Genomic DNA, 70,468 nt, shown 5'->3' on the forward strand with positions numbered 1-70,468 from the left:
GGGGTTCTTAGGCTTCACAGGCAAGCGCTTAACCGCTAAGCCAGGCGCCTCGAACTCACAGAGATCCTTTTACCTCAGCCTTCCTGAGGGCTGGGATCAAAGGCATGCGGCCACCACGCCTGGCCTTATCTGTTTTTATTTTGTGAGGACTTTTGTTTGTTTTGTTTTGTTTTGTTTGCTTTCTGACACACGGGACCGGAGAGACGCCTGGGCCTTCCCGTCGGGGACCGCTAAGGTCCGCATTTCACACCTCAGGTCTCGCTCCAGAGCTTCAGGCCTGCGGCGCGCGGTCGCCTAGGAGACAAGCCCCCTCCCCTACCCCAACCCTTTCCCGTAGCGCCTGCGCCTCCCCGGAGGCCCCGCCCCCTCTCCGCAGACGGGCGCTGATTGGTCCGTTTGAAATGCGCCGGGCGGGAGCTCACCTGGGCTCGTCGCGTCGCCGCCTCCGCCGCCGCCGCCGGGCTTTCCCCGAGCGCCGGACGTCCCAGCCGCCGCGTCCCGCTTCCCGCGGCGTGTCCCTCTGCGCTCCGCTCGCCGTCGTCTGTCCTCCTCAGGGTGGAGCCCGGGCGTCCCGCGCGCGCGCGCGCGTGTGTGTGTGTGTGTGTGTGAGCAGCGCACAGAGCTTACGGCCATGAAGCCAGCGTGAGTGGCCGGCCGCCCCGGGGCGTCGGCGGGGCCGCTGGGCAGGCGAGGGTCGCGGGGGAGACAGGACCCGGGCGGCCTTTTCTCCACGCCGGCGCCGTCCGGAAGTGGGAGCCGAGGCCTCCGTGTGGGGGGGGGGCTGGAGGGAGCGGTGGTTACGCGAGACGGTGGGAGGCCCGGATGTCCATGGACCCCGGAGGAGTCCCCACGCCTGCGCTTGGGCTTCCGCGGGTTGGTCGAAAGCCCGGGAGGTTGGGTGGGGGGTGTCTTGTGCCATCCCTCCCTTACCCCATGTCACTTGTCTGGCTCGTTATCCTTCCGACTCCCCATCCTTCCTCCGCATCCTCTTCCTCTCCGCGGCTCCCCAGTGCGGGTTGCAGACTTCGGTTCCGGCATGAGCCGGGCATGGGTTTTTATTTTATTTTTCGAGGTAGGTTTCTCGCTCTAGCTTAGGCTGACCTGGAATTCACCGTGTAGTCTCAGAGTGACCTCGAACTGGCGGCGATCCTCCTACCTCTGCCTCCCGAGTGCTGGGATGAAAGGCGTGCGCCACCACGCCCGGCGCTGGCATGGGTTCTGACATTTGGGGACCGGGTAGATTGCTTTCAGTTTCCCCCGCAGTCCTCCGCCCCTCCCGCACACACACCCCGAGCATCCGTCGGGGAACGCTGGGTCCCTTCCCTAGCCCTGGGTGGTGGTGGCCTTGAGGCCAAGCCCCTTCTAGCAGGTCAGTTACTAGGCGCTATCTTTGTCCTCAGGCCATCCCCGCCCGCGTCCCTCTATCTCCCACGCCCACATTCCTCAGTAATTGCGGCACACTTTTTTTTTTTTTTTGAACTGCTGCAGCATCCGCCCTGGTTAAACAAGTGCTTCTGCTTTACTGGTCAGACCGAATTTATGAATCATGACCACTTCCCTAGTCAAAAGGGAACTTGTTTTATGAGGCCAAACTCAAGAAATCTTTATAAAGATAACCTTTGAGTTTACAGAAGTGTGCCCCCGGTATGCGCTGAAGAATAATGATTTGCTGTGTTTCCGCCAGGGATTGTGTTGAATAAACTGTTTTAATCATTTACAGTCCAAGGCAAAAGCTTTCATTTGGTTTTCGTGTTAAATATTCCTCTAGCATATATGAAAGGAAAGAAAAAGGGTGGTAGGAGAAAGACATGATGGAATAAATCCGAATGGCTTTCTGTGTTCTCTACTTAAGAAATCAAGACATTGGCAGTTTGGGACATTTTGTTTGAGGATTAAAAGAAAAACTTAATAGTTTGATCATTCAGTGAAGTTATTCCTTGAAAGTACAGTTTAGACTGTATTTTTTATTATTTACTTATTATTATTTTTTTAAATTTATTTATTTATTTGTTTATTTGAGAGCGACAGACACAGAGAGAAAGACAGATAGAGGGAGAGAGAGAGAATGGGTGCGCCAGGGCTTCCAGCCTCTGCAAACGAACTCTAGACGCGTGCACCCCCTTGTGCATCTGGCTAACGTGGGACCTGGGGAACCGAGCCTCGAACCGGGGTTCTTAGGCTTCACAGGCAAGCGCTTAACCGCTAAGCCATCTCTCCAGCCCAACTTATTATTTTTTGTTTGTTTTTCTAGGTAGAGTCTCACTCTACCTCAGGCTGACCTGGGATTCATTTGTAGTCTCAGGATGGCCTGGAACTCACAGTGATCCTCCTACCTCTGCCTCCTGAGTGCTGGGATTAAAGGCGTGCAGCAATCCTGGCTGGACTGTATTTTGTTTATTTATTGTTGCGTGCTGGGGACCAAACCCAGAGTTTTGTGTATGCTGTGCAAGAGCTCTCAACCACTGAGCATTTCCAACCCTTAGACATAAAATAGATTCTCTGTGCACATTTTTATAACTGACTGAGGTTACTCACCCTATCAGCCTTCCTTGGTGTGTGCTTGACCATGGTTTTAAAGATAAGTGTGACCAATTACATGTAGATATTCCGAATTTGTCATGATAATAAAAATTATTGCTCAAGAAAATTTGCATGTTATCTTAATAGGGAGCTAATAAACTAACGAGTTGGAGATGTGGCTCAGTAGTTGAGCACTTGCCTAGTATTCATAAGACTGTATCTGAGTCCCAGCATTGCCCCAAACCCCAGAACACACAGAAACTAAACCAGCCTGCCTCCGAAAAGTCCCCCAAGGTTCATTTGGGTCCAAAAAATGTTTTTTCAATCAAGTTCTTAAATACTTTTGGGTTATGTATGTTACATTTTTCTAATACAGTTTCTTATGTATTCATGTTGCTTGAGGCATAGTGTTTGGGAACTGCTGAGGAATAATTTTATAAGTCCTAGTAAGGTCACTTGTATGAATTATATGTAAGGTTTTGTGTGTTAAACTGAAATGTTTTCTGTTCATGGTTAGGAGAGCTAAGACACCCAGGAAACCTATAATAAAAAAAGGATCCCAGACGAATCTTAAAGACCCAGTTGGGGTAAGGTTTCCTTGGATTTGTGTGTGTGTGTGTTCTTTCTTTATTCTTTTTCTGTCTTTTGTATACGCTTGGAAGGGGAGTAACATGAGATGTGGGAATGGAATGGAAGAGCTTTTGGTTAAATTGATTTACTAAATTGTATAAAGCTGGTTTTACCTGTGGAGTTTTGTTTCTCTATAGGATTGGTTCAGCGCCCAGGCTGACTTGGAATTCATTATGTAGTCTCAGGGTGCCCTTGAGCTCATCTTCCTACCTCTATCTGAGATTAAAGGTGTGTGCCACCACATCTGGCTGAAGTCTTGAAAAAAATTTTTTTTTTTTTTCTGAACGTGGTGGCGCACGCTTTGTTAGAGAATTGGCTCATCAGGGCTCCCAGCCAGTGTAATTGCACTGCAGACACATGTGCCACCTTGTGCACCTGTATGACCTCATGTGCTTGTGTCTCCTTGTGCACCTGGCTTACGTGGGATCTGGAGAGTCGAATATGGTCCATAGGCTCCACAGACAGACAAGCACTTTAACTGCTAAGCCATCTCTCCAGCCCTGAAGTCTTTTTTAAAAAAATATTTTTATGTTATTTATTTGCAAGTATGTGTGTGTGCACCAGAGCATCTTGCAAACAAACTACAAATGCACTTTTGCATTTGGCTTTATGTGGATACTGGGGAATTGCAACCGTACTGCAGGTTTTGCAAGCAAATGCTTTTAACCACTGAATCATCTCACCATCCCACAGTGAAGTCCTTGGTTGTTGACTACAACCCCTATAACTAATGAGGATTTGGAAATAGAGATATTCAGCGATCTTCACCGAAGTTCATGCTGTACTCGTTTGGGAGTGGGGTGTTTCAGCTCACATAATAGTCTTCCTCTTCCACCTGCACAGTCTCTGATGACTCATTTCCCAAGGAGAGGCCCAGTCTCCAAGTTCCATAATGACTGGGAGAAGATGGCTTACTTTAGTTAATGCTGCCTCCCAGTTGCAAGTACTTCACTAGTTTCACATTTGCGTCTTGCTTTTAAAGTTAAATGGTAAATCAAAGGGTTAATTTCCCCTAAGATGTTTATTTTATTTTATTTAGTAGAGAGAGAAGCAGATAGAGAAAGAGAATGGGCGTACCAGGGCCTTCAGCCACTGCAAACAAACTCCAGCCACATGTGCCACCTTGTGCATCTGGCTTATGTGGGTCCTGGAAAATTGCACCTGGGTCCTTTGGCTTTTTAGGCAAGTGCCTTAATCACTAAGCCATCTCTCCAGCCCTCCCTGAGAGATTTTTAACATGGCCACCTCACTGCCACTGGAGAGTCTGATTTGAGTTGTACCATGTGCCATGAGCACAGTGGGACAGGTTTTCTTCAGACATCCTGCCTCCACTTTTTCTTCTAATGTTTTCTTAACCTGTTGGGTTCAACCAGGTTTTGATTTGAAATCTAATAGCTTTATCTGCCATTTAGATTTTTTTTCTGTTTCTCTGTGTACAATACAATAGTGAAGAGAACTGTGTGATTTGATTTTTTTTCCTTTTTTAAATTTAAAACTTTTTATTTGTTTATTCGAGAGAGAGAGGAAAGAGGGAGGCAGATAGAGAATGGGGGCACCGGGGCCTTTAGGAACTGCAGACGCACTCTAGGCCTGTGCACCACCTTCTGCATCTGGCTTACATGGGCCCTGGAGAATTGAACCTGGGTCCTTTGGCTTTGCAGGCAAGCTTTCTCCAGCCCCTCTTTTTTTTTTTTTTTTTTTTGAGGTAGGTTCTCACACTAGCCCAGGCTGACCTGGAACTCACTCTGCAGTCCCAGGCTTGCCTCAGCCTCATAGCAATCCTCCTACCTCTTAGTGTTCTGAGTGCTGGGATTAAAGGCATGTACTACCACATCTGACTTACTTTTGGCTCCTCCCCCGCAACTTGAATCTTTTAAATCCAAATTTATTTTGTTTGCATGCACATTTGAAACCTCTTCTCATTATTTAATGTAGCCACTTTCGATCATTCTGAGTAGCAGATTTTCCTTGTCATGGCCCTGGGTTTATGTGGGTCACTTACGTTGAAAGAGCAGATGTGTGTGGAATGAATGGGAAGCTTGTCAGGCATATGCTGGGCACGCGTGGTAGTGAATCATGCCTATAGTCCCTGCTCTAAGGAGGCGAAACCAGGAAGATGGCCGAGAAGTCTATGTAAGCCTGGTCTCCATAGTTCTAGGCCAGCCCAGGCTGAAGAAAACATACTTAACAAGGAAAATCAGACATACAGTCCACCCTGCTCAAGCAGCTCTGTCTTTCCAGGTGTACTGTAGGGTGCGCCCCCTGGGCCTCCCTGACCAGGAGTCCTGCATAGAAGTGATCAACAGCACCACAGTGCAGCTTCACACTCCCGAGGGCTTTCGATTCAACAGAAATGGAGACTATAAGGAGGTAATCTACTACCACTGGGTTACTTTTACTTGTTGCGTTGTTTCCTTGTTCCTTTTGTCTTTCTTTCTGTTTTTAAAGGTAGGCTCTTGCTATAGCCCTGGCTGATCTGGAATTCACTATGTAGTCTCAGGGTGCCCTTGAACTCAAAGCCACCCTCCTACCTCTGCCTCTTGAGTGCTGGGATTGAAGGTGTGTGCCACCATGCCCAAGTGACATTGTGTATTTTTTCTGGATTTTGTTTTTTGTAGTGTTGGATATTAAACTTAAGGCCTTGTGAATGCTAAGCAAGTACTCTGTCACGCCACTCACAACATCCCCAGAAGCATTGTGCATTTGGGTCAGCTTCTTATGAAGAGGTATTTTTTTGTTTAGAGTCTCACTGTATAGCCTAGGCTGGCCTCAAAATTTTTATTCTTGTATCTTACCCTCCAGGTGCTAGGATTTTAGTCACCTACCACCTGTTGCCTGGAGAGTGGAGTTTTGTTGCTGATGTTATTTTGTTTTTGTTTTTGTTTTTTCAAGGTAGGGTCTCACTCTAGCCCAGACTGACTTGGCACTTACTCTGTAGTCCCAGGCTGGTCTCACAGCTATCCTCCTGCCTCTGGCTTTCAAGTGCTGGGATTTAAGGCATACACCACCATACCCAGTGAGAGTGGATTTTGTATTTTTGTTTGTTTAATTTTTAGGGCATTGGGGATTAAGCTCAAGGCCTTTTCTATCACTGAGCTATATCCCCAGCCCTTGTTCTTTTGTTTTTTTTTTCAATATTTTCTTTATTTATTAGAGAGAGAGTGCTAATGGGTGCACCAGGGCCTCTAGCCACTGGAAACAAACTCCAGTCACATGCGCCACCTTGGATTATTTATCTTGGCGATGGAGTCTTTTGGTATAGTCCATGTTGGGATTATAGGCATATACCACTGTGCCCAGTACATGGAGAATTTTTAATTTATTTTATTTATTAGAGTGAGAGTGGGAGAATAAGTGCGTCAGGGCCTTTAGCCACTGCAAACGAACTCCAGATGCATGTGTTACCTTATGTATCTGACTTACATGAGTCCTGGGAAAACGAACCTGGGTCCTTTTGTTTTGCAGGCAAGCACCTTAACTACTAAGCCATCTCTCCTGCCCAAAAGTGGTTTATTTATTTATTTTTTTTCTGGGGTGGGGGAGAGTTCAAGATAGGGTTTCACTATAGCCCAGAATTCACCATGTAATCTCAGGATGACCTAGAACTCACAGTAATACTCCTACCTCTGCCTCCTAAGTGCTGGGGTTAAAGGCGTGTGTCACTGCACTCAGTGGTAGAGTTTTCATATTAGCACAATAATTAGCAAATTTAAAATTGGAAGTTCAAGTTGGACAAAATAGTTCACATCTGTAATCCCAACACTTAGGGGGCTGAAGCAAGAGGATCACAAATTTTAGACCAGCCTGGGATATAGTAAGATCCTATCAAAAAAAAATAGAAAACATTGGGCTGGAGGGATGGCTTAGTGGTTAAGGCACTTGGCTGCAAAGCCAAAGAACCCAGTTTTGATTCCCCAGGTCCCATGTTAGCCAGTTGCACAAGGGGCACATGTGTCTGGAGTTCATTTGCAGTGGCTGGAGGCCCTGGCGCTCCCATTTGTTCTCTCTCTCTCCTCCTCCTTCTCCTCTTTCTCTGTCAATTAAAGAAATAAGAATATTAAAAAAAAATACAAAACATGGCCTGGAGAGATGGCTTAGTGCTTCAGGTGCTTGCCTGCAAAGCCTAAGGACCCATGTTTGACTCCACTGATCCCATGTAAACCAGACGCACAGTGTGACACATGCACAAGGTTGCACATGAGCACAAGTTGGGGCATGTGTCTGCAGTTCCATCACAGTGGCTGGAGGCCCAGTTACGCCAATTCTCTCTCTCTCTCTCTCTCTCTCTCTCTTGCATTCTCGCTCTCTCATTAAAAAAAAACAACAAAAAAAACAACTGGGTATGATGGTGCATGCTTTTAATCCAGTTGAAGGCCAGCCTGGCTAAGAATGAGACTCTAACAAAAAGTATGTGTATATAAAATAGATTGTGCTCAATTCTGGTCTACAAGTAAATGTACTGAGGAAGCAGTTACATGCATAGACTCCCAAGTAGTAGGTTACACTTCTCTATTTTTAATTTTGTTTTGTTTTGTTTTTCAAGGTAGGGTCTCACTCTAGCTCAGGCTGACCTGGAATGCACTATGTAGTCTCAGGGTGGCCTCGAACTCATGGTGATCCTCCTACCTCTGCCTCCCAAGTGCTAGGATTAAAGGCATGTGCCACCACGCCTGCCTTTAATTAAATTTTTTAATAAATATTTTATTTATTTATTTGAGAGAGAGAGGGACTCTAGACACTGCAAATGAACTTGACATGTCTTCAACCTTGTGCATCTGGCTTTCGTGGGTACTGGGGATTTGAACCTTGGTCCTTGAGCTTCACAGGCAAGCACTTTAACCACTAAGCTGTCTCTCTAGCTCCTAGTTTACACTTCTTTTTTTTTCATTAAATTTATTTATTTATTTGAGAGCGACAGACACAGAGAGAAAGACAGAGAGAGAGAGAGAGAGAGAATGGGCGCGCCAGGGCTTCCAGCCTCTGCAAACGAACTCCAGACGCGTGCGCCCCCTTGTGCATCTGGCTAACGTGGGACCTGGGGAACCAAGCCTCGAACCGGGGTCCTTAGGCTTCACAGGCAAGCACTTTAACCACTAAGCCATCTCTCCAGCCCAATAGTTTACACTTCTTTATGACTTCACTAGGTAATAGAAATTCATCACCTCAATTGTATCTTAGAGAACCACAGTTGTCTTTGTGGTCTACTATTGATGGAAATGTTGTGAGGTGTGTAAGTAGACATGTTCATTGTTTCTTTCCTCTGCTTCATTTAAACTTCATGCATGTTTTCTTGTTTTTGTCAAAAAGTAAATTTGAATTAGGCAAAATGGGCCCTCTGGGAATGCTTTATGGAGCGGCAGGTCTTGGAGAATATAATAGGAGTTGAACCCTTACGGAATACTAAGTTTGCTTAAGCGAGTTTAAAGTACTTATAAACTCAGGCTTGTGGGGATTAAAAATTGTCACTGCCTCATGGCAATCTGCAGTAGAGTGTACTTAAAAGCATCACTCTGGAAATGACTGCTGCTAATTGATCCCGACCCTTGTGCCTTGGTTTTCTTGGGAAGAGGGAGTTCTTGAGCGGGAGGCCGTCTGCTTTCCTGGGCGCAGTCCTGTGGTTCTTTTCATGGCGTGGCTCTTTGTTCTGCTAGTGTGTTACAATGAAGACTGCCACAGAGGTAGAAGTTAGTGCAGCTGAAATAGGTTTGCTGTCTCTGTAAGTTGTTACTCCCCCTGCTCATTTATATTTATTTACATATTTTATTTTATTTATTTGAGGGAGAGAGAGAGAATGGGCACGCCAGGGTCTTCAGCCACTGTAAACGAACTCCAGACGCGTGCATCACCTTGTGCATATGGCTAACATGGGTTCTGGGGAATCAAACCTGAGTTCTTTGGCTTTGCAGGCAAAAGCCTTAACTGCTAAGCCATCTCTCCAGTTCTATTTATTTATTTGAGAGAGAGAAGAAGAAAGAACAGGCGTGTCGGGGCCTTCAGCTACTGTAAACGAACTCCAGATGCATGTGCTACCTTGTACATCTGACTTACATGGGTTCTGGGGAATCAAACGTTGGTCTTTTGGCTTTGCAGGCAAGCACCTTAACTACAAAGCCATCCCACCAGTCCCCATTGCTCATTTATAAAATGATTGGTTGACACTTGTCTGCAGTCCCACATCCATGGGTTCAATTCAGTGTAGATTAAAGATCTTTAGAAAAGGGCTGAGGGTATAACTCTGTAGTAGAACACTTGGCTTAGCATGTAGGTGGCCATAGGTTCAATCCCCAGCACTGCAGAAGGAAAGAGATACGAGCAAGGGAAGGGATGCAAGGAAAGGAAAGTTAAGTTGGAGGGAGGGAAAGGGAGAGGGTGAGCAGAGAGGCAAGTGTGATGGCTTACATCCATTATTCCAGTTCTTGGAGGCTCAGGTAGGAGGATCACCTGGAGCTTGAGGCTAGCCTGGGGCTATATGTAGAGTTGGGTTTTTTTTTTTGTTTTTTTTTTTTTTTTGTTTTGGTTTGGTTTGGTTTGGTTTGGTTTTCGAGGTAGGATTTCACTCTAGCCCAGGCTGACCTGGAATTCACTATGTAGTCTCAGGGTGGCCTTGAACTCACAGTGGTCCTCCTATCTCTGCCTCCCAAGTATTGCGATTAAAGGCATGTGCCACCATGCCCGGCATATGGTTTTTTTCTTTGTATATTGAGAAACATTTTACAAGTACAAACATGTATTTCTAGTGTGGATACAGTGGACTTCTGTAAAAGAGTGTGTGTTCTCTCTCTCCACAGACTCAGTATTCATTTAAGCAAGTCTTTGGCACTCACACCACCCAAAAAGAGCTGTTTGATGTTGTGGCTCATCCCTTGGTAGATGACCTGGTTCATGGCAAAAACGGTATTTGGCTAGATTCTTCTTCAATCTTCTCATAAAACATCTTTTATAAGTTATATATTTGGTTTGACATTATCATTAGAGTGTTGTTAAATGCTACTTTTTTGAGTTAATTTAAGTGTTTTAGTACACTGAAGAAACAGAAGAGCAGGACTTTCTGATTCAGCTGGTGTCTTGCTGCACTGCAGGTCTCCTTTTTACATACGGCGTGACCGGAAGTGGCAAGACGCACACCATGACAGGCTCGCCAGGGGATGGAGGACTGCTCCCTCGTTGTTTGAACATGATCTTTAATAGCATAGGCTCATTTCAAGCTAAACGATATGTGAGTATGACTCCTTTGTGTTATAACTGTCCCTCAGCAGACACAAGACTAAGATACCTCTGGGTGCGGTCATATTGAGGAAGGACTAAACACTGAGCCATGGTGTTTCATGCCTGTAATGGTAGCACTCTGGAGGTAGAAGTGGGAGAAACCAGAAAATTCCAGGCCAGCCTAGGTTATGTAGTGAGAACATGTCTCCTCGTCCCTGCCAAAGTCAATGCTAAAATACTTCAAGTCAACTCAAAAAATAACCTGGGGGCTGGAAAGATGGCTCAGCAGTTAAGGTGCTTGCTTGTAAAACCTGACAGACCAGGTTCAGTTCCCCAGTACCCACATAAAGCACCAAGTGGCATATGCATCTGGAGTTTGTTTGCAATTGCAAGAGACCTTGGCACACCCATTCATTCTCTGTCTTTCTCTGCTTGCAAATAAATAAGCCAAATATTAAAAAAAATAACATGGTCTGATTTCCTCCCTACTTCAGGTTTTTAAATCTAATGATAGGAATAGTATGGACATACAGTGTGAAGTTGATGCCTTATTAGAGCGTCAGAAAAGAGAAGCTATGCCCATCCCCAAAACTCCCTCTAGCAAGTAAGTAATTTTTTGTGTGTATGTGTTTTTGTGTTACTAGCCCAGAGTGCACAGGATCTGTCCAGTGGTTTTGTGCAGGCCTTGGGAGTAGTGACTTTAAAAACTATTGACTGGTGAGGTCAGAGATGAGCCACCTGCTGAAGTTAGTGACTGTAGCAGTTACCTTCTCGTTGCTGGTACACAATACCTGACCAGAAGCAGCTTGTGGAAGGAAAGAGTTCATTCCTGGCTTAGTTTCAGGGGTATTCCATCATCACAGGAAAGTATAGCAGACACAGACAGTTGGCCATCACACGTCTTTTATCATTAGGGTGAGCTTGCTAGCACCTGCGGGTGGAGCTGGACTATAACATCTCCATGCTTAATTCCCAGTGACACACCTCCTCTTGCAAGGCTCCACCTCCCAATGGCTCCACCAGCTGGAGATTGAGTATGAGGCTTAATTACAAACACATGAAGCTATGGGGGACATTCTATAGTCCAGTTGCCACTGTGATGGGCCAGGCATTCTGTCTGGTTTTGATTCACTGTGACTACTTTGAGAAGGTGTCTGTGTGGGGGAGGGTGTGAGCACTGGGGCTGTCCTTGGCCCACCTCAAGTATGAAAAAGCTTTGTACATTTCTGCTTGAATGCACACCCTTTGTGTTAGGATTTTTGGTACCATTTACTTTTTTTCCAATTTTATATATATGTGTATGTATATATATATATATATATTTATTTTTTATATTGACTCACTGGTAAAATCTGACTTTTGGGATTTGTTTTCTTTTTTTATCTTTAGACGCCAAGTAGATCCAGAGTTTGCAGATATGATAAATGTGCAAGAATTCTGCAAAGCAGAAGAAGTTGATGAAGATAGCGTCTATGGCGTGTTTGTCTCTTACATTGAAATATATAATAATTACATATATGATCTATTGGAAGAGGCACAGTTTGATCCCATAAAGCCCAAGTAAGTATGGAGAGCACTTTTTTTTTGTTTGTTTTTCGATATAGGGTCTCACTGTATCCCAGACTGACCTGGAATTCACTATGGAGTCTCAGGGTGGCCTCAAACTCACAGTGATCCTCCTACCTCTGCCTCCCCAGTGCTGGGATTAAAGGGTGTGCCACCACACCAGGCTGAGATTACTTTTGGAAGGTCTTGGCTCTAGGTGGTTTTGGAAGAAATTTAATTATATAGGGAAGTATCCCTATTGCTGGGTTGGAGCTGCCTTTCTTCATCCTCGCTGTGCTGGGAGTTTGCAGCCTCTTAAGTCATCTGTGTCCTGATTCACTCTACAGGATGGATCAAAAGCTGTCCAAGTCATTCTCAGTCATCCATTCCTGAGTAATATAAAGCTGTATTTCCTTGTCATTCTGCCAGGGTTAAAAGATAACTCCTTAGATGTCCTTGACTCTTGTCTTGTTAGTTGATACAAAAGACAGCTCTCACCTCAAAGGGATAAGAGATAGTTTATTCTGGAGCCAAATATGAGTGACCATGGCCCGGGAACATAGATTCAGGTTACCCCGAATTCCATGTTCCAACATGTTTAACAAGGTGTGAAGGTTTTATAGTTAATAAAACAAAAAGAAATCATAAATTAAGGCACTTTTCAAATACATTGGCTGACCATCAGGTGGGCGGAATATAGCAAGGGGTCCACATTAATCTCCACCATTGGCTTCAGATGCTGTCTGATAACATTCTTAGCCCTTGGGTTGGTGGAAGCTGGGGATCTGTTCTTACATTCCAAAAATCAAGTGAGTGTCACCAGGATGTTAGGTCAGACATAGAGATGGGTAAAGAATGGTTGTTAAGGGGCTAAAGATAGCCCAAGGTACTTTGGCTCTGATCCTGCAATATTCCATCTTTATAGGAGATCTATCAGTCCATTCAGCCTTATCTAATGCACAAAATGTAAACACTAGTTACACTTGGACTTCACATACAGTGCATCTGTGTAGTGTCAGAGTTGGTTCAGGAATTTGACATCTCATAATGTTTATTTTTGTTATCTCAAGGCTGGTCTTGCATACTGTGTTCATTGGGGCCTCGTAAGACATAAATACTATGAGTAGCTGTGTTCTGCATAAAACTTCTGTGTATATGTCTAATGGAACATTATTGGGGAAATAGATTTAGAAAACCATTAGACTGCAAACATGTTAATATATGAATGTGTGCACTGTGATTGAAGTCCTATTTGATAAAGGTATTTAAAATTTTTTTATTTATTTGCACGTGTGTGTGTACAAACATGTGCATTGGGACCTCTTGGCACTGCATACAAATACCAGATGCTTTTGCCACTTTTTGGTTTTTTGAGGTAGGGTCTCACCCTGGCTCAGGATGACCTGGAATTCACTGTGTCCTCTCAGGGTGGCCTCAAGCTAATGGTGATCCTACTACTCTGCCTTCCCAGTGCTGGGATTAAAGGAATGCATCACCATGCCCGGTTTGCTTTTGTCACTTTTTGCATTTGTCGTATGGGTGGCCCTGGATTGAACTGTGGGTTCAAAAAGACCTTATTTTTTAAGTCACCTGTCTTTATTTGCTCTTGGTTGGATTAAAAAGAAATAGAGCCCAGTGTGGTAGCACATGCATTTAATTCCAGCACTCCAGAGGCAGAGGTAAGAACATCACCGTAGGTTTGAGGCCTCCTTGAGAGACTACACACAAGAAAATAAAATAAGAAAACCAAAAAGCCATGTATCTGGGTGTTGTTCCTCAGGTACCATCCACCTTTTGTGGGGTGGGGGGCTTTTCTCAGTTGCTTAGAACTCACCAAGTGGGTTAGACTGGTTGGCCAGCGAGACTCAGAGACTCACCTGACTGTCTAACCCTGTGCTGAGACTACAAGCACATGCCACCATGCCTGGCTTTTTTTTTTTTTTTTTTTTTTGCCTGGGTTCAGGGATCAAATTTAAGTCCTCTTGCCAGGTAAGGACTTAACCAACTGAGCGGTCTCATCAGCTTGGCCTTTTTTTTTGGAGGTAGAGTCTCACTCTAGCCCAGGCTGACCTGGAATTTACTGTTTAGTCTTAGGGTGGCCTCTAACTCACGGCGATCCTCCTACCTCTGCCTCCCGAATGCTAGGTTAAAGGCATGCCACCACATCTGGCTTTTGCCATTGTTTCTTATATAGAATTATTTTCTTATTTTAATGAGTGTTTTCCCGTTTGTTTTAAACTGAGTTTTGACTCCAGTTTTGTAACTGACGACTAGCCAGTAAGCTCCAGGGATTCTCCTGTCTTCATCGTCCTAGTGGCGGTTTACTGGTGGACACTGCTGCCCCAGCTTCTGTGTAGATGATGGGGACCCTCATGCTTGCATGCAAGTACATGCTTGTTAGGCTCTGGCTCACTGTGACTGCCACTGCTCTAGAGCGCACATGTTGCTGTGGGAGTGTGACTGTACAACAGTAATGCCTGCCTTGTTCCTTTGGCAGGTGGAACGGTTGCAGTACACCTATGAGGAACGCAGATTCTGTGTATGTGACGGCATTGGCTCCTTTCTTAAGGGCGCAGTTATATTAGTGGTAGCATCTGTGGCATATTTGTGAGTAGGTGGCTTTTCATTGGCACCTGCCAAGCTGTGACCTTGAAGCTTCTGGGGAACTCTGCTCTTGATTATCAGTGATGGCACTGGCCTCTATCCTCATCATTACTCCACAAGCCACTTGGAAAGGATTGCCTCTCATGGGTTATACCAAACCCTTTCAGAGGGTGTCTTCAGCTGTTGCTGTGACATCAAAACCAACTTCTGTTTTAAATTTAAGAAAATGCTAAGCTGATGCTTAACCTGACTACCTCACCCTCTGATTGTTTCTCTCAAGTATAACATTTCTCTGGGGTCTTTTGTAAACTTATTTTCTATGAAAGAATAGATAACATCTCACTTTGTGATGCCATCTGTCATGTCCTAACACTGCATGAAGGCCCTCAACAGATGTCAGCCCCCATGCTGGTGGACTTCCCAGGCTTTAGAACCACTAGCCAAATAAGAAAGAACAGAGCCAGGCGTGGTGGCGCACGCCTTTAATCCCAGCACTCAGGAGGCAGAGGTAGGAGGTTTGCTGTGAGTTCAAGGCCACCCTGAGACTATATAGTGAATTCAAGGTCAGCCTGGACCAGAGTGAGATCTTACCTTGAAAATAACGAAAAAAAGAAGAAGAAGAAGAAGAAGAAGAAGAAGAAGAAAACAGATATCACAAGTTGAAGATGCAGCTAAGTGCTGTAGGGCTTGCCTGGCATGCATAAGTAGCTCAGTGTTAGAGTGCTTGCCTAGCATGCGTGAGGCTGCACATTCTGTCACCAGCACGGGGACAAAACAAGGACATCATGTTGCTTGGCATTTTAAGCTTAATCTTAAAACAGTAATATCTCATAATTTAGAAAAGTAACCTTTTTTTTTTTTTCCCCATAGACTTCCACAATCTAAAATGCTTCGAGAAGATAAGAACCACAATATGTATGTTGCAGGATGTACAGAAGTAGAAGTGAAATCTACAGAGGAGGCTTTTGAAGTTTTTTGGAGAGGTTAGAAACAAGTAGAAACCAAACATACAAAATGATGGGGTCAGCATTGTAAAATTTGGTAGAAATCCTTTGTCATTTAGAATGTGTACTGAAATGGCTGAGTTCAGATATAATTAATGATTTCTCTGTCATTATAGGTCAGAAAAAGAGACGTATTGCTAACACCCATTTGAATAGAGAGTCTAGCCGCTCCCACAGTGTGTTCAACATTAAATTAGTTCAGGCTCCCCTGGATGCAGATGGAGACAGTGTCTTACAGGTAAAGTTGTATGTGGAGCTCATTTTTCCAATTCAGTCCTAAATTTAGGGAACTGCCATTGCATTAAAGCTTCCACTAGAATTAGTAGTCCCGGATTACTAAATACTTTGCTAGAGAAACACTGAAGAAAGCTTTGCTGTAGACTCACCTGTTACTTGTTTATTTTTAAAAGATTTATTTATTTTTATTTATTTGAGACAGACAGAGAAAGTGAGTGAGAATGAGCGTGCCAGGGCCTCCAGCCACTGCAAACAAACTCCAGATGCTTGTGTCACCTTGTATATCTGGTTTACGTGGGACCTAGAGAATGGAACCTGGGTCCTTAGGCTTCGCAGGCATGCGCCTTAACCACTAAGCCATCTCTCCAGCCCTCACTTGTTATTTGGAAGATGCTGACTTTGTACTTGATGCTCAGCACTTAGGGAGAGAGAAAAGGTGGCCAAGAGAGTCTGTTCTCAGGTAGCTACCCTTTGACGTCTGCTCAGAGAAGGAAAACCAGGCTACAGACAGTGATCATGTCATGTCATGAGCATATTTCTCAGGTGCTTTCAGCAAAGGCTCATAAAAGCATGGGTCTTCTGCCCTCCTGTGTATTTTGTATTGTGAAAATGTTGAAAATCCTGAATTCATCAATAGCATTCATTTGGTCTTACTTAAAGATTATTGTAAAGTAACAACTAGATTCTAGGTTATTGCCTTTGTCCCTTTCAGGAAAAAGAACAGATTACTATAAGCCAGCTGTCTTTGGTTGATCTTGCTGGAAGTGAGAGAACTAACCGGACAAAAGCAGAAGGGAGCAGGCTACGGGAGGCCGGTGAGAGCTCATTGTACTACTGTGGCTCTAACTTTCCGGGACTTTCTGGTGCTTTTAGCATAAAGAAAATGAATTCACCAGTACACTTAGTCTCTACATTGTCTTTTTTTTTTTTTTTTTTTTTAGACAGGGTCTTGCTGTATAGCCTAAGCTGGTCTTGAACTTGTGTGGCAATTCTCCTGCCTTAACCTCGTACAGCCCTATCCTGGCCACTGGGATTGCACACAAGTGCCACATCTCCTGGCTAAATTATCTGTTTGATAGGCCAGTGGTTGAAAGCTTGGTGGCATTAGGTGGACTTAATTAAAACTGCAAAATGAACAATTCATATTCACTTTGGCTTCTAATCAGGGGAGGTCTGCATTTAGAGGCTTGATTAATCTAGTGTCCTTGTTTTGGCTCAGAAATCCAAATGGGGTTGGTCAGACAGTGATAGCATAAATAAATACACAAGAAATTTGACTGTTAGAAAAATGTGCTTTCTGGGTACAGGAGGAACTTCAGGCTCTCAGTGAAGTCAAATATAGCCTGAAATGCTTTACAGAGAGGGTTTCAAACATCAGTGTGGCTGATGTACCTCAGTAATAAAAATGCTTTACTAGCATGTACGGGATTTCCAAGTTCAATCTCCACCACTGGGGACAAAAGTCTCAGTAAATGTCTGCATTTTTGACAGAATTTAAGATCTATAAGAAAACTTTTGAATAGGAGTAATGTATTTGGTGGAGAATCCTTCTAATGGAATCTCTGAAGTATGGTTTTTTTAAGCTACACGGAAAAGACAGTTTGTATCATACATGGACAGCTCTTTTAATTGAACCCTGAAAGTTTCCTAACTTCCCAATAGTCACATGAAGCTGAGCTGTTACAGCACATAACATTTTAACTGCTGTGCAGTTTCAGATATCTTCTGCATATTTTCTTCTGTCAGGTAACATTAATCAGTCACTGATGACACTAAGAACATGTATAGAAGTCCTGAGAGAGAACCAATTGTATGGGACTAATAAGGTAAGCAGTATTTGCTTATCACTTATATAGTTTTATTTGTACATTTGAGTTGCCTTTTATTCTTAAGATTTTGAATGTCATTATAGATGGTTCCATATCGAGATTCAAAGTTAACCCATCTGTTCAAGAACTATTTTGATGGGGAAGGAAAAGTTCGTATGATCGTGTGTGTAAACCCAAAGGCTGAAGACTATGAAGAAAGCTTGGTAATTTTAATGTATTGGTCCTGTAAAGTTAACTTTCTATAGGGAACAACACTATTGGGTGTGAAGAATGAGGCTGAACATTTTATGAGCTGGTACAGGATCACTGGGCATACATACACATGAAGTAATTAACCAACCTGTCTAGTGGTTGCTAAAGAAGGACTCGGCTGTGTTACTTTTTACAAACTCCAGTTGTTTTATGTTGTAGCAAGTCCTGAGGTTTGCTGAAGTCACCCAAGAAGTTGAAGTAGCAAGACCAGTAGACAGGGTGATGTGTGGCTTAACTCCAGGGAGGCGATACAGAAACCTGGTTCGAGGAGGCCCAGTTGGAGATGGTAAGCTTTGGTGTCTATGTTGTTCTCACTTGACTTTCTCTCTCTCTCTCTCTCTCTCTTTTTTTTTTTTTTCTAGGTAGGGTCTCACTCTAGGTCCAGGACGACCTGGAATTCACTATGGAGTCTCAGGGTGGCCTCAAACTCATGGCAATCCTCCTACCTCTGCCTCCCGAGTGCTGGGATTAAAGGCCTGTTCCACCACACCCAGCTTGCTCTGTTTTTTATGTATTTGCAAGTAGAAAGATACAGACTGGAGGGGGAGAGTGAATGGATGAGCACACCAGGCCCTCTAGGCACTGCATGTGGCTTATGTAGGTACTGGGGAAGAAAACCCAGGTCATTAGAGTTAGCAGGCAAGCGCCTTAAGTGCTGAGCCATCTCTCCAGCCTTCTGTAATTTTCAGAAAAATCTATTTATATTGGAAAACTATACTTTCCTCAAGAACAAAATGCAAAAAACGTTGTACCAAAATATAAATGAGCCAGGTATGGTGATATACACTTTTAATCCCAGACAAAGGTAGGAGGATCTCTGTGAGTTTGAGGCCAGCCAGGGACTACAGAGTGAGTTTGAGGTCAGCCTACAATAGTGGGTGACCCTACCTCAAACAAAAACAGACAAACAAAATATAAATTAAACTTTCTTTTACTGTATATGTATAAATCTAATTATTAAGGAACGAATATTATGACAGCCCAGGAAATTTCCTCATTAAAGATGGGCTTGGAGAGGTACCCATTTGTAACTCTAGCACTTAGAAGGTGAGGCAGGAAGATTAAGAAGTCAAGTCCAGAAACAAACAAAATCCATCGTTAATTGTTCTGGGCTTTAATCACAGTGTCAACTTGTGTTCCTTTGATATTCAATGCAGAACCATTGGTTGCTGAAGTGATTTTACAGAGTTTTCCACCTTTGCCCTCATGTGAAATCTTGGATTTCAATGACGAACAGACCCTCCCACGGCTGATTGATGCTTTGGAAAAACATCACCACCTACGACAAGCGATGGTTGAGGAGCTTAACAAACAATGTAAGGGCAAAACTCCATGAGCATTTGAACCTCACAGTGGAATTCTGTAGAAGAGTTGTTTTGCGGTAGTCATTTAGGCATTGTTTAATTAGAAAGGCAAGGCTCTACCCTCCTCCTCCCTTTCTTTTAACTAACTGAACACCAAAGAAAATTTCTTAATTTTGCTTTTTACAAAATGGAGATCATAATTGTTTGTACTTTAAGAAGGTATCAGGAAAATGAAATAATGTCTGAAAGTCCTGTAGAATTGTTAAACAACCTAGGTCCTAGTCAGTGGAATACCTAGGGTTATTTCTGTTCTTATGTCTGTAAGCAAACTTAACTATAAATGTCAGTCAGAGTTTACTATACTGCAAAATGAAAGACCAAGTTCCTTTAGTGGTAAACACAACACTTAAATGGACATCTTTTAGATCTGAAATTCAAACTCCTGATTTCTTTCCAAACTTGTTTTCTTCTTCCTCCTCCATTATCTTCTTCCTTTTTGGTGATACTGGGTTTTGAGCCTAGGGCCTCACACATATGAAGCAGACACTTTTACCACTGAGCCAGCTATTGTATGTTAGCTTTCACAGGGATTTGCTGGATATAAATTTTATCCAGTGTTGTCTCATGAAAGCTGATCTCATTGGTTGCTACTGTGGTTAAGACATGGCCTGCATGCTTTTGTTTCAGGTAACACTTTTAAAGCTATGTTAAAAGAATTTGACAGTAATATTTCAAACAAAGAAAACTACATTCAAGGAAAACTAAATGAAAAGGAAAAGCTGATCTCAGGACAGAAACTGGAAATAGAAAGACTGGAGAAGAAGAACAAAACTCTGGAATATAAGGTGTGTTTTGGTGTCTCAGGCTATGTGTATTGCTGGCCATGCAGCACTGTCTCAGTGGTTGCTTTGTTCCTGTGCCTGCTATAGCTGCTGATCACTGGTTGTCACTGGTTACTTATGAGCCTTATCCCACCCCACCCCAGAGATGGAGAAGAATGGAAGGCATATAAGGGAGGAATGGGAAAGCAGGATGGTGTAGTTGTTTAGTTTTATGAGTGAGTTTAACTTGAAGAGAATGTCTAACTATGTAGCCCAGGTTGGTCTCAAACTTGCAATCCCTATGTCTCAGCTTCATGAGTACTTAGACTAGAGGTGTGCACCACCATGCCTGGTTAACAAATAGAATTGCAGGAAGATTTATTAGACTTTCCTAGATTATTTTGGTTTTTCTTTTTGACTTATTAGAAATATTTCTTTCATATTCATTGGATTTTTTTGGGGGGGGGGGTGATTTTTGAGATAGGGGTTTGCTCTAGCCCAGGCTGACCTGAAATTCACTATGTAGTCTCAGGGTAGCCTCAAAGTCACGACAATCCTCTTACCTCTGCCTCCCAAGTGCTGGGATTCAAGTGTGTGCCACCATGCCTGGTTTTAAATGCTTTTTTAAAAAGTTATTGATTTATGAGAGAGAATGGGTATACCAGGGCCTCTTGTCCCTGCAAATGAATTCCAGGTGCAAGTGCATTTAGTGCACCTGGCTTTATGTTGATACTGGGGAACTGAACCTGGGCTTTGCAAACAAGTTAGTGCTTTTTTTTTTTTTTAATATTTTTTTTGTTCATTTTTTATTTTATTTATTTATTTGAGAGGGACAGACACAGAGAGAAAGACAGAGGGAGAGGGAGAGAATGGGCGCGCCAGGGCTTCCAGCCCCTGCAAACGAACTCCAGACGCGTGCGCCCCCTTGTGCATCTGGCTAAACGTGGGATCTGGGGAACCAAGCCTTGAACCGGGGTCCTTAGGCTTCACAGGCAAGCACTTAACCGCTAAGCCATCTCTCCAGCCCTAAGTTAGTGCTTTTAATCACTGAACCATCTCTTCAGCCCATCCATGTCCATATGCCATGTGTGTGTGTGTGTGTGTGTGTGTGTGTAAAATTTGTAAGCAGAGAAAGATAAAAGAGATAGAATGGGCTCCAGCAGTGGCAGTTGAACTCCAGATGCATGTGCCACTTTGCCCAGCTGAGTGAGTTCTGGGAAATCAAACCTGGAGTCATTAGGGTTTGTGGGCAAAAACCTTAACCACTGAGAAATCTCTCTAGCCCCCCATATGCTTTTATAAAGGTTGGGGGTGTTGCACTTAGGCTGACTCTCCTGTGGGCTAGAAGGAATTTCTGGATGCTGGAGCACCGCAGAGCTGTGTAGTGAGCGCGCTGTCCCAGCGGCTCATTCACAAGGCTGTCTGGTACCTACCATGCTAGAGAGAAGTAGCCTCAGCTTCTCTGTGCTGAAAAGAGGCCGGAAATTATATCAGGTCTTAGTTTTAAGAGAAAGGAATTGTCTCATGAAGCCAGCTACCATTTTGTTGTTCAGTGAGGGCCTTTATTATCTGTTTATTTTGAGGAGCTTATTAAAAAGTTCTTGTTTCTGGGCATGGAGTTAGGAATTCAGATGACATTTAGAGAACAAAAGTGCTCTTTCTGTGATTTTTTTTTTTCCCTTCTTTACATAGGTTTGCTTCTTGGAGCAGCTTAGGAAGGTTGTTTTATAACTGTGGGAAGTTTGCAGACAATACTGAGCCTGGCATTCTCTCCCCGCAGATTGAGATTTTAGAGAAGACCACGACCATTTATGAAGAAGACAAGCGTAACCTTCAGCAGGAGCTTGAAGCCCAGAATGAGAAGCTTCAGCGGCAGTGCTCTGATAAGCGCAGATTAGAAGCCAGGATGCAAGGCATGGTGACAGAAACGACAATGAAGTGGCAAAAAGAATGTGTGAGTGGCTTTCTTGTTGTACTGCTTTCGGAGCTGGCTGGCTTGTCTCAGATTGGATTTAGTTTGTGGCAGAGTGGTGGGATTTGTTAATCTCTGGAAGACTTGGAGATTCATTTTTTTAGGGAATAAAGGCGGGTTAATATGACGTAATTGTGTGGTGTAACGATTGGACTGTAAACTGACATTGATAATCTGTAGGAGCGTCGGGTGGCAGCCACTCAGCTGGAGATGCAGAATAAACTGTGGGTAAAAGATGAAAAGCTGAAACAGCTGAAGGCTATTGTTACTGAGCCCAAGCCCGAGAAGCCAGAGAGACCCTCCCGGGAGCGGGACAGAGGGAAAGTCACTCCAAGATCCGTTTCTCCATCACCTGTCCCTGTAAGTTTTTATAGCTGCACAGTAGCTTAGTATTAGAGAAAATTTGTTTAGATTAGTAGAGGACTGTTTCCGTGAGAATCAGTTTTGATTTCATATTATTTTTAACATTTTAAAAACTTGTTAGAAAATATTTAATAGCTACAGTTACTTACAAAGTTAAGGCTTCAGGTACTAAAATTGTAGAAAAGTAGTATTTCTCTCAGTTTTTCAGTCTTACTCATTAATTTCTCTCCAATTTTTCTAGCTTTCTAGTAACAATATTGCTCAGATTTCCACCGACCAGCAACTCATGAGCCAGCCACAGCTTCATAGGCGCTCTAACTCTTGCAGCAGCATTTCTGTAGCTTCCTGTGTTTCGGAATGGGAGCAGAAAATGTCTCCGTACAACACACCTGTCAATGTCACATCCATTGCAAGGCGTAGGCAACAGGAGCCAGGACAAAGCAAAGCTTGTATCGTGTCAGACAGAAGGCGAGGGATGTACTGGACTGAAGGCAGGGAGGTGGTTCCCACATTCAGGAATGAGATAGAACTAGAAGAGGACCATTGCTGCAGGGTTGGTGCCAGCATTACTTCAAAGCATTGTAGTAATAGACTTGATCTCTGCTATCTATAACTCGGTCCAAAGTTCATGGGAACGTGGGTGGGCTCCAGAATGAATAAGGTCTAATTTTTCTGTTGGGTTGAATCACCCTGACATTGAGGCCAAGTTCTTCCTCTACAAAAGCCTAAACAACGGGTAAGAGGCGTGAGTGATACCTGTGGATTCTGTGAGTGTAGGCCAGTTTTCTGCCTCTCAGAGTAGGCTGCTTGGCAGCTGCATGAGCCGAAGAGCTCCACACAGAATCTGAGCATTGCCTCCCTCTCCCTCCTGTTTCCTCTTTGCTGGGGATGTAGCCCAGAGCCTTACATGTGCTCAGCAGTCACTGACCACCGAACCACTCCCCAACCCAAATAGAAATGTCTGAAATCTTTCAGATTTTTTTTCCTTTTGGTTCCCATTCCTCCAATTTAAATTTTTTAGCCTAGTGTGGTGGCGCAGCCTTTAACCCCCAGCACCTGGGAGGCCGAGGTAGGAGGAGCGCTGAGTTCAAGGTCAGTCTGGAACTACACAGTGGGTCCCAGGTCTGCCTGGTAGAGTGAGACCTTGAAGAAACAAAACAAAACAATTAAAAATTGCTTTTTATTTATTGCTGTCTGTTTGAAAAATTATATAAGTTTTAAAGTTTTCTCAAACTTTAATTTTGAGACATCTTACACAAAGAAAAATAAGAACGGCATTACTTTTCCCCTTGACACAGATTTATTGCTACTTTATGTAAACATGTTTTGGGGGATTTTGGTCTTTTTTTTAATCTGAGTCTTTTGAAAGTAAATCATATTTACCATGGTAGTTCCTCCCTAAAAATAAAGACATTAACCTATGCAACTGCAATCTTTATTACATCTAACGTTAACATTAATTGAATAAATATTCTCTAATTTCCCCATTGGTCCCAGTGATTTCATTAACTTTCAAACCCTAATACTATCCAGATGAATGGATTACACATAGTAACTATTTTTTTTAACTTCTTATAGCAAAATACATTTCTACCTTCTTGGTTTTTGTGACACTGGCTTTCAGAGTGTAGGCCAGTTGTTTTGAGATTGAGTTGAATGTCCAGTAAATTTTTTTGTTGTTGTTTTGTGTTTTTGAGGTAGGGTCTTGCTTTCTAGCCCAGGCTGACCTAGAATTTACTATGTAGTCACAGGGTGACCTTGAACTCACAGTAATCCACCTACCTCTGCCTCCCGAGTGCTGGGATTAAAGGTGTGTGCCACCATGCTCAGCTAAATGTCCAGTAGATGTTTTAAAATTTTTTTTATTTATTTGAGAGAGAGTGTATGGGTCCTTTACTGCTACAAACAAACTCCAGATGCATGCACACTTTTGTGCATCCAGCTTTATGGGGAAACAGGGGGATCCAACCTGAGCCAGTAGGCTTTGCAAACAAGTGTCTTTAACCACTGAGCCATGTCCTCAGCCCCCTAGAAAATTTCCTTCTCAATCTCAAGGACTTTATCTCCAGTTACAAGGGCTTTGCCTCACTCAAGGGTGCTTTAATACATTCAATTTCATATTTCAATTCTTAAAGATTAAAGTGAATGTTTCCTATGAATAAATTATGACATTGATGATTTTGAATATAGATGAATGTTCATCTATAAGCATTTCTGATTATTAATGGTGACTCTCCCAAGCACTTGCCAAGGCAAAATCAGATTCTAAAGTTGAAGATTTTTGTCATAAGCTTTTTTCGGGAGCAAATCTTGGTGAATGGTCTTTCTGATCAACTCTAGTCAGTCCTCTACTTTGTAAATACTTGGACTAAAAAGCTATTGCCCACTCCTGGTCGGCCTTTGGCTATGAGCTGTTTAAGAGGATTTACTAGAGATACTTCTTGCTTGAAATCACATTCTCTTTAGATGTGCAGCAGGAAACTTACCACGAGGTTAGTATCTGTGTCTGCGTTTGTTGGTCAAAAATTATCAAGTGGAGGAAGTTTCACACTTGGGTGAGGAAACATTCTTCTAAATTTTTATGTCATGACTGCTGGTAGATTGTCTAAACTGTCACCTTCTCAAAAATCATTTCGAGATTGTTACTAAATGTGTTCAAGGCTGTCCTGTGTGAAATGGTGGGTCGGAATAGCTGTCTTTTCTTGCTCATATTCATTAGTCCATTTCAAGAATGGACGTTTCCTGCCTGCAGTGGGGCTCAGCAGCTGTAAAGGCAGATTGTCTTGACTGTTAGACAGTCCAGGGTTTGAGCTCTCCCTAGCACTTCATTCATTTCCTGTGAGTCTGTCAGGAAGTTAATTTCATATCCTGATATGCATTTTAAAGTTGGGATCTCCATATGTTACCAGGTTGAAAGGGTTCGTCTTGTGGTAGAACTTTACATATACTTTCAGCTTTCAAAACCAGAGATGCTAACAGAACTACTTCAAGCTGCTATCATATATGTGAAATGTGTTTTCTTAGACCAAATACACTAAATTAATTTTCCCAGATTCACATGACATTTGATTGGAAGCAGCTGTTTTTTTGTATGATAGAAACTGATTTGACACTCCATTCTTTATATGATTTTTTAAAAACTATTATGAAATATTGTTGCTGTTTTAGCCATTGTATTTGAGCCTCTCATGAAATTGTGTTTTGAGTTATAAATGTACCCAGAAGTACTTTTTGTCATGTTGTACCAGAGGTTCTCTTATACTTTGTGGTCTTTAGTGCTTCTCGACACCATAGTGTCAATAAGTTTTACTATCTCTGTGTGTAAGAAATGTTTTCTCTTGTATTGATGCCTAAAGCATGTTTAGGGCGTTTATTGGTCTTGTGTGTGGTATTGACTTTGTGCATGGTTTTAAGTGTTCCTAGTTTATGTCTGCCCCACAAAAGAAGGCGTAACTACTGATTTTTTTTTTCTTTTGGTTTTCTGAGGTAGGGTCTCACTCTAGCTCAGGCTGACCTGGAATTCACTGATTTTCAGGGTGACCTTAAATTCATGGTGATCCTCCTACCTCTGCCTCCCGAGTGCTGGGATTGAAGGTGTGTGTCACCACGCCCAGCACTACTGGTTTTTGACCAACAATGCAAAGTGGATTCTCCCCAAACGAAAAGAACCAGTAGCATCACCAGCATTTTTCCTTTATCTTTTGACAGGGAGGCTCCAGGCAGGCTGTATACTGTATAAGCTCTGGAATGGGAGACAAGCTGTTATTAAAAGGTGTTTTGTTGGTTCTGTGTTTAGTAGAAAGAGAATGTATAAATTGCTTAAGTAACATTTTGCTTTTGTAAAGCTTGTTTTGATGTTGTCATGTAGTAACCTGCTGCACTTCTAATAGTACCCTTAAATTAATTCTGGGTTCTGCTTGTTTCTCACTTGCTCTTCCGACCTGATCAGAACACACCAATTCCTGTCCGACACAGACGATCACGTTCTGCAGGGAGCAGATGGGTAGATCATAAGCCCGCCTCTAACGTGCAAACTGAAACAGTCATGCAACCACATGTCCCTCATGCCATCACAGTGTCTGTTGCAAATGAGAAGGCACTAGCTAAGTGTGAGAAGTACATGCTGACCCACCAGGAACTAGCCTCCGATGGGGAGATCCAAACTAAACTCATTAAGGTAAAGACGAGCTTTCACAGAGAAGAAGTTATACTTAAAAAAAAAATAAACGATTTGCCCTGCTACTCCCTTTGAGGACAGTAGAATGTAAATGGGTGTTTGCTGTGAAGCAGAAGTTTAAATAGCCATTTAGGTTGCAAATCTGCTAAATTCAGACTAACCCTGCTCACATGAGCTTAGGCTCTTGGGTTTTTTTGGAACTCTAGATCCATAATGAACCTTAGTTACTGTGTAGTTAGCTTAAATTAATGCTTCAAAAGCAAACCAAAGCTGGGTGTGGTGGTGCACACCTGTAATCCCAGCTTTCAGGAGGCAGAGGTAGGTCGATCACCATGAGTTTGAAGCCATACAAGAATACATAGTGAGTTCCAGGTCAGCCTGGGCTAGAGTGAGACTCTACTTTGATAAAATAAACAAACAAACAAACAAATCAGGAGCTGGAGAGGAGAGTTGGTTTAGTGGTTAAGGTGTTTGGCTACCTAATGAACCAGGTTTGATTGCCCAGTACCCACAAAAGCCAGTTGCACAAGGTGGCACATGCATCTGGAGTTTGGCTGTAGTAGCCTTTTGGCACCCATTCTCTCTGTATATATATATAAATATATATGCCTCCTTTTCTCAAAATAAAATTTAAAAAAATCAAGAGCTGGTGTAGTGCACATGCGTATAATCCCAGTACTTGGGGGGCTAAGGCAGGAGGATCACCAGTTTGAGGGCATTTTGGGTTACATAGTGAGTGAGTTGTCTCAAAAAAAAAATACAAAGCCGGGCGTGGTGGCGCACGCCTTTAATCCCAGCATTTGGGAGGCAGAGGTAGGAGGATCGCCATGAGTTCAAGGCCACCCTGAGACTACAGAGTTAATTCCAGGTCAACCTGGACCTTACCTCAAAAAAACAAAAAACAAAAAACAAAACAAAAAAAAAATACAGCCGGGCGTGGTGGTGCACGCCTTTAATCCCAGCACTCGGGAGGCAGAGGTAGGAGGATCGCCATGAGTTCAAGGCCACCCTGAGACTACAGAGTTAATTCCAGGTCAGCCTGGACCAGAGTGAGACCCTACCTCGAAAAAAAAAAAAAAATACACACACACACACACACACACACATATGTATTTATATCAAGGGATGGAGAGATGGCTTAATTTGCCTGCAAAGTCAAAGAAACCAGGTTCCATTTCCCAAGACCCACGTAAGCCAGATGGCACAAGCACGTGGTGGCATAAGATCTGCATTGTGTTTGCAATGGCTAGAGGCCCTGGTGTGTCTGTAACCTTTGAAAATTTTTTAAAGCTAAAATGTCTCCCACTTTTAAAATAAGATAAATAAATAAATACAATTTGACATAGGAAAATCAGTCAGTAGCGAACTACCCAAAGGACTTTTCATGAAAAGAAGTTTGCCTGTAGAAGAACTTTTCCTTTGATCATAGTCTATGGGAAAAAAAAAATCAAGAAAGTAAAGACATAACTAGGAGAAAAAAGCTTTGAAATTCAGTTTAGGGTACAGAGTAGTAAGACTATATATATCACCAGAGAGGAAAGTAGTGCCTGAGAATAAATGGAAATTGTTAGCAGATGTATTTATCCATAGTGCAGTTTAACTTTTAAAGTGTAGGAACATTTCCCCCTCCCCCCAGCACACCAGCAATTATGGGATATTACTAGTTAAATTTTGCAAGTGATTTATTTCCCCTGTCTAGTTAGGTATACTTAACTTTGTGGTGTGTTTTGATTGGTGCAGATTCAGCAATCCACACACACTTTAGTTTTATGGGTGGAAGTTTCCTTAACAGTGAAAACTTGAGTTCAGTTTCTCTTAGGGGATGCTAATCATCTGGTTATACCACAATGTAACAGTGACTTTTTCTCTTGGCTTTAGGGTGATGTTTTCAAAACAAGGGGTGGTGGACAGTCTGTTCAGTTTACAGATATTGAGACTTTGAAGCAATCACCAACTGGGTAAGTGATAGTCACTAATGTCTTTTTAAAGGGCTGCTGTTCTCCCAGCTGCTCATTGTTGAGGGACAGACTGTCCCGCGGCGTTTACTGTTCGTTCTGCACAGGGGCTGAGTCGGTTTTCCCTACTTCTAACGCTTTCCCTTCTTAGATGCAAAAATAACTGCTGCATCGTGTTTGCCCTTTTTCAGTAGTCGAAAACGAAGATCGCCCACAGTAGCGCCTGCCCAGCCAGACGGCACAGAGTCTGAATGGACCGATGTAGAAACAAGGGTAGGGGTGAAATTAAGTACTTGATTGCTAAACATAGGTTTGTAGTGCTTTAAATTCCACAGCCATAGGCTTTATGCCCTTTGAAGATGCTGGGGCAGGGCTGCATACTAACACAGCTGTATGATGTTGGCTTTTCTTTCGGTCTGGTCTAACTAGAGTTCTTGGTGTAGGTGGGCAGGGCTCAAGAATAGAGCCAGAGTATCACTTTGGATGAACAAAGCAGTGTGACCTGTACCTCCGAGGAAAGGTTCCTCGAGGAAGCTGCTATTTCTCAAAAATCCCCTCCCCTTACCTAATGGGAAGTTATCGGGATGATCTCCAAAGACCCTCCTTGCTCCCAGGGTGTGTAGCTGTGCCAGAAATGAATACAAGCCTCTGACTGGTGGTTTGCCTTAGATATCTTCCCTGAACTAGGGAGCACTGCTGGATTTCACTGGGTAGAGCCCAATGCACTGACGCGTGTTTCTGGACCTTTGGGCTAAGCAGCCCCTCCTCTGTTGCTTTTTTCCAGTGTTCCATGGCTTTGGAGATGAGAGCAGGGTCGCAGCTGGGACCTGGATATCAGCACCATGCACAACCCAAGTGAGCGCTATGGCTGGCCCTGCTCCGTCCTCCTCCTCCCTCCCAGGGCCGTTCCCCGTAGACTGTTTGGCCCTGCTGGTGGGCTGTAGTAGGTCTTTGTGATGGTGGGATCTCCTGTGGGCTGCAGGGCAGGAGGCGTCAGGGTCTGGTGGCTCTTGTTCAGATTCTGCCCCTCTTCCACTGAGCTGAGCTGCAGAGAGGGCAGCTGCGAAGAAGGGCTCGATCTGGGGGCAGCAGCCTCATGTGAGTCAGTCCTTCCTCAATGGCTTCTTGATCTTGACATAGGAGTGAGTGTTCTCTGAACAAAGTCAAGGCCAGAATTCATGGAAGGGGTGAAGTCACACTTTTCTTCTATTAAACCCATACTCAGGAGTCTGATGTACTTTCTTTCTCTCTTTTTTTTTGGGGGGGGGAGGAGGTTTTGAGGTCCAGACTGACCTGGAATTCACTGTGTAGTCTCAGGGTGGCCTTGAACTCACAGCGATCTTCCTACCTCTGCCTCCTGAGTGCTGGCATTAAAGGCCCGGCCTCAACAGCATTTTGAATACTTAGATTCTTTCAGCAACTTGAAAAATAGCTGCAGTCAGATAAGAATGGGAAGGCCTGTTTTCTGTAATAGTTCTCTTAGAAGGATTTGAATTTTCTCAGGATAAAACAGCAACTCTCTCAGCTTTCCTGAAGATTTATTTGGAATGACTTATGTCACTAAATACAGAGCTCATCATTCAAGGCTGGCTTTTATGTTTTAGGCGCAAGAAGCCATGAGCACAGGAACACTCACCTCATTCCAGTGTCTTCAGACCTGCACAGGTCATCTTCTGCACCATCTTTAAGAAGCCCAGCTCTGCAGACAGCGCAGACCTCAGCTACGTCATACACTGGCCTAGAACAGAGCTTCCCCTAGGGCTCCAAAGATACCTAGGAGTCAGTGTACATTGTGTATTATACAGATGTGCCTTGCAATATTTAATATTAATAAGTGGAGAAAGATATGCCCCCTTTCCACACTGCTGTATGAACTGTTTTTTATAATGCTATGTTTTTGTATGTTTTTGTACACTTACTAATTCATGCAAGCGTTTGTCTTGGGTAATTAAGGAAGGATGTATCTAGATTGCATTTTGTATTGTGACTTTTCCAACTGTTTTGAATATTTCTTAAGATTTTATAAACAAATGCTGCTATTGATTAGCTGCAAGAATGCACTTTAGACATATTTAACCATTGAAACTTTGAAAATAAAGATATTGGTGACTGGCCAATGACAACCATTTCAGGAAGGTTTTTAGAAGTCTGTATATATATATATTCACTTTTTGACTCTGAGATATTCAAAAGAATTGAAATTAAAAAGCACTAAGAAATAGTTTTGTGACAGCTCAGCGCATACTCCCAGCAACTAGCACAGGCTCTGTTTACTTGGCATTCATTATTTATGGAATGAATACAAAAGCACTGGAGAAGAAACAGTCAATATTAAATTTCTTGTTTTTTTCCTTTCTTTTGGTTTTTTGAGGTATGGTCTCTCTCTAGTCCAGGCTGATCTGGAATTCACTATGTAGTCTCAGGGTGGCCTCGAACTCATGGTGATCCTCCTACCTCTGCCTCCCAAGTACTGGGATTAAAGGTGTGAGCCACCACTCTTGGCTCTACATATCTTTTTGTGTAATAATTATAATTGTATAGCTGCATGCGGGGTACCCCTACTAGACATTTAAGCAGGAAGTATGGTTTGAGATTAAAGAAAAAGTACTAAACTCATGGAGGTCCTCCTTTCTAAGTGCTGAGATTCTAGACATGAGCCACCACACCAAGCTACTTTTCTGATTTTCAAGTCACTATTAAGTGTGATCCTTGCTTTAAATCTTTTGACAAGGTTTATTATATTAATTAGGTTACACTATGACATTTTCATACTCGTAAAAAAGTAGATTGTTATCACACCTCCCTTTACCCTCTCTTACTCTTGCTTATCCCTTTCCTCACTTCCCCCATGCCCAGTTTCTACTTTCCTGTCCTCTTAATTTTTCTTTTTTTTTTTTGGTGACCCAATGGGTTTCATTTGGGTTGTTTACAGTAATATGGGTACTTTACCACAGTATACGCAGTATTCAAACTAAGTAGTGCAGCTACTAGTTTAGAGTCTGCAGTTGACTGATCCACAAAATCCTAGCAGTATTTCTTTTAATATTTTATTTGTAAGGAGAGAGGAAATGGATGCACCAGAGCTTCTTGCAGCTGCTAATAACTCTAGATGCATAGGCCACTTTGTGAATCTGGCTTTATGTGGGCACTGGAGAATAGAACCTAGGTTGTCAAGTTTTGCTAGCAAGCACCTTTAACCAATGAGCCATTTCTTCAGCCCCTCCAGCATCATTTCTACATGGCCACAGACAGTTTAAAAAGCAACCTTATAAAACACCTAAAGACAGGCATGATGGCGGATGCCTCTAACCCCAGCACTTGGGAGGCAGAGGTAGGAGGATCGCTGTTTGAGGCCACCCTCAAATTCCAGGTCAGCCTGGGCAAGAGTGATACAGTACCTCGAAAAACCAAACCAAAAAACACCTAGCCAGGCATGATGATGCACCTCTTTAGTCCCAGCGGGGGGGGGGGGGGCAGAAGGGGGAGGTAGGATTCCTGTGAGTTCAAGGCCAGCCTGGGACCGAGTTCTTGGGGATTCCTGGGCTAGAGTGAGAACCTGCCTCAAAAATAAGCTAACAAGGGCTGGAAAGATGGCTCAGCAGTTAAGGCGCTTGCCTTAAAAGCCTAAGGACCAGAGTTTAATTCCCCAGAACCCATGTAAAGCCGATATGGCTTGTGCATTTGGAGTTTGTTTGCAGCAGCTGGAGGTCCTGGTGCCGCCATTCTATGTCTGAAAAAAAAAAAAAAAAAATTAAGACAACAACAAAAAAAAGCCAGCAGGGGGCGTGGTGGCTCTATGGTGAGTTTCAGTCAGCCTGGGCTTCAGTGTGAGTCCCTCCCTGCCTTGAAACAAACAAACCCAAACAAAAAATCCTTCCCTGAGCTGCTTGAGGTGCAGCTCAGAGGTAGAGCTCTTGGCCACCTTGTGTAGCTTTACAGAACAGTGTGTACCTTCCCCAACAGCCATTACCTATGTAAATGTTCAACAAGGGATGGGACCCATGAATCCCTCTTAGATTGCTGATAGACACCGTTTATCAGGGTATGGAATTTAACTCTCCTAGTTTTTTTTTTTTCCGTTTTATTTATTTATTAGAGACGGAGGAAGAGAGAGAGAATGGGCATACCAGGGCCTCTAGTCATGACAAACGAATTCCAGATGCATGCTCCACAATGTGCAGCTGGCTAACAAGGGAACTGGAGAATCGAACCTGGGTCCTTAGGCTTCACAGGCAAGCGACTTAACCGCTAAACCATCTCTCCAGCCTATTTTTCTTTTGTTTTCAATTTTTCTTTATTCCATGATTATAAAAAAAACCCCGTGGTATTTTTTTTTCATAATCATGGAAGTTGTTAAAAAAAATTTTTTTTGAAAAGAAATATCCCATGGTAATGCCTTCCTGCCCTCCTCTCCTAGTTTTCTAATAACCTATGTGAATAGTTGTCGAGTTTTTCATAAGGTGGCTTAAGATTTTCTAAGGATGAACCGTCCGGTTTAACCATGATACAAGGTTTTGTTTTAGAAAATAGGTATTTTGAGATGGAGAGATGGTTTGACGATTAGGGCGTTTGCTTGTAAAGCCAAAGGACCCAGGTTAGATTTCCCAGGACCCATGTAAAGCCAGATGCACATGGTGGCGCATGCATCTGGAGTTCATTTGCAGTGGCTGGAGGCCTTGGCACGCCCGTTCTCTCTCTCTCTGCCTCTTTCTCCCTCTCTCAAATAAATAAAAGGATTTAAATATACATATATATTATTTGAGAGGCAGAAGCACCCGAGAGGGGGAAGGGAGAGAGAGAGAATGAATAGGGGCGCATCAGTGCCTCCAGCCACTGTGCATCTGCCTTTACGTGGGTAGTGGGGAATCGAACCTGGGTTTTGCAAGCAAGTGCCTTGAACCACTGAACTATCTCTACAACATACTGTTTTAATATACAACCCGAGCCTCTTTACCCCACCCTGTTTCATCAGACACTGGGTTAACTTGCATGGGCTTTGGGAAGACGGCGATGCTAATCAGGCGACTGTCTAACAGTGTGACAAGGTTACAGCAGCCTTCCTACCATTCCTAGTAGCATACGGAACCGGCACGCGTTTTCCTAAAAAGTATCTTTCATATTCACAAATCCTACGCTCTACCAAAAAACTCGGAGCGCACGCCGGTAACAAGCCCAGCCTAGGGCGTAGTGCGCAGGCGCCCCTATCTCCTCCCCCCCCACCCCCGCTCGCCCTTGGCCCCGCCTCTTCCGCCGGACGCGCGGGCGCCGATTGGTCCGCGCGGCTGTATAAGAGCTTCCGCGCAGGCGCGCGGCCTTCTTTCCTCAGGTGCCGCCAAGGTGCTCGGTTCTTCCGAGGAAGCTAAGGCCGCGTTTGGGGTGAGGCCCTCACTTCATCCGGCGACTAGCACCGCGCCCGGCAGTCCGCACCATGGCCTCCGTCTCCGAGCTCGCCTGCATCTACTCGGCCCTCATCCTGCACGACGACGAAGTGACCGTCACGGTGAGTGAGTCGCGGGCCCCGCGCCGGCGGCCTGCCCTCCCGGTACTCCCCGCGGTCAGCCCCGGCACTTCCGGGCCGCAGCGCCGGGCGTCCCCCGCCGGACCCGCTCTTTTTCCCTTTTCCTCCGCGACACTTAATAAGCAAGTGGTTCTCCAGGGCGCAGGCGCACGGCCTCGTCCTGGCCTTCCCTGGTCCAGGCCGAGACTGCCATGTGACCCGGGCTCGCCGCGTGGCCTGGCGTCAGCTGGCGTGGTTCTGCTGGCATAGGAGATGCGGAGAACGCCCGGATTAGATGAACATGACTATGGGCAATAATAATAATAGTCCACAATCATGGATGACTTCCTTTGGACTCGGCAGGGCTCCGTAGATGGCCAAGGAATGCGGCACTGCGCTTTGATGGGATGACATCTTTGTCTGCTTGTTCGTTTTCAGGAGGACAAGATCAATGCCCTCATTAAAGCAGCCGGTGTGAATGTTGAGCCCTTTTGGCCCGGCTTGTTTGCAAAGGTAAGGGGTGATGGTGGCGGAGTGGCTTGGGAAGGCCTTGTCAAATTCGGTGGTGGCAAGTCAGCACGTGGCTCGTGCTTTCTCTGAAGACTGGGACCTACTGAGGTTTAAATAAGTCGTGTCCTAGCGTCATCTTAGACTAAAAATTATTACACTAGCTCTTTTTGAGCCGTTAACAAGGACAGCCCTCGTGGTTTCGAGGGAGTGGCACTCGTTGATGTAAATAAGCCTGAGAAGTGTAAAATAAAATAAAAGACTGCCCTTCCTGTTCAAGGAGCTGGCACTGGCTTGTCTAGGTCAAGTCCTGCATGTGCCTAGGAGCTTGTAACATGTTCTTCACTGTGTGGAGGTGTCCTGACACTGGACTTGTCATTTAGAGAAAAGTCACCCGCACGAAAAGCTTATAGTTTGGTGTCTGGCTGCCAGTTACACAACATTCTCAGCGCGGGAGCCAGTCGATGGTAAACAGACAGAACTGAGCGTTCACCTCCTGCACGTTTGTGATTGCAGGCCCTGGCCAATGTCAACATCGGGAGCCTCATCTGCAACGTAGGGGCTGGTGGGCCCGCTCCCTCGGTGGGTGCTGCGCCCGCAGGAGGCCCTGCCCCCGCCGCCGCCGCTGCCCCAGCTGAGGAGAAGAAAGTGGAAGCCAGGAAAGAAGAGTCGGAGGAGTCCGATGACGACATGGGCTTTGGTCTTTTTGACTAACCCTCTTGTCACACACTCAATAAAAAGTCTGTTGTTGGTCATAGAGGTGTCCTGGCTTCTGTGATGCTGTCTTTTTAAGACCGGACTCCTGCCCTGCATGTGCTGAGCAGCTTGTGGCCTGATTACAGCGGTGCACCTCCAGGCCTAAAGTCCTGGGTTTTTCCTCATGCCCTCATCAACAGATGAGCGTTCTTTCCTGAGCTTGTAGCTAAAATAGTATCTAATACTAGAACTGAGTACTTAGATGGAGGTGGGAAGACAAGATTGGCACCGATACCTTGTGTAATGCTTGTAGTTGCAGCCTTTGTGCTTGGGGTACATAGTATGACCTCCACTTTTTAAAACCTGGGCACAGTGGTTAAAGGTGCTTGATTGCTAGTCATAAGGTCCTAGGTTCGATTGACCCCTGCCCATGTAAAGCCAGATACACAGTGTCAGTTGGTTGAAAATGGGCAGGAAAAGTGTAACAGGTTAATGGGAAAGTCTGACCTTTTTTGTATTTGAGAAAGAGGCAGAGAGAATGGGCTTGCCAGCTGCTGCAAACAGACCCCAGACACGTGTGCTACTTTGCATCTGGCTTTACATGGGTACTGGGGAATCGAGTCCCAGTCCTGAGGCTTTGTAGGCAAGCAACTTAACCTTAATCTCTCAGCACAAAATATTTATAAGCAGGGAGAATGTGTGTGTCAGGCCTCTAGCCACTTTGCATCTAGCTTTAGCTCGGTTATGTTTTGTAGGCAAGGGCCTTAAGTGCTGAGCCATCTCTTCGGATAGCTCCTTAGGTGTTCCATTCCCCCCCCCCCCCAGTCTGGAATTAACTGCATAGTGTCCAGTTGGCCTCAGATTCGTACCTATCTTGCTGTCTCCTCCCAAGGGCTGGGGTTGAAGGCGTGTGCTACCATGCCGTGCCAAAGCACAGTACCATTGGAATGGCATCCGTAGGTCTAATAGACAAGTAGTGAAGATAGCCATATTGAGAGCTACACTTACTATAATGCTGTGCATTGAATCCAGGGTTTGGCGGCTGTTGAGCATGTGTTCTACAACTGAGCTACACCCTCTTAGTTGGCACAAGACTTAGGTATTCTAGCTTTTTCTTAGGGAGATTAATGCTGGCAAAGATGTAGTAGCAGAGGAACCCTCATCCACTCAGTAAATGGGAGTGTAAACTACTACAGCTACTAATGGAAAGCTGGTGGAAATACCTTGAAAAGTTAGAATTTCCATGACTACACCAGTCATGGGCATATGCCCTAAGGACCCCCCACTCAAATACAGAGATAAGTACAGCTGTATCTACTGTGGCTGCAATTTTACAATGGTTAAAAGATTGGAATTGGGCTAGAGAGATGGCTTAGTGATTAAGGTGTTTGTAAAGCCAAAGGACTGGTTCAAGGGCCATCAGGAGTTCACCTTTGCAGTGGCTGAAGTCCCTGGCATGCTCATTCTCTTCCTCCACCTGTTTCTATTAAATAAAATTAAAAACTTAAGGCCAGGCATAGTTGCACATGTCTTTAATCCCAGCACCTGGGAGGCAGAGGGTCATGCATTCGAGGCCACTCTGAGACTACATAGTGAATTCCAGGTCAGGCTGGGCTAGAGCAAAACCTTACCTCGAAAAACAACAAATTGGAATCAGTCTGTATCCCAAAGGGTACTGAAAATGTACAGTTACATAGGTATTCTATAAGCAATACATTTATTTTTTGCAGCATTGTGATGAGTAAATCTGGACCCTGACAGTTTAAACAGATCAGGCTAGGCCATGGGTCCTCAACATTAGTTAGGGCTGGAGAGTTGGATTAGTGGTTAAGGCACCTGTGAAGCCTAAGGACCCAGGGTCGATTATCTAGTAGTACCAATGTAAGCCAGGTGCACAGGTGGCACATGTGGATTTCATCTGCAGCAGCTGGCCTGGTGTGCCCATTCTCAATCTGAAATTATGGCTAGAGAAATGGCTTGGCCACTAAAGGTGACAGCTTGCAACGCCTGACAGCACAGATTCAATTCCCCAGTACCCATGTTAAACCAGATGCACAAAGTGCTGCATGTGTTTGGACTTTGCAGTGGCAAGAGGCTGTGAGTTTGAGGCCACCCTGAGTGTACATAGTGAATTCCAGGTCAGCCTGGGCTAGAGCTAGAGCCCACATCAGAAAACAAGTCAATATGAAGCAGGAAAAGATTGATTTAATGTGGTCACATTGTGAAGAGAGACAAGATCTAGAGCCCTCCCCAACACCTCCAGTCCATCTGCAGGGTCCTGACATGAAGTTTGAAAGCAGAGGGGCATGTGCCCTGCATAAAATCTTGGGGGACACAAGTCACCTCCCTGACTGGTACCAGGCTTCAGCCCTTTTCTCACAACATGAAATTCCTGGGAAAAATGCAGTTTCTTGGGAGTCCTTTTCTAAAATAGTCTGATAGCCAAAGGGAAAGGCATAAGTGTCCTAATTCCTACCAGGCCAGTTACCATACCATATGCTTTCTCTGGGCCAGGGCTGTTTATTCAGCTGTATCCCTAACACTCATCACAATTCCTGGTTCACGGTTGGCCCTCAATAGGTGTAGTTATCCTAGTTAGGAGTTTTGCTCAGTACCATAGGTTCACAGAGCCAGAACTCGAACCCAAGCCACAGAATAGCAAGGGCTCTTTCTATCGTAGCAAGCCGGTGAAGGGCCAAACCCAGATCTGCCTGTCACCCACCGCAAGCCTCATTCACGCATCTGCTTGGCAAGAGACACCGGCCAGGTAGGTGGGAACTCCCAGGTGAGGATGTAAAGCGGAGATACTGGGACAAAGTGTAGACTAACATTCCTCCCTGTCACACCCGCGAGCCTCCTCAGCGACTGTACTGCGAGATCTTAGAAGCCTGTCACCCACCTGGCATCTGGGGAGAAATTTCCCCTGGAGATGCCCGAGCCAGGTTTAGGGGATGAACAGGAAGGAGGAGGCCCTTACCAGATGCAAAGGCGTGGTACCCAGGAACCCGCAAACTTCCTCCTGGTCATGGGACCCTGTACTCAGCGTGACCCATCACTTCTGCCCCTATGCCCACATCACCAAATGAAGATGCAGGAAAACAGCGAGCCGGCGGCCAGACAAGGTTTCTGCACCTCGCTGAGTCCCTAGAGGGCGCCTATGTTTCGCGCCTATGCTTTTCTAGCCCAACGGCGGCCAATCAACGCCCTTGCCATGAGGAAGGGGCGGGGCCAGAAGCCGAGCGTGGCCGAGGAAAGCCGAAGTTCTCAATTGCGCTGAAGCATACCAACCGCTAGGGGGCGCGCGTGGCTTCTCGGGATTTTGTGCAGGCCCATTATTAGTCCTTGGATAACTTAGCCTTGGTATTGCTCTTCTGGTTGCTAGTGACCTGTCGTACGAACTTTGTCAGTTTTTTGTTTTCGTTAACCATCGGGAACGAGGGGGGAGGGCATTAGGTAAAAGCAGGCCCTCCACTTCCCTAACTGTTTTTCATTTGGGGAAGTGCATCTTGGATCTTGGCTATTCCCACCACTTTCCCTTCCAGAAGGTTGCTTTCTCCAGGGAAAGCAGCTGACTGGTTCTTTTTGTTTTGTTTGAGACACTCTAGCTCAGCTGGCCATGAACTCCATAGCTGGCTTGGGGCCTTGCAAGCAACCCTCCTGCCTCAGATTTCTGAGTAGCTGGAATTACAAGTGTGCACCATCCTCACCGCACCATTGCTGTGATCCAGCTACATTCCCCAGGTAGCTGACAAAAAAAGAATCAAAGGAAGGACAGTTTGGCGGCTTCCTTGTCCCTTCCACAGAATACTGACCAGAACCTTCTAGGAGGCAGAAGGAGATCTGGATAGATAGATGATAGATAGATACACAGAGCACACCGGGCCTCCTGCCAGTGCAAATGAGCTCTAGACACATGTGCCACTTTGTACCTCTGGCTTTACATGGGCACTGGAGAATAAAACCCAGACCATCAAGCTTTGCAAGCAAGTGCCTTTAACCACTGAGCCACCTCTCCAGCCTTAGAACTCCTGGCCTTTCTGCCTCCACCTCCCAAGTGCTGGGATTACAGATGTGCCACCACACTTTGGAATCCCTGTTTTGTTGTTTGTTTGGTTTTTTTTTTTGTTGTTTGTTTGTTTGTTTTTGAGGTAGCCCAAATTCCAGGCTGATTTGTAATTCACTATGTAGTCTCAGGATGGCCTCGATCCTCCTACCTCTGTCTCCTAAGTGCTGGGATTAAAGGCATGCGCCACCATGCCTGGCTGGAATCTGGATCTGTTTTAACAACAAGCTCTTCTGATGATGTTGTTTGGAGTAATCTCAGCTCCTCTAGGTATAGGAGCCATAGGTCCCATGGGGCCTGATTTCCCAGTGCTCCAACAAGTTAAGTCTGGCAATTTACCTCTAAATCAAACATTCAAAAGGCAGGAAAGGAATTTAATCAACAGAGTCCTACTGGGAAGAGAAGGATGGTCTAGTGACCCAGCTCTATTTTTTGAGGGGGAGAGATAGGGGGTTAACAAGAGCTCCAAGATTACCTGGGAAGTGGTGAGACATGCATGGTTAATCAGTCAATCAACCCAGTCAAACTGTTGGTCTGACAATCATTGTCTCAAGACTAACTGATTCTGCAGGGCTCCTGGGAAGAGTCATGACAGAGTCAGGCCTTTGGGCGGCGACTTGGTTTCCATCCTGTGTAGATAGACAGCCTCATTACGGGTTGATCCGCCTGAAAGGCCACTGTATTTCATCAAGGTCTAGAGTAACCACCAGTGACTTCTAGGCACCACTCTGAGGGTCTGGTACAGGACAATATAAAATTAGGGAATAACTAGTTGATTAAGCCTCACTTACTTTTATCTTCGTCCTTGAAGGGGAGAATCACAGGTGTAGATTACCAGGCAAGAATGTGATCCAAAGTAAAGGAGGCTGGGCTGGAGAGATGGCTCAACGGTTAAGGCACTTGCCTGCAAAGCCTAAGGACCCAGGTTTGATTCTCTAGTACCCTTGTAAAGCTAGATGCAAAAGGTTGCTCATGTATCTGGAGTTCATTTGCAGTGGCTACATACCTTAGCATGTCCATTCTCTGTGTGTGTGTGTGTCTCTCTCTCTGCTTATAAATAAATAAATGAAACATTTTTAAAAACAAAGTAAAGGAGACAAATATAAAAGGAAGGCAGCCAGGCATGGTGGCGCACGCCTTTAATCCCAGCACTTGGGAGGCAGAGGTAGGAGGATCACCGTGAGTTCGAGGCCACCCTGAGACTACACAGTGAATTCCAGGTCAGCCTGAGCCAGAGTGAGACCCTACCTCGAAAAACCAAAAACAAACAAACAAAAAAAACAAAGAAACAAAAACAAAAAAACTGAAGACAGACATACCTCTGCTTTTAGTTATCCACTGGACAGCTATAGGCCCAAGTGAAGAGTCCGGATCTCTGGCAAGAAAGGTTTTAAGTTCCTGTCACACTCACACAGAGCTGAAAAAATCCAAGATACATAATAAAGATTGTTTAATAGATGACGAATACATGAAGAAATCTATTAATGGGTAAGTGAATACTGTCTTCAAATATTGAAAGAAGATTTAAGTTTGATATTGAGCCTTTTAAATTTTATTATTTTAAAAATTTTTTGTTATTTTTATTTATTTATTTGAGAGCGACAAACAGACAGAGAAAGAGGCAGAGAGAGAGAATGGGCGCGCCAGGACCTCCAGCCACTGCAAATGAACTCCAGATGCGTGTGCCCCCTTGGGCATCTGGCTTATGTGGGTCCTGGGGAATTGAGCCTCAAACTGGGGTCCTTAGGCTTCACAGGCAAGTGCTTAACCACTAAGCCATCTCTCTAGTTCTTAGGCCATTTTTAAAAGCAATTAAAAAAAATTATTTGAGGGGGAGAGAGAGAGAAAGAGGCAGACACAGAAAGAATAGGTGCACCAGGGCCTCTAGCCACTGCAAATGAACTCCAGACACATGTGCCACCTAGTGCATCTGGCTTACATGGTTACTGGGGAATCGAACCTGGTGATTTGCGTGCTTTGGCTTTTCAGGCAAGCACCTTAACCACCAAACCATCTCTTCATCCCTTAAAAAAAAAAAGAATGGAGACAGGATCTTGCTAGGTATTAGCTGGCTTGAACGTACTGTGTAGGCCAAGTTACATAGTGAATTTGTGGTGATCTTCCTGGATGACGGAATTTCAACTGCATGCTACCAACCTTGGTGGACTAGGCCTTGTTGGTAAAGCAAGGGAAAAGCACTGTTTTTATTTTGTTTTATTTTATTTTTTTTGAGGTAGGATCTCTCTGTAGCCCAAGCTGACCTGGAATTCACTATGTAGTCTCAGGGTTGCCTCGAACTCACGGTGGTCCTCCTACCTCAGCCTCCCAAGTGCTGGGATGAAAGGCGTGCGCCACCACGCCCGGCTACACTGTTTATTTGAATAAGCGCTAATGTGTGTGTGCACATGTGCATGCAGAGTATGTGTGGCATGGTATGTGATATGATGCGTGCATAGTACATGCACATGCACGTGTGCTCCCAGTGTACATGTGTACAAAGGCCAAAAGAGAACATCCTTTTCCTTTTTTTTTTCAGTTATAGAGCCCACCTCTCAGAGATTCTCCAGCCAAGGACTGGGGTTCGAGACATGCCATGGCCACGTCCAGCTGTTTGCATGGGTGCTGGGGGATTGAACTGGGTGGTCTCAGACCCTCTCAGATCCTCATGCTTGTGCAGCAAGTGCTCCTAACTCCAAACCATCTCTCCACCCCACCCCCACCTTTTTTTTTTTTTTTTTTTTCAAGGTAGGGTCTCATTCCAGTTCAGGCTGACCTGGAATTCACTCTGTGGTCTCAGGCTGACCTTGAACACATGGTGATTCTCCTCCTACCTCTGCCTCCCGAGTGCTGGGATGAAAGGCGGGTGCCTCCACGCCCGGCTCCCCCTTTGGTTTTTATTTTTATTTTTAAAATTCCTTTTTAAAAAATAAGCCGGGCATGGTGGCACACGCCTTTCATCCCAGCACTCGGGAGGCAGAGGTAGGAGGGTTGCTGTGAGTTTGAGGCCACCCTGAGACTACAGAGTGAATTCCAGGTCAGCCTGGGATACAGCGAGACCCTACCTTGGAAAACCAAAATATATATATATATATATATATGTGTGTGTGTGTGTGTGTGTGTGTGTGTGTGTATTTTTTTTTTAATATGTTTTTGAGAGACAGAATAAGAATTGGCATGCCAAGACATCCTGTCACTGCAAGCAAACTTCAAATGCATTTGCCACTTTGTCCAATTTGTGCATTTGACTTTACATGGGCACTGGAAAATTGAAGCCAGGCCATTGGACTTTGCAAGGAAGTGCTTTTAACTGCTGAACCATCTCTCCAGCCCCTCTCCTTTAGTTTTAACTTTAAAAAAAAGTATAAGAGATAGATAGAGAGAGAGAGAATGAGAATTGGCACGCCAGGACCTCCAGCCGCAAATGAACTCCAGATGCATGTGCCACCTTGTGCATCTGGCTTACATCGATTCTAGGGAATTGAACCTGGGGGGTTCTTAAGCTTCATAAGCAAGTGCCTTTAACCACTGAGCCATCTCTCCAACACTGTTTTTATTTTTATTTTTTGAGGTAGGGTTTTGCTTTAGTCCAGGCTGACCTGGAACTCACTTTGCAGTCTCAGTGTGGCCTTGAACTCGTGGCAATCCTCCTGCCTCTGCCTCCCGAGTGCTTCTCTCACCCTGTTTTATTTTTTGTACCTTTAAAAAACTTATAAGGGGCTGCAGGGATGGCTCAGCAGTTAAGGTCCTTACCTGCAAAGCCCAATAACATGGGTTCCATTCCCCAGTACCCATGTAAAGCCAGAGGCACAAGTGGCACATGTGTTTGGAGTTTGTTTAAAACAACCAGAGGCCCTGGTGTGTCCATTTTCTCTCTCTCTCTCTCTTTTTCCCTTTCCTTGCAAATAAATTAAAATTTTTTTAAAAAAATCTTAGGTCCAGTTGTAGTGGTGCACGCCTTCAATCCTAGAACTCAGAGGCAGAGATAGGAGGATGGCTGTGAGTTCGAGGCCAGTGTGGGACTACAGAGTGAGTTCCAGGTCAGCCTGGGCTAAAGCGATACCCTGCCTCAAAACAACAACAACAAACTTACAAGGAAAGTAAAATGTTGTATTTCAGGATGAATGAAATTAGCAGGTTGGTACAATTGCATAGAAGCTGATTGGTTTTTTACAAAGGAATTTGCAAGATGCTGGCTCAGTGCTGCCCCACAGTGGCCGATCATGGGAATGGCCTCTTCACACTGGTGCTCCTGGGCTGGGGCAGGTAAGTCTAGCCTGGCAGTCAGGGCTGTTTGGCTAGGGAGCAAGTGAGGGAGGGAGACCACACCTGGGAAAGACAAGTTTGTGTGTCAACCTGTGCTCCAGCCCAGAGGAAGCCAAGTGCACTTTAATTTGGTCTTACCTTCTTTGTGATTTACTTAGCACACTTGACTTTTCCTCTTCAGACACTCTAGTTCATTTCTTGTCCAAAACCCAAGTAGGACGTCCCTGAGCCATTCATTGCTCAATCCGGCATGCGCTTGTCTCCTCTCCAAGAAACAGCCAAAGAAAACCACTTCTGGATTTGTTCTAAACCTTGAGGAGGTACTTCTATATTCCCTAGAGAAGGTCTCGTGTCAAAACATTCTTGGGGGCTGGAGAGATGGCAGGCAACCCTAATGATCTGGGCTCAGTTCCTCAGTACCCATGTAAAGCCAGATGCACTAAGTGACGCATGCATCTGGAGTTCGTTTGCAGTGGCTGGAGGCCCTGGCGCGCCCATTCTTTCTGCCTTTCTTCTATCTCCCTCTGCTTGCAAATAAATAAATATTGTAAAAAACAAAGTGGTGGCGCACGCCTTTATTCCCAGCACTCGGGAGGCAGAGGTAGGAGGATCGCCTTGAGTTTGAGGCCACCCTAAGAATTCCAGGTCAGCCTGAGCTAGAGTGAGACCCTACCTTGGAAACAAACAAACAAACAAACAAAATCTTTGAAAACTAAGACCCAGGAGTAAGTTTTTCCCTCTGGCAGATTGCTAGTTGCCCCCCTGTGGAGTAACGAGACCTCTGTGCTGATTATTTTGCTCAGCTGTTGAGAAACTCCTTAGAGGCTTGATGCCCCACCCCATCTCCTAATATAACTTGATTCAAATAGATAATGTATTTGTTTTTCCCTCCTTTACTTGTTATTGCTTTAAAAAAAAATCATGCAGGAAGTCTTGGCAAGTTTAAAAAATTTTTTTTAAATTTATTTTCTTATCAGAGAAGGGGAGAGAAAATGGGTGACTATGTTCCTGGCTGCTACAAACAAATTCCGGATGCATGAGCCACGCTGCGCCTCGGCCTTTTGTGGGTACTTGAACTGCTGAACCGGCTCTCCAGCACCCTCATCTTCTTTCCTTCTCTCTTCCATCATTCTTGTCAAAATGTTGATGGGCTCAGTATGGTTCAGGTCTTGTGCGCGGTAGCAACGGTAGCAACAGCCACTCTGAGGTCATGAATGCAATGGCCCCTTCTTGTCTGGACAGCATTCCAAGGCTCTCCTCTCCATCATCTGATTCTTACACAACATATATATATATATATATATATATATACACACACACACACACACACACATATATATATACATACATACATACATATATATATATATATACATACATACATACATATATATATGATATAATAGTTTGTTTGTTTTCCGAGGTAGGGTCTCGATCTAGCTCAGGCTGACCTGGAATTCACTATGTAGCCTCAGGGTAGCCTCGAACTCACAGCAGTCCTCCTGCCTTTGCCTCCCAAGTACTTTAACGGCTAAGCCATCTCTCCAGCCCTCAAGTTAGTCTTAAGACTAACAATGTATAGGTCACAGATTTCAGACCACGATGCTTCTTTACTTGGGAAAACGAGAACATAAGCCCAACAAGGAAGCTGTGAGGTGTGCTGAGAGATCAGGTGTTATTAAGGCTTGCTTCCTTACCGCCTCCCCCACTCCCAAGGATAATATTAAATCACTGTAAACGCTTAGAGACAAAAGGTTGCTGGCCTGTTGGAACCAATAGTCTTTTCCCACTGCTGTTCATTTCATTTCATTTCATTTTTTTGAGACAGGGTCTTATGTAGGCCAGGCTGCTGGGATTATGGGTATATATACCGCCACACCCAACTTATTCAGGGCTGGGGAGCAAACCTCAGGCTTTCTGCAAGCTAGGCAAGCCCTCTACCATCTGAGACCTTGAAGGTCTTCCCAGCCCGACTGCTGTTATTTTGGACATGCTGCTGGTCAGAATGGCGGGGGGGGGGGTGGGGCGCCTGCTGAGGTTTCCAGGTTCTTGTGTCTCAGGACAAAGAATCACATGGGGTGGTGGGGGAACGCATGGGCAGGTAATAGATAGAAAGAAAAGGAAAGAGAAAGGTACTACGGAGAGTGAATGTGGGCTGGTGAGCTGGGGAAACTCCACTCCAAAGCACGGGCCATGAGTCGCATGACTGTGACGTTTTTTTCACACATTCTGTGTTACATTTAGCCAAGCCTAGGTGAGGAAAAGATTTCTAGTCTTTTTTAAATTATTTAATTGTGAGGAGAGAGAGGGAAAATGAATATGGGTAGGTCATGGTCTCTGGCCATTGCAAATGAACTCCAGATGCACACTCCCCCTGTACATCTGGCTTTATGTGGGTACTAGGAATTGAACCTGGATCCTTGGGCTTTACAGGCAAGCATTTTAACAGCTGAACCATCTCTCCAGCCCTTTTTTAATTTTTTTTTTTAATTTTTATTTATTTATTTGAGAGCGACAGACACAGAGAGAAAGGCAGAGAGAGAGAGAGAGAGAGAGAGAGAGAATGGGCGCGCCAGGGCAACCAGCCACTGCAAAGGAACTCCAGATGCGTGCGCCCCCTTGTGCATCTGGGTAACGTGGGACCTGGGGAACCGAGCCTCGAACCGGGGTCCTTAGGCTTCACAGGCAAGCGCTTAACCGCTAAGCCATCTCTCCAGCCCTATTTCTTGGTTTTTTGTTTGTTCGTAGGTTTTTGTAGTTAGGGGTCTCACTCTAGCTCAGGCTGACCTGCAATTCACTATGTAGTCTCAGGGTGGTCTTGAACTCAGAGATCCTCCTACCTCTGCCTCCTGAGTGCTGGGATTATAGGTGCACACCACCATGCCCAGCTTTATGTTTTTAAGATTTACTTATTTATTAGACACAGAGAGGGGGTGAGGGAGGAAAGAGAGAATGGGTGTGTCAGGGCCTCTAGCTACTGCAAATGAACTCCAGACGCATGCGCCACCATGTACATCTGGCTTACATGGGACCTGGAGAATTGAACCTGGGTCATTAGGCTTCACAGGCAAGTGCTTTAACTGCTAAACCATTTCTCCAGCTCCCTTTTTAATGTTTTTTTTTTTTTTTAAATTTTTATTTATTTGCAAGGAGGGAGACAGAAAGAATGGGAACACCAGGGCCTCTTACTACTGCATACATACTTCAGACCCAAGCGCCCCTTTGTGAATATGGCTTTATTGTGGCCACTGGGGAATGGAACCCAGAATGTCAGGCTTAGCAAGCAAGTGCCTTGACCACTAAACCATCTCTCCGGCCCAGGTTTTATGTTTTGTTTTTTTTTAACCTGAGCTGACCTGGAACTCAATTTGAAACCCAGGCTGGCCTTGAACTCACGGTGATCCCCTACTTTAGCTTCCTGAGTATGTGCAGTGTGAGTGTACCAGATGTTTGTACCACTTTTGTTGTTGTTTGTTTTGGTTTTTCGAGGTAGGGTCTCACTCTAGCCCAGGCTGACCTGGAATTTACTATGGAGTCTTAGGGTGGCCTTGAACTCATGGCAATCCTCTTACCTCTGCCTCCCGAGTGCTGGGATTAAAGGCATGCGCCACCACGCCCAGCTTGTGCCACTTTTTGCATCTGGCTTTACAGGGGTGGTTTGGGAATCAAACCTGGGCCTGCAGGCTTTACAAGCAAGCACCCTCAACCACTGAGCAATCTCCTGAGCCCCTAAGGCGTAATGTTATTAATATCTTTTTAAGATATAAACTTCATCCAGGGGTGGTCAAGACTGACATCAGAGCCAATGAGATGATTCCTGGGTCTTCCTTACTCTGGGACCCCTAAGGTCTGGGCGGTTGCCTTTTCAGTGGTGGGGGGGAGGGCAGAGGCTGTGGGAAGAGAGGCCTGCTTCGGCTTCAGAGAGCTGTGTGATCTCAGATAGGCTCCAAGTCTTCCGGGGTTCTGGGCTTCTTCACCTTGGCACGAAGGGCTGACAAGGACACCAGCTCTGGCTTCCCCCTCGGAGCACGGAGTCACCTTCCTGCCCCCAGGGCTGCCTCAGCTCCTTGGCTCTGTTTGCTCTCTAGCTAAGCCTTCCTTCTGTTTACTCAGCAAAGATTCCTCTAAGACAGGCTAAGCACACCGTTTACTCTGCTAACAAGCCTTGGCATTTACGGGGAGACTCGTGTTGACTTATTCTTGAGCCTCCATTGACATTCACTGGGAGACGGTAACACAAACATGGGCAGACAGCCGAAAAGCCCAGGTCTGACATGGTGCTGGGGCCCTGCCTGGGAAAGGCCTTTCTTTCTGTTTCCGTTAAGATCACCTCAAGAAGTAAGAAGAATATCGTATGCACCGTGGGAGATTCCAGTGATCTCTTTTAGGTTCTGCACTTTGCTGAAAGTTTCTAGAAAGTTCCCTGCGCTTGTTCTGGCCAAACATTGGTGCTGGCCATGTCACATGTGATCATGCAACATTTGGGGGTCTTGGCCCAGTCATACTATTATGGGAGTTGAGAGCAATGAAGTCCCTTTGAGCTGTGTCCTGGGTTCTTGTCTTATGATTAACAAAGAATTGATAAGTGTAGACACAAAGAAAGGTACGTTATGAAAGATTTGTTTCTAATTTTTAAAAAATATTATACTTGTTATTTATTAGTGAGAGGAGAGAGAGCGAATGGGCACACCAGGGCCTCTTGCCACTGCAAACAAATTCCAGATGCATATACCACTTTGTGCATCTGGCTTTACATGGGCACTGGGGAATTGAACCCAGGCCCTCAGGCTTTGCAAGCAAGCACCTTTAACAGCTGATCCATACCCCCAGCCCCAGAAAGATTTATGTTAAGAGAGATCAGAAAAGTAAAATGGAAAAGCTCCCAAGCTTGAGAAGTAGAGACGGGTCCTGAGCAGGTAGCCATGTGGCAGCTTGAAATGAATTTCCTTGTAGCTGTGGAGATGTAAATTAAGCATTCCAAGTTCAAATGGACATGGAGGACCTTACTTGGTTGGTGGGTCAGGGGGGAGACTGCAAACTCGGAAAGAGCCTGCCAGTGGGAGAGAAGAGCCCCCCCCCCCCAAGATTTCTTAGAAGGAAAACCGGGGTGCTATTCTGATCTCCATACTGAGTCAGATTGGAATTTTCTTCTAGTCTTCCCAGGGTATATTGACATCTGTGTTCTTTTGGGTCTGGAACCATCCCTGACTAACTACTACCTTAAAGAGACCATCTTGGGGGCTGGAGAAATGGCTTCATGGTTAAGCTTGTCTGTGAAGCCCAAGGACCCTGGTTCAAGGCTCAATTCCCCAGGACCCACCTTAGCCAGATGCACAAGGGGGCACACGCATCTGGAGTTCGTTTGCAGTGGCTGGAGGCCCTGGCGCGCCCATTCTCTCTCTCTCTATCTGCCTCTTTCTCTCTCTCTCTGTTGCTCTCAAGTAAATAAATAAAAATAAACAACAACAAAAAAAGAAACCATCTTGGGCTGGGTGTGGTGGCGCACGCCTTTAATCCCAGCACTGGGGAGGTAGCCGTGAGTTCGAGAACACCCTGAGACTCCATAGTGAATTCCAGGTCAGCCAGGGCTTGAGTGAGACCCTACCTCGAAAAACCAAAAATTAACAAACAAAAAAATATTTGTTGAGGATCACCGTGAGTTTGAGGCCACCCCGAGATTATATAGTGAATTCCAGGTTATCCTGAGCTAGAGTGAGACTCTACCTCAGAAAAACCAAATGTACATATGTGTGTGTATATATATTTGCTGAGAGGCTGGTGAGATAACAGTTAAGGCACTTGCCTTCGAAGCCTAAGGACCCAGGTTTAATTCCCCAGAACCCACGTAAGCCAGATGCACATGGTAGCACATGCAAGTTCGTTTGCAGGGGCTAGAGGCCCTGGTGGGCTCATCCCCCCCATAAATAAATTTTTTTAATTGTTGAATGAATGAATGTGTCATATTAGCTGACCTCCTGTCTCTCCCCCCCACCCCCCAAAAAAGGCCTACTTGAGTCATCATCTGATGAATCTGCCCACGGTCATTGCCAACCACAGGCTCAGACATGTGGCTGCCCGGGGGCTTCGCTGCCTCTGCCCGGCTCCTCCTCTTCTCCCCATCTCCGCAGGTGTGTGTCAAGGCAACATCCTTTCAGGTGAGGAGCTGTGTATTTGGTTTGTCTTTGTTGCCTGGAAACTGTTGACATCTGAGACATAGTGTTGCCTTCCTGGGTAATGAAAAATTGATTACTTTTGTCTGTCAACAAGTACAAACACAGGGTAGCCCGTTCACCTTGGCTCCTGGGGTGCCAAGCTCCTGCTCCTCACCCCGCAATCCTTACATTCACGTCTTTCAGGCTGTTGGGCAGAGGTCCAGGTGATGGAGCCGGGTGTCAGGTATTTTGCTCCCTGCAGAGGGCGCTGTCTGCTTCCATCTAGTTCACTCTAGCCAATCACTAGCTCCTGTCTCCTGGCCAGACCCTTCCCCTGTCTCCCTGGTCCTGGATTCTGCTGTCCCTGATGTAAACCCTGGAGACGGCCTGTGTCACCTCATAACTGCCCATTTCCGTTCACCTCATTACTCTCTTTTTTTTAAAAAAAATTATTTTATTTACTTATTTGGAAGCAGTGGCTTACGTGGGTCCTGGGGAATCGAACCTGGGTCCTTTGGCTTTGCAGGCAAATGCCTTAACCGCTAAGCCATTCCTTCAAGCCATGAACATTGTCCATTTTAAAATTATTTTTATTCATTTATTTGCAAGCAGAGAGGAGCGAGGCAGAATGAGACAAAGAGAATGGGTGCGCTAGGGCCTCCAGCCACTGCAAACAAACTGCACGTGCATGGGCCACTTTGTGCACCTGGCTTTACTTGGGTACTGGGGAATTGAGCTCGGGTCGTTAGGTTTTGCAGGCAAAGCGCCTTAACTGCTGAGCCATCTCTCAACTTTGCCAATTTGGTTTATCCCTAAAAAGCTGTGAAATATGAAAGTTGAGGAATAGCCATCACCTTGGGAACACCCAGAGAAGGGGACAGGGATGGGGTCAGAGTTGACAGAGGCTCTGGGGTGGTTCTCTAGTGGAGTGGAGTGACATGGCTGTCCAGTAGATAAGAGTTAAAAAAAAAAAATTTAAATTTTGTGTGTGTGTGTGTGAGAGAGAGAGAGAGAGAGAGAGAGAGAGAGAAAGAGTGGCTTTGTGAGGAGGGAATGACAGGTGAGGCTTTGCCAAGCCTCTCCTCTTTGTGGGAGTGGAGACAGCTTGGGGAGTCACTAGCCTCTGGCTACCCGTGCCCCTCCTGCAGCCCGCCTGGCACTGGTCATATTTGTGGTCTCAGCTGCAGGGGGGAACCACATCCTGCGGTTGGAGGGACTCAGGGACTCCCCAAGATGGCACCTTTCCCGCCCTGACTCCATGCCTGCCTTGTTCCGGGAACTGATCTGACCTCTTTCCACAGCCTCAGGCCCCTCAGTAGCAAAATCCTGCAGCGATATGTGGTAGCAGGCGCCTGTGGCGTCAGCTACTCAGGGGGCTGGGGGAGGATCCCTTGAGCCCCGGGGTTCCAGGGATAACCTGGGCCACCCAGAGAGACTCCATCTCAAAGGGGAAAAGAACCTATGTCCCGAGGGCACACTGACCCTCAGAGTCCATGCCTTACGTTAGCGTTTGCTCTTGGCGCTGGACATTCTGTCAGTCTGCAAATGGACAGGGGCGTGCATCCTCTCGTGATGTGCACGGAGCACTTTCACTGCCATGAAATAGCCCCGCGCAGCATGTATTCACCCCTCTGAGACCCAGGGAGATATTTCCGTGGTGTCCTTTAGGGTTTAAAGTCAGTCCCAGAGCACTTTGCCGAAGGTCCCTAGAAAGTTCCCTGGGTTCATTCTGGAAAGAGTACGTTTGCACCAGCCATGTGGCGGGTGGTCCTGCAATACATGGAGACCGTGGCACAGTTACACAGTCCCTTGGGCTGTGGGTTCAAGTACAGCTGGGCCCTCAGAGGCCATGCAATCTTGGGATGGTGCCCTTCTCACCCTGGCTCTTGGTGTCTCTTCCTTAAGGTGAAGGGACACTATCCATATGCTCATGTCCCTGGCTAGCCTGGTGTGTCCGCCCAGTCTAAACCACGGTGGGCCAGGGTCTGCTGCCAGTACAAATGAACACCAGATGTTTGTGCCACTTTTTGCATTTGGCTTTATGTGGGTGCTTGGGAATTAAACTTGAGCCAGTGGGCTTTGTAAGCAAGTTCCTTTGACCTCTGAGTCAACTCCTCAACTCCTTTCCTCTCTTCTTTTTCCCTTCCCCTCCCCTTCCCTTCCCCTCCCCTCCCCTCCCCTCCCCCTCCCCTCCCCTCCCCTCCCTTCCCCTCCCCTCCCCTCCCCTTCCCCTCCCCTCCCCTCCCCTCCCCTCCCCTCCCCTCCCCTCCCCTTCCCTCCCCTCCCCTTCCCTTCCCCTCCCTTCCCTCCCCTTCCCTTCCCCTCCCCTCCCCTCCCCTCCCCCTCCCCTCCCCTCCCCTCCCCTTCCCTCCCCTCCCCTTCCCTTCCCTTCCCTCCCCTTCCCTTCCCCTCCCTTCCCTCCCCTTCCCTTCCCCTCCCTTCCCTCCCCCTCCCTTCCCCCTCCCCTCCCTCTCCCCTCCCTTCCCCTCCCTTCCCTCCCCCTCCCTTCCCCCTCCCCTCCCTCTCCCCTCCCTTCCCCTCCCCTCCCCTCCCCTCCCCCTCCCCCTCCCCTCCCCTCCCCTCCCCTCCCCTCCCCTTCCCTCCCCTCCCCTTCCCTTCCCTTCCCTCCCCTTCCCTTCCCCTCCCTTCCCTCCCCTTCCCTTCCCCTCCCTTCCCTCCCCTTCCCTTCCCCTCCCTTCCCTCCCCCTCCCTTCCCCCTCCCTTCCCCTCCCCTCCCCTCCCCTCCCCTCCCTCCCCTCCCTCCCCTCCCCTTCCCTTCTCTTCCCCCACCAGTCAGCTCACCGGCTGCAGGACGTCTTGGTGGCAGAGCTGCTGTGAACATCTGTGTGCAGGTTTTGTGTAAGCTTCCATCTCCTTTGAATCAGTTTCAAGGGATGCGATGTATGGAATTAAAAGGGGGCAGTATTATAAAAACATCCTGGATTTCTTGCTTTTCTTTAAAAAAAAAAAAAAATCACTGGGCCAGGCTTGGTGGTGCGGGAAGGTCCCAGCGAGCTCCAAGCCAGCCTGGGCAAGACTGTCAAACTACAAACCGAACCCACGGGACCTAGATGGGATGGGTCCAGTGGGGCTATTGGCTACCACCCCTGTCCCTTTGGGTCAAGTGCGCTGCTTGTGCAATGTTCCACAGTCCCCTTCCCTGTCTCCAACCTGGCTACATCCTCATCCACGCCTCGCCTGTGTGGCTATTTGAGCTCTCAGTCTCTGGAGGAGACAGTGCGCTATTGTCCCAATGTAGAACCTTGGGGATTCTTCAGTCACAAGGCTGGGTGTCTCTGGAAGTCTTTGTTGTTTTTTTTTTCTGAGGTAGGGTCTCGCTCTGGCCCAGGCTGACCTGGAATTCACTACGGAGTCTCAGGGTGGCCTCGAACCCACGGTGATCCTCCTACCTGTGCCTCCCGAGTGCTGGGATTAAAGGCGTGCGCCACCACGCCCGGCATGGGGCTTAAATGACCCAGGAAGTCCGCGCCACGACATCTGATTTTACTGGAGCCTGGTTTTGCAGCAAGGCTGGCACAGGCAGGGTGTCGCAGCCATGGCTAGGGAGTGAATAGGGCCTGTCACTTGTCACCTGGCTCTCAGTAGCCCTGCTGGGCTTGGCTCTGCCCATAGCTTCAGTTCCTACAGCCTGCCTGACACTCTGCTCCTCTGCAGGGACAGAAGCTTGTTTGGTTACTCATAGTTTGACCTCTCACGGACTTCATTCATTTATGTTTTATTATTTGCTCATTTATTATTTATTTGAGAGCGACAGACACAGAGAGAAAGGCAGAGAGAGAAAGAGAGAGAGAGAGAGAATGGGCACGCCAGGGCTTCCAGCCACTGCAAACGAACGCGTGCGCCCCCTTGTGCATCTGGCTAACGTGGGACCTGGGGAACCGAGCCTCGAACCGGGGTCCTTAGGCTTCACAGGCAAGCGCTTAACTGCTAAGCCATCTCTCCAGCCCTAAAAACCTTCTCACCTTGGGAGATAAGGGCATGGGGTGATGGGTGCGTTAATTAGCTCTGTTTAGTCTGTATTCTGTTTAGTTATCACATCACATGGCACCTCACAAATAGATACCTTTGTGTTTTGTCGATTAACAGTGAAAATAAGTAACGAAAGTCCAGGAAGGGCAACCAGGGCCTCTCTTCATCGTCCTGGGGCCCGCATTTCGTGAAGTTCTCCTCTGGGTCATCAGGGGGCAGCAGAGACACAGGGAATCGTCCTTCCAGGCAGGACGGCTTCTTCCTTCCGCTCCTACTGGGGAGGGAGGTAAGCTTTCCTTTTTCCTTCTTGTTTCGCCTCAGCTGACAGCAAAGTCTCCAGGGAGAGCTTTCCAAAGGAGGGACACTCGTGTGGACGCGACAGGACACTGGGTCCCCAGGTGGACTGTACTTCTGGGACGCGTGCCTGCGCGGGCCTTGGGTATGCAGGCCAAGGCGCCGTTTCCAGCCGCTGGGGTTCGAGTCCACAGTCCTTCAGTTGCTGTGAAGCCTCGCGAAAGTCACATTAGCCCCGTGGCTGGCCTGTGTGAACACCCCACCCGTATGTTGTTTACGTGGCAGCCCCAGCTGGTGGGCTGTGTTTTCTCAGCTCCTGTGAAACTGGGGGGATGTCACCCTTTTCAGCTGGTCACTTTTCCTGAAATAACCATGCTCTCTCACTGTGATTGCAGACCCTAAGATTTGGCTCAGCTTTTAGCTCCTCCAGGAAGCCTATATTCTTTTTATTTTTATTTTCCTTGAGAGAGAGAGAGAGAAGAGAAAGAGGCAGATAGAGATAACAGGCATCCCAGGACCTCCAGCCACTGCAGACTCCAGACGCATGCACCACCATGTGCATCTGGCTTACGTGGGTACTGGGGAATGGAACTTGGGTCCTTAGGCTTCACAGGCAAGGGCCTTAAACCACTAAGCCATCTCTCCAGCCCCTTGGCCTCACATTCTAAGTGGCTGGTTCCCCATTGCTCTGACTTCTTCCTCTTCTGGGTCTCCCAGCTCTGTGGAGACACTGCACATGGCACACTTTGCCAGGCACTGTGGTTTCCACCTCTCACTGGAAGCCCCTGCCGCCTGGTAGTTGTGAGCTTGGCACCCTGAGCCTGAATCTTGTCTCCATGTTATGCCAGCCGTCTGACTTTGGGCAAGTTGCCTGATTCCCTCGGGCCTGGTGCCCTGTTGTGCCTTGTGCTTTACTGTGATAATTGAGTGAGGGGAAATGGGTGAAGGTCACATGTCTGCACTGAGCGGGAGTGATCAGGAGCGGAATCTATTCAGGCTTGGTGGCACAAGCTTTTTTGTTTTTGTTTTTGTTTTTTCGAGGTAGGGTCTCACTCTAGCCCAGGCTGACCTGGAATTCACTATGTAGTCTCAGGGCGGCCTTGAACTCACGGCGATCCTCCTACCTCTGCCTCCCGAGTGCTGGGATTAAAGGCGTGCTACACCACACCCGGCTTGGCAGAAACTTTTAAAAAAATTATTTTATTTTATTTTCAATTTTTTTAACTTCAAATTTTTATTAACAACTTCTATGATTATAAAAAAATATCCCATAGTAATACCCTCCCTTCCACCACTTTCCCCTTTGAAACTCCATTCTCCATCATATCCCCTCCCCCTCTCAACCAGTCTCTCTTTTATTTTGATGTCATGATCTTTTCCTCCTGTTATGATGGTCTTGGGTAGATAGTGTCAGGCACTGTGAGGTCATGGATATCCAGGCCATTTTGTGTCTGGGGGGAGCACGTTGTAAGGAGTCCTACCCTTCCTTTGGCCCTTACATTCTTTCTGCCACCTCTTCCGCATTAGACCCTGAGCCCTGGAAGGTGTGATACAGATATTGCAGTGCTGAACACTCGGTCATTTCTTTCCATCACCATGATACCTTCTGAGTCGTCCCAAGGTCACTGCCATTTGAAAAGAGAAGATTCTCTGCCAAAAGTGAGAGTAGCATTAATATAAGGGTATGAACATTAACATAAGTGCTTACTGGGCAGTTTGATAAGCATAGTATATACATTTAGCCAGACAGCATCGGATGTTACACCCCTAGGGCTCATGACTACCCCTGTTTTAAGTTTTCAGTATCAGGCATGTATTCCCTCCCATGGAGTGGGCCTCCAGTCCAATTAGAGGGCAGTTGGTTTCCACCATGACAAACATTGGCACAAACTTTTAATCGCAGCACTCAGGAGGCAGAGGGAGGAGGATCGTTGTAAGTTCAAGGCCACCCTGAGAATACATAGGAATTCCAGGTCAGCCTGGGCTAGAATGAGAACCTAACTTGACAAAGAGAAACTTGTAGCCCAAGAAGGAAGGGACCAGTTCAATTCCCAGCTACTTGCCAGACATCAGGCCCTGCCTAGACACACAGCGTCCCATTCTGTCCCCCTGTGGAAAGGCAGGCACGTCTGTCTCCTACTTGCAGATGAGGCAACAAAGACTTGGTTTCCCCAGGCCTGCAGGACTAGGAGGAACTGGAGGTGGGGTGGCCCTCTGTCCCCTACGTAGAGCCTGGAGTCCCTGTACTGGATTTGTCAGAGGAGGGTGGGAGAAGTTTGGACTTCTTTGCATAATTCGAGGAAGCCAGAGATAAACACATTTTTTTTCGGGGGGAGGTGCTGGGGCTTTGGGCAGCATAAAGGTGCTAGTGAGAATGGGGTTCTCCTGAGTGTGTTGGGGTACTTCAGCATTACCTGTTCCTGCAGAAGGGTGGGAGTGGGCAGCAGGGGGCGCTGTGACACCAGTGGAAGGCAAGGCTTCCCCGAGCCCAGGCACAGGCAGGACAAGGCGGGGAGGGCACAGTGGCCCGCTCTGAGAACGCCTGCCCGGGAGCTGCGGCACGGCCACGGGTTCCACGGGTCAGCGACAGGCGTCCAGAGTACTTTGGGTTCTGTGGCCTTGGACTTAAAAGCCCACGCAGCTCTTTCTAGATGATGTGATTCTGGGCAAATCAATCTCGTATAGCCTTAATGGTGTGCGTGTGCGTGCATGCGTGCGTGCGTGTGTGTGTGTGTGTGTGTGTGTGTGTGTGTGTGTGTGTCAGAGGTCAGCTTCAGGTGTCATTCCTCAGGAGCCATCCACCTTACTTTTTGGGGTCGGGCTCTCTCTCACTGCCCTGGAACTCACCAAGTCAGCTAGACTGTCTGGCCAACCAGCCCCAAGGATCCTCCAGTCTCTGTCTCCTTGGTGCTGGGACTACAAGTATGTACCACTATGCCTGGCTTTTTTATTCTTTTTTATTTTTCAGAGAAAGCACGAGAGAGAGAGGGAGGGAGAGAGAGAGAGAGAGAGAGAAAATTTGCACACTAGGGCCTTCGCCACTGTAATTGAACTCCAGACGCTTGCACCACCTAGCGGGCATGTGCGACCTTGCACTTGCCTCACCTTTGTGCCCCTGACCTATGTGGGGTCCGGAGAGTCCAGCATGAGGTTTCTCAGGCAAGTGCCTTAACCACGAAGCCATCTCTCCAGCCCATGTCTGGCTTTCTTTAGGGAGTTCTGGGAATTAAACTCAGGTTCTCATGCTTGCAAGGCAAGCACTTTATCACAAGCACTTTAATGACAGAATGATTGCCTCTTCCCTCAGTTACTTACTAAAACAATATTTGCACATGCATGTATGTGTGCACATGCGTGTGTATGGGGTACACAAGGGTCTCTTGCCACTGTAAACAAACACTAGATGCTTGCTCCACTTTTTTTTTTTTTTTTTTTGAGGTAGGGTCTCACTTTAGCCCAGGCTGACCTGGAATTCACTCTGTAGTCTCAGAGTGGCCTTGAACTCAATGCGATCCTCCTATCTCTTCCTCCCAAGTGCTGGGATTAAAGGCGTGCACCACCACACTTGGCTCCCACTTTTTTTTCCCCCCACGTAGAGTCTCACTCTAGCTCAGGCTGACCTGGAATTCACTCTGTAGTCTCAGGTTAGCCTCGAACTCATGGCAATCCTCCAACCTCTGCCTCCCAAGTGCTGGGATTAAAGGCATGCACCACCAAACTCAGCTCTACTTTTTATAAAAGCAACTTTTTTTATTGACAGTTTTCAAAGTTATTGACAATAAACCATGTTAATTCCCTCCCCACATCCACTTTCCCCCTCACAAATCCACCCTCAATCATATCCCCTCTTTTTTATTTTGATGTCACCATCTTTTCCTCCCATTCTGAGGGTCTTGTGTAGGTAGTGTCAGGCACTGTGAGGTCATGGATATCCAGGCCATTTTGTGTCTGGAGGAGCACATTGTAAGGAGTCCTACCCTTCCTTTGGCTCTTACATTCTTTCCACCACCTCTTCCTCAATGGACCCTGAGCCTTGGAAGGTGTGATAGAGATGTTTCAGTGCTGAGCACTCCTGTCACTTCTTCTCAGCACCATGGTGCCTCTGAGTCATCCCAAGGTCACTGCCATCTGAAAAGAGAAGCTTCTCTCACCAAAGTGAGAGTAGCATTAAGACATGGGTATGAACATTAAGAGAGGTGTTGAGGGGGCCACTGCTGGCATTCCTGGATGGGTGGCCTGTGAGCAGACAGGATGCTGGACATATTCATTGCCTCGTGCCGTTTCACAGTGGCTTGTCTTGAATTGTACATGGCTTGTTTCCTTCCTTCCTTCCTCCCTTTCTTTCTTTCTTTTTGAAGATTTTATTTTTACTTATTTATTTATTAGAGACAGGGAGAGAGAGAGAGAGAGAGAGAGAGAGAGAGGGAGGGAGGGAGGGGGGGGAGAGGGAGAGAGGGAGAGGGAGAGAATGGGCGCATGAGTGCCTCCAGCCACTGCAAACGAACTCCAGATACATGCGCCACCATGTGCATCTGGCTTACGTGGGACCTGGAGAATTGAACTTGGGTCCTTAGGCTTCACAGGCAAGTGCCTTAACTGCTAAGCCATCCCTCCAGCCCCTTTCTTTTTTTTAAATATACTTTTATTTATTTGAGAGAGAGAAGGAGTGCACCAGGGCCTTCAGCTGCTGCAAACTCCAGATGCACGTACCACCCTGTGCAGCTGGCTTACATGGGTCCTTTGGCTTTGCAAGCAAGTGCCTTAACCACTAAGCTATGTCTCCAGCCCCTTTCTGTTTTTTTATTTCTTTCTTTATTCATTTGCAAGCAGAGAGAGAGACAAACAAACAGAAAGGAAGAGAATGGGTGTGTCAGAGCCCTCAGCCACTGTAAACGAACTCCAGATGCATGCACCACTTTGTGCATCTGGCTTTACGTGGGTACTGGCGAATCGAACTCTGGTTCTTTTCTTTTCTTTTCTGGTTTTTTGAGATAGGGTTTTGCTTCAGCTCAGGCTGACCTGGAACTCACTATGTAGTCTTAAACTGGCCTCAAACTCACAGTGATCCTCCTACCTCTGCCTCCTGAGGGCTGGAATTAAAAGCATGCGCCACCATGCCCATTTATTTATTTATTTATTTATTTTAGAGACAGAGTCTCATGTGGCTCAGGCTCATCTTAAAACTCACTGTGTAGCCAAGGATGATGATGGACTTCTGATCCTCCTTCCTCTAGCTCCTGAGTGTTGGGATTACAGGTGTGTTTATGTAGCGCTGGAAAAAAAGCAGGCAAGGACTCCATCAGCTGAGCCACGTCCCTAGCCCCTCCACATGACTTTTCTTTTCCCCCATGGCTTTTGAAGGTCCCTCAGGGAATTATATAGATGCTTAAGCTAAAATCTAACGGCTGTATTACATAAGCACCACTGCAAACAAACTCCAGATACATGTGCCACCGTGTCCCAGGTCCCACGTGTGCCAGTTTGCAGTTGTGTTTGAAAGGGTTTTAAAAGAATTGTATGTGTGTGTGTGTGTGCACGCCCGTGTTGCTTCAAATTATTGCAAGATCATTGCATCACGTTTTGCGTCTGGTTTGACATGAGCGGCTGGGGAATTGAACCTGGGCCTGCCGACTTTGTAAGCAAGCACCTTGAACTCCTGAGCCATCTCCCTAGTCCTCCAAAGGTTTTAATGTGCACTAGTTTTCTAAGAATACCACTATCACATAATCTGGGAAGGCCACACATCAGATTTCTCCAATTTATCCCTGAAAATGAGAATGTTTGTATAAAAATGGTTGGAGGAACATCTTTCCTTTCCTTTCCTTTCTTTCTTTCTTTCTTTCTTTAAAAAGCATTTTATTTGAGCTGGGTGTGGTGGCACTCGGGAGGCAGAGGTAGGAAGATCGCCGAGAGTTTGAGGCCATCCTGAGACTACATAGTGAATTCCAGGTCAGCCTGGGCTAGAGCAAGACCCTACCTTGGAAAATAGAAACAAAAACAAAGTTACTTGTTTATAAGTAGAGAGAGATAGAGAGAAGCGACAGAGAATGGGCATACCACAACCTCCAGCTGCTGCAAATAAACTCCAGTTGCATGCGCCCCTTGTGCATCTGGTTTTACGTACGTCCTGGAGTTGATAGGCTCTATAGGCAAACACCTTAACCACTAAGCAATCTCTCCAGCTCCTGTTTATTGTCTTTAATCATCATCATGATTTTTTAAAATTATTTATTTGAGAGAGTGAAAGAGAAAGAGGGAGAGAGAGAGAGAATGGGAGCACCAGGGCCTCCAGCCACAGCAAACAAACTCCAGATGCATGCGCCACCTTGTGCATCTGGCTTACATGGGTCCTAGAGAATCTAGCCAAAGTCCTTTGGCTTTGCAGGCAAACGCCTTAACCGGTAAGCCATTTCTCCAGCCCCCATCATGATATTTTTGAGCCAGGGTCTTGCTAAATAGCTCAGGCTATCTTCGAACTCATGATCCTCCAGGCTCAGCCTCCTGGGTGCTAGGACTATAGGCATCGGCCACCATGCACTACTTTCCCATTATTTATTTATTTATTAAGGTAGGGTCTCACTCTAGCCCAGGCTGACCTGGAACTCACTCTGTGGTCCCAGACTGGTCTCGAACTCAGTGTTCCTCCTACCTCTGCCTCCTGAGTGCTGCACCACCATGCCTGGCTTCTCCCCTCCCCCATTGTTTCTCAAGAGGAAAAGTCACATCGTAACCACCAACCCAAGTCCTTTAACCAATTTCCTAAAACTGCACAGATGATAGTAATGTATAGGCAATCGTGATGGGCTGTGAATGGCTGCAATTTTGCTGCCAGGCCATCCCAGGACTAATGGGGACATTAACAAGCAGTCCCTCTGCACACACTGGAATCTGCCTCTCCCCAGGCCATCAGAGGCCAAGACCAATCTTCATTCCCTTATTACCACGTGAATACATTTTGGAATTTAACTTGATTCAGCCATTCCGCTAATTGTACTAGGAGTGTCTCTCCATCTTCCCCTACATATCGTTTTGTTAAAAGAAAAATGTTACATTGATGGGCTGGAGAGATGGCTCAGTGGCTAAGGTGCTTGCCTGCAAAGCCCAGTGACCCACCTGGTACCCATGTAAAGTCAGATGTACAAACATGGCACATGTGTCTAGAGTTTGTTTGCAGTGGCTGGAGGCCCTGGGGTACCCATTATCTCTCTCTGCTTGCAAACAAATAAAAGTGTTAGAAAAGTTACATTGAAATTTGGAGAGGTACAGGTACACTCTCCGGCCCTTCCCCCCAAACCAGCAGCCAGAAAACATGCCACTGAAGGTGCGGGTGCTCCGGGGAGGACGGATCTGTAGGAAGGATGCCACCTGGAGGCTTCTGCAGGGCATGCCTGAGGCTTGTCAGCTCCGGGCACAGGAGGGAGCATGCTCTGTCAATTCCATCTGAGCTTGGCCAGCCTTGGGGAGTGCACCAACCTGATTCAGTTGACAGGGAAGAGACCAAGAAAAGCCTGGGGACTTGTGCAGAGTCACGCGGTCCCTGCGACAGTATTGAGCATTTAAGTGGGGGTAGGGGTCTGTGCATCAGGACTTCGTGCTGGCATTGGAGCAGCTGTGGAAAGACAGGTCGCCAGATAGTCTCACAGGGCCAGTCACTTGGCATGTGAACGCCACAACTTGCAAACATCACAGAACTGACTGCGGTCCTGTCCTTGTGACCGGAGTGACAGAGACTCTTAGCGAACACACACCTGCTGGCTGTTTACAGAGTTCAGTCTGGGGGGCCTTGACTAAGCATTTCCCCATAGTCAAGGGTAAGGGAGCCAGTGGCCTGTTGGTTTTTGTAGCCTGTCTGTGTGTGTGTGTGTGTATGTGTGTGTGCGTGCACACACACACACACACACACACACACACACACACACACACACGTTGCTGGAGTGGGAAGGGGCAGGGCAACCCCGCTTCTGAGAAAGCCACACTGTAATAGCTGGTGCTTCTGTCGGAGTGGTATGGTGGGGTCATCTTGCTGAAGGCTTTTAGCTGCGGGGGGAGGGGTCCTTAGATCAGAGCCACATCCAAGGCTCTGTGCCCTGAGTTTCTCTGGGAATATCCCCGGAAGGTGGGAGAGCTGGGTGGATAACTGAAGCAGAGAAGGGGATGGAGGAGCCCCAGAACTGATTCCTCCTCCCTCCTCACCGCCATCACCTGGCTGTATTCAGATTAGGTTTGGGGTTCTGAACCCCCTCTTGTTATGGTAACTGAGGAAACCTGGTTGGAGAAGAGGGACTGCCACCTTTCCCTAGACCCTACCTCAGTGACATCATCCAAGCCCCCTCCCTCAGTGCACAATTCCTTACACTCTCTCCTCAAGAACTCTTGAAGTCCCCTCTGTCGGGCTGAGGAGATGTCTTAGCAGTTAAGGCACTTTTGCTTGTGAAGCCTAAGGACCCCAGTTTGATTCCCCAGTACCCACATAAAGCCAGATGCACAAGGTGGCACATGTGTCTGGAGTTCATTTACAGTGGTTAGAGGCCCTGGCACATCCATTCTCTCCCTCTCTATCTGCCTCTTTCTTTTTCTATCTCATATATATAAATAAAATTTTAAAATAAGTCCCCGCTCTTCTGTTACCTAGGAGTCCTAAACTTTCTCTATAGCTTTAGATCCTGCCGTTTTCTCCTGGCATTAAAATAAAAGTCTCGGGGGCTAGGGAGATGGTTGAAGAGTTAAAGGATCTTGCTTGAAAAGCTCGCCAGCCCAGGTTCAATTCCCCAGTACCCATGTAAAGCAAGATGCAAAGTGGCACACGTGACTGGAGTTCATTTACAGCATCAAGAGACCCTGGAGTTCCCGCCCTTGTTAATGAATATAATAAATAAAAAACAAAATAAAAGTCTTTGTCCTCTATTCTCAAATCAAGAATCTGACCCACCTCTTCCCATAACACTTAAAGTCTGCTCTCTTTTGTTACTCCAGGGTTCTGAAGCACTGTTCTCTCTATGGCTTTGGGTCCTGCCACCCTGTGCATATGGCTTCTGTGGGTTCTGGGGAATTGAACCTGAGGCTTTGGGCTTCATAGGCAAGTGCCCTAACCATTAAGCCATCTCTCCAGCCAGTCCCCTTTTTAATTTTTTTATATTTTATTTTTATTTATTTACTTGAGAGAGGGAAAGAGGGAGAGAGAGAGGGAGAGAGCAAGCACACCAGGGCTTTCAGCCACTACATGCGAACTCCAGATGCATGTGCCACTTTGTGCATCTGGCTTACGTGGGTCCTTTGGAATCCACCCGAGGTCCTTTGGCTTTGCAGGCAAGTGCCTTAACAGCTAAGCCATCTCTCCAGCCCCCTTGTATCTAGAACACAGAACCTCATGGGTGGCACCAGAGAGCAACCTCTCGTGGGCCCCAGTCCTGCCTGCTTGGGAAGTAGGACGCTGTTTCCCCTTTGATGCAGGGAGACCATGAGGCCTTTGGTCACCTCCTGTTTATGTCCTTCTGGCCCTGAGCTGTCCTGGCCCCTCGGGCTGAAGAGCCTGGGGCCGGATGAGCGTGAAGTCCCCAGCAACTTGCAGCTTCACAAAACCAAGAGGTGTGTACAGCTGGGAGGCCCCAGGAATGGCTGGGAAATGAAACCGAGAGGCTTATCATGGTGCCAGGAGGTCACGGGTACACGTGGCGGGAGGCAGTGGACCCTGCAGCAAAGTAGCCGCTGGTGGGAGTTTCTGACCACGCCAGTGCAAAGGGCCGGCGTGAGGACCCTCGTTTCCAGTTCCGGGAGGTGGCACGCTCTAACCTGCTTTGAGTCCTTTGCAGATCCCTCCCTGCCTGCCTCTCTTCCTCCTCAATCTGTGCATTTCTCCTCTTTTCCTCCTCCTCTTCTTTCCTTCCTTCCTTCCTTTTATCTGCCTCTCCTTTGCTCTCAATGTCTGCTCTCCCCTTCCACCGTTCTCTCTGCCCTCCTGTGCCCTCTTCTCTTTAGCTTGCTGTAAGCTTGTCATATCTGCTCAGTGCCACAGGCTGCTTTGGGAGTGCAGGGGACATGCTACGGACTTTTAAATCTTCTTATTCCTGGGGGGTGGGGAGAATGGGCACACCAGGGCCTCCAGCCTCTACAAACAAACTCCAGATGCATGTGTCTTATGTGGATACTGGGGAATCAAACCTGGGTCCTTAGGCTTTGCAGGCAAGCCCCTTAACCACTAAGCCATCTCTCGAGCCCCAACTTTTTACGTCTTTGCCTGTCTCCTGTGAACATATATATGTACAGGCAACTCAAATTGTTACCAGAGTCATTAGGGTCAGAACCTGTGACCTAGCAGTCCAGACCAGGGAGCCTCAACCACCCATCCTCAATAAGCCAATTAAAGATGCGATTAGCAGAAAAGGGGATTTATTCCATGTGTTCACATCGGGGGGACAAATAAATAAAGAGGTGCAGTGATGCCCTCTCAAATCCAACTTTGGGGTCATGCCATGCAGTTTAGATTTAAATAGAGGGCAAGAGGTGTGCATGACTAAGCAGTCCCAGGTCAAGGTCAGGGTGTGGGTCTTCCATCAGTCCTCGGGAGATTCCTGTCTGGGCTCCAGCAAGGTAATGTCAGAACTGTGTGAAGACTTTTCTGGGGAGACATTCCTTTTTGGCTGGCACCAGGCTTCCATATTTTGCTTCTTCCAGCTTGAAATTCTAGATCGAATCCATCCCCTTGGGGAGCCTTATTTAATAGTATGATAACTGGAAGGATGGGCACAAAGTCTCCCTAGAATAACTTCATTCCTGCCAGGATGGTTACAGGATAGTAGTGTGTGTATCCATGCCCTAAAGGTCTGAATGGGAATGACTGACCCCTTGTTCTATACCCTGGGGAGACCCCAAAGACATAACTTCCTGAAAAGTAATACCATCTACTTTGGCTCCTGTCTCCCTGGGATCTAGTTTTCTTTTCTTTTTTTAATTTTATTTATTTATTTACAAGCAGAGAGTGGAGAGACAGAAAGAGAATGGGCATGCCAGGGCCTCAAGCCACTCTGCAAACAAACTCTAGACACATGTGCCTCCTCGTGCATCTGACTTACGTGGGTCCTGGGGAATGGAACCTGGGTCATTTGGCTTCGCAGGCAAATGCCTTAATTGCTAAGCCATCTCTCCATCCCTCTGTGAGTTTTCTAATTATTATTATTATTATTTTTTTGGTTTTTTGAGGTAGGGTCTCACTCTGGCTCAGGCTGACCTGGAATTCACTCTGTAGTCTCAGGGTAGCCTCAAACTCTCAGCGATCCTCCTACCTCTGTCTCCCGAGTGCTGGGATTGAAGGCGTGCATCACCACACCCGGCCATTTTCTTTATCTTTTTACTGAACTTGAACCAAACACGGGACCCTGGTTTTCTCCTTGACCTTCCCACTTGACCCACAAGGTCACTGTGGTGAGTGAGAAGTTTCTAAGGGTTCTTGGATCATTAGGAGGGTCTCACTGTGTAAAAATTGTGGGTTTATACACTTTATCTATCTATTTGCAAGCAGACAGAGAGAAAGAGAGAGAGAGGGAGAGAGAGAATGAGAATGGGCACACCAGGGCCTCCTGCCACTGCATACAACCTCCAGATGCATGTGCCACTTTGTTAATCTGGCCCTATGTGGGCACTGGGGCATTGAACCCAGGCCATCAGGCTCTGCCAGCAAGTGCCTTACTGAGCCGTCTCTCCAGCCTTTATCTATTTACTTGCACACATATGTGTGTGTGCATGTGCGTGTGCCAGGGCCTCTTGCTGCTGCAAAGGGACACCAGGTACTTATGTCACTTCTTGTGAACATTAGACACTTGGGCCACTCTTTACCTCAAGCTTATGTGGGTGGCTTCAGAATCGAACCCTGGTCTGCAGGCTTTGCAAGCAAGTACTTTTAGCTACAGAGTCATCTCCGCAGCCTCTTTATACTTTGGCTCTGCCAGCCTGTGTGCCACCTGGCCATTCCTCAGTCCCCTTTCCTGAAGGGCAGCCTTCTCTACTCTCTGGCATCAGTTTTCTCTCCTCCCAACTGGCTTCTCCTCAGTCTAGACCAGTTCTGTAGGACCAAGGCATTGGCCAGGCCAGAAGGGTCCACTGTTAGTAGTAGATACTGGAGCCACGGCCTTCCATGGAGGTCCTGGGCCCCTTCTGGGATCCTCTAAGGGGTGCCAGAGCCCTGGTTTTATTGGGTTTGGTCAGAGGCCTCTTGGGACCCCTCTCCTCTCTCCTCCTGTCAGCTCCAGTGGGACCTGGCGCCGTTTCACCCTGCAGGTTGGACTCAAATCTCAAATAAACCGCCTTTCTCAGGAAGACGAGTGCCCCAGAACCCACTAACCCTCTTGGCCAACAGCATCATGTTTGCTCTTAGAGATTGGAATCGCTCTTGGCAGGCCACACTGGAAAAAGCATCCAGGGGGAAACTGGATCTCTCTGGGCAAAACTGGGGCTGTTCCCCCAATCCACTCCCACACAACATGGGCGTGTCCTCCCTGGGGGAGAAGCGCTTCCCCGTGGTGGTAGCCAGCTCACAGCCACACACAGGCAACACGCATCAGCTCACCAGTTGTGCAAAAGCCCTCCTCCTCTCTTCTTCCTCTCTGCTCTGTGGGAAAGTCAGGGCTGGACTCTGGGCCTGGCCTCCCGTCTTCTGTGGAGAGTGGAGGACCTGGGTTTGCAGTCCCACTTTGGCAGCAGCTGCCCAGGCAGGGTAGATGACCATGAATCTGTATGCATGACCTTAGGTGTAGCTTGTTATGGTCTGGAGCCTCTGAATAGGCACCTGAAATCAGGTATCTGTGGAGCTGCTGCCTCAAAGCCGGGAAGTCCAATAGTGAAGGAGAGGCGGCAGAACATTCTAGGAGCTCGGCTCCCTTGCTCACTGCCGGTAGCCCTCTCTTTCACCATGTACCCTTGACCTTGGACTTCTGCTTACCTCTCTGGGCTTCAGTGTCCTGGTGAAAGGAGTAGGTGAAGGAATAGATGAGTAATCTCAAGAAGGGACTTTGCAGGGTCAGCAATGCACTGTGAGGTGAGTTTTGTTCCTGCTTTGAGATGGGGTCCTGCTGTGTGTATTGCTGGGTCATATGGGTGCGTGTCTAATTTGATATTTTATTTATTTATTCATTTATTAGAGAGAGAGAGAGAGAAAGAAAGAATGAGAGAGAGGGAGGGAGAGAATAGGCACTCCAGGCCCCTAGTTACTGTAGACAAACTTCAGATGCATGCACCACCTTGTACATCTGGCTTATGTGGGTACTGGGAAATTGAACTTGGGTCCTTAGGTTTCGCAGGCAAGCGTCTTAACCACTATGCCATCTCTCCAGCCCTGTGGCTCATCTGCAAAGAAGCTGTTGAACCATCTTCAACAGTGCTGGGCAGCTTGGTATCCACAACTGTGGTGCACACTCCAGTTGTTCCGTACCCTCATCAACTCTTGATGTTGTCTGGTTGGTTCCTTTATCCTCCAGAGTGCACCCTTAAAGGACCCCATCCTTCTTACCTGTCAGCTCAGCTTCTCAGGTCTTGACATGGACAGGACACGTGGAAGAGGGTGGGGAGGGGGATGACACTCATCCAGGGGGATCAACTTGGCTTTGAGATCTAGCTGGAGGAGAAAGGTCCACATGCAGTCTCTCAATTCACCAGAGATCAGGCCTTTCTAGAATCTCTTGGCTATCTCTCTCAGGGCCAAGAACTTGACTTTTCTCACTTTAATGGTTCTTTTCTTCTTAATTTTTAATATTTATTTATTTATTTATGGCAGAAAGAGAGAGAGACAGAGACAGAGAATGGGCATGCTAGGGCCCCTAGCCACTGTAAGCACCTTAACCACTAAGCAATCTCTCCAGCCTATTATTATTTTTTTAATATTTTTATTTATTTGTAAGCAGATAGAGAGAGAGAGAGAGAGGGAAGACAGAGAGAGAGAAAGGGAGAGAGAATGGATATTTTACGGCCTCCAGCTGTTGCAAATGAACTTCAAAGTGGCATGTGCCGCTTTGTGTATCTGGCTTTACATGGGGACTGTGGAATTGAACTTGGGTCCTTAGGCTTTACAGGCCAGTGCCTTAACTGCTGCACCATCTCTCCAGCTCTTGCTAGTTATTTTCTATTTATTCATGTCTGTGTTTGCACGTCATCTTTCCCACAGGGGCCCTTTCTGACCACTAGGAGAAGAGCCAGACTTGGTGAGGCTTGACTTTCCATTATTTTATTTTATTTTTGGCATATGTATGTGTATGGCGTGCATATGTATGCATGTGGGTTACATGTATGTGTGTGGGTGTGTGCACCTGTGTGTACACGTAGGTAGAGTCCAGAGGTCGACCTTGGGTGTCTCTCAGCAAAACTGATTCGGTTAGACGATCTAGCCAGCAAGCTTGCCTGCCTCCGGCTCCACATTGCTGGGATGACAGGCGTGTGCTGCCACATGTAGCTTTCTGCATGGATGCTGGGAAGCTGCCCTTGGGTCGTTATGCTCTCACGGGCAGCAGCTCCCCTTGAGCCATCACCCCAGGCCATTATTATTGTTGTTATTTTATTGACACGGAATCTTGCTATGTAGTCCAGGATGGTCTTGAACTACAATCTTCCTGCCTCCGCTTTTGGAGTGTTGGGATCACAGGTGTGTGACACCGAGCATGGTTATCTTAAAGACGCTCCGACATAAGCAGTTTTTTAAAAATATTTTTTAAATTTTGTTCAGTTTTATTTACTTATTTGAGAGTGACAGAGAAAGAAAGAGGCAGATTGGGAGAGAGAGAGAGAGAGAGAATGGGTGCGCCAGGGCCTCCAGCCACTGCAAACGAACTGCAGATGCGTGCGCCCCCTTGTGCATCTGGCTAACGTTGGTCCTGGAGAATCGAGCCTTGAACCGGGGTCCTTAGGCTTCACAGGCAAGCGCTTAACTGCTAAGCCATCTCTCCAGCCCAACATAAGCAGTTTTATACCCAGTCTGCAGAACAGGGAGGCGTGGTGAGGTAATGTCACATGGCATCACTGCTAAGCAAGCAGCAGGGATCTGTACCCAGGTTCCTGGCTCCTCTTGATTCGTGGTGTCCCAGCCAAGCCCCTCTGGGCTCCCCAGCTCCTCCCTTGAAGCTCTATCCTCCACTGCTCTGGAGGGGACCCCTGGGGTCTATGAGGGTCAAGTGCTGAGAGCTGAGCTCCAGAGGAACAGGAATTACAAGCTTGGAAACTTCAGATGGGCTGGGGTTGGGGAAGGGAGGGAAGGGAGGCCACCCCCCCCCGCCCCCACGCCCTTCTGCCCACCTCCAATGCCCTGCTCCAGAGCTGCCCAGATCAACGGAACTAGCTAGCCTGGAATGAAGGCGTGTTTGTGGTTAAACAAGGTCACAGGGACTAGTCCCAGTGAGGAGAGCTTTGAGTGGCTTCCAGGACTTGATTTCACACACAGAGGACATACAGAGTACCCAGGCAGCCTTCTTGTGCCAGATGCCAGAAATTCCATCAGGTCAGGCCCCTGAGAACTTGGGTGACAGACAGATGGTACTAAATGTTTCTTCCTGGAGACATAAGTGAAGTCACCTGCCCCGCAGGTTGACATGGGGATTAATGAAAGGCGTAGCAGATGAAACTGCACAATTACTGTCATTCGTCCTCTCTCCACTCTGTATTTTTCCTTCCTTCTTTTTAAATTTTTATTTATTTATTTGAAAGAGAGTGAACGAAGGAGAGAGGGAGGGGGGCATGCCTGGGCCTTTAGCTGCTACAAACGAGCTCTATACACGTGCGCCACCTTGTGCATCTGGTTTATGGGGGTCCTGGGGAATCGAACCCAGGTCCTTTGGCTTTACAAGCAAGTGCCTTAACTGCTAAGCCACCTCCCCAGCCCTCTTTTTCTTTGCTTATGTGCGTGTCTAGGACATGCATGCATATGTCTGTATGCGTGTGTGCTGGTGCTCTTGCACACGTGTGCTTGTGGAAGCCAGAAGCCACCACTGGCTGTCTGCTTCAGTTACTCTCTCCCTTATTTAAAAAAAAAAAAAAAAGTTAGGGCTGGAGAGATGGCTTAGTGGTTAAGCGCTTGCCTGTGAAGCCTAAGGACCCCGGTTTGAGGCTCGGTTCCCCAGGTCCCACGTTAGCCAGATGCACAAGGGGGCGCATAGTGGTTAAGCACTTGCCTGTGAAGCCTAAGGACCCCGGTTCGAGGCTCGGTTCCCCAGGTCCCATGTTAGCCAGATGCACAAGGGGGCGCACGCGTCTGGAGTTCGTTTGCAGTGGCTGGAGGCCCTGGCGAGCCCATTCTCTCTCTCTCTCTCTGCCTCTTTCTCTCTGTCTGTTACTTTCAAATAAATAAAAAAAAAAAAAGTAAAAAACTATTTTATTTAGCCGGGTGTGGTGGTGTGTGCCTTTAATCCCAGCACTCAGGAGGCAGAGGTAGGAGGATAGCCATGAGTTTGAGGCCAGCTTGAGACTACATATTGAATTCCAGGTGAACCTGAGCTAGAGTGAAACCTTACCTTGAAAAAATAACAATAACAATTATTTATTGATTGATGAGAGAGACAGAGAGATGGAGAGAGAGAGGCAGAGAGAATGGGGGTGCCAGGGCCTCTAGCCACAGCA

At 46.5% G+C, this 70,468-nt stretch overlaps 2 protein-coding genes across 8 annotated transcripts; both read left to right on the plus strand.

The window, feature by feature from the left end:
- The first annotated feature begins 503 nt into the window (after nt 1-503).
- Kif23 (kinesin family member 23) lies at nt 504-30,545 on the plus strand. Of its 7 annotated transcripts, XM_045160527.1 has the most exons (24): nt 504-642; nt 3,038-3,107; nt 5,392-5,520; nt 9,939-10,044; nt 10,230-10,366; nt 10,851-10,960; nt 11,746-11,916; nt 14,399-14,440; nt 15,376-15,488; nt 15,626-15,747; nt 16,459-16,561; nt 17,493-17,572; nt 17,659-17,778; nt 17,987-18,113; nt 18,985-19,143; nt 19,819-19,976; nt 21,733-21,906; nt 22,105-22,284; nt 22,529-22,840; nt 26,237-26,464; nt 28,343-28,422; nt 28,611-28,692; nt 29,204-29,274; nt 30,024-30,545. In XM_045160527.1, the coding sequence occupies exons 1-24, from the start codon at nt 632-634 to the stop codon at nt 30,037-30,039; spliced, it is 2,901 nt and encodes a 966-aa protein (XP_045016462.1). In that variant the 5' UTR covers nt 504-631; the 3' UTR covers nt 30,040-30,545. The 7 variants fall into 7 exon arrangements, with proteins under 7 accessions (XP_045016462.1, XP_045016464.1, XP_045016465.1 ...); XM_045160529.1 differs by lacking the exon at nt 28,611-28,692; XM_045160530.1 differs by lacking the exon at nt 26,237-26,464.
- A 3,170-nt stretch (nt 30,546-33,715) lies between these two features.
- Rplp1 (ribosomal protein lateral stalk subunit P1) lies at nt 33,716-35,178 on the plus strand. The gene is made up of 3 exons (XM_004666737.2): nt 33,716-33,919; nt 34,355-34,429; nt 34,940-35,178. Exons 1-3 carry the CDS (start codon nt 33,848-33,850, stop codon nt 35,135-35,137), a joined length of 345 nt encoding a protein of 114 aa, XP_004666794.2. The 5' UTR covers nt 33,716-33,847; the 3' UTR covers nt 35,138-35,178.
- The last annotated feature ends 35,290 nt before the right edge of the window (nt 35,179-70,468 follow it).

Source organism: Jaculus jaculus, chromosome 10 (genome assembly GCF_020740685.1).
Source record: "Jaculus jaculus isolate mJacJac1 chromosome 10, mJacJac1.mat.Y.cur, whole genome shotgun sequence".
NCBI classification, from domain to species: domain Eukaryota; kingdom Metazoa; phylum Chordata; class Mammalia; order Rodentia; family Dipodidae; genus Jaculus; species Jaculus jaculus.

Bases quoted from the DNA above. Each gene is read 5' to 3' on its own strand.
- Kif23 (XM_045160527.1), top strand. The intron at 14,441-15,375 runs GTATGTGACGGC...TTTTCCCCATAG, and splicing joins ATGAGGAACGCAGATTCTGT to ACTTCCACAATCTAAAATGC. The intron at 19,144-19,818 runs GTAAGGGCAAAA...CTTTTGTTTCAG, and splicing joins TGAGGAGCTTAACAAACAAT to GTAACACTTTTAAAGCTATG.
- Rplp1 (XM_004666737.2), top strand. From the start codon at position 33,848: ATGGCCTCCGTCTCCGAGCTCGCCTGCATCTACTCGGCCCTCATCCTG. The intron at 33,920-34,354 runs GTGAGTGAGTCG...GTTCGTTTTCAG, and splicing joins ACGACGAAGTGACCGTCACG to GAGGACAAGATCAATGCCCT. The intron at 34,430-34,939 runs GTAAGGGGTGAT...TTGTGATTGCAG, and splicing joins GGCCCGGCTTGTTTGCAAAG to GCCCTGGCCAATGTCAACAT.